Source organism: Pecten maximus, chromosome 13 (genome assembly GCF_902652985.1).
Source record: "Pecten maximus chromosome 13, xPecMax1.1, whole genome shotgun sequence".
NCBI classification, from domain to species: domain Eukaryota; kingdom Metazoa; phylum Mollusca; class Bivalvia; order Pectinida; family Pectinidae; genus Pecten; species Pecten maximus.
Genome location: NC_047027.1, coordinates 3,403,581 through 3,475,669, shown reverse-complemented (window position 1 = coordinate 3,475,669; position 72,089 = coordinate 3,403,581). Strand labels below are relative to the sequence as shown.

General features: G+C 38.2%; 1 protein-coding gene across 3 annotated transcripts; it reads right to left on the bottom strand.

Moving 5' to 3' along the window:
- Nucleotides 1-38,082: 38,082 nt before the first annotated feature.
- Nucleotides 38,083-71,620, bottom strand: LOC117340170 (cystathionine beta-synthase-like). Of its 3 annotated transcripts, XM_033901930.1 has the most exons (18): nucleotides 71,534-71,620; nucleotides 66,227-66,420; nucleotides 63,926-64,032; nucleotides 63,701-63,835; nucleotides 62,733-62,812; nucleotides 62,338-62,472; nucleotides 60,635-60,704; nucleotides 59,526-59,617; nucleotides 58,483-58,608; nucleotides 56,565-56,649; nucleotides 55,333-55,444; nucleotides 54,869-54,949; nucleotides 54,103-54,108; nucleotides 50,674-50,682; nucleotides 45,258-45,392; nucleotides 44,834-44,942; nucleotides 44,114-44,198; nucleotides 38,083-42,133 (listed from the first exon to the last, which is right to left on the bottom strand). In XM_033901930.1, the coding sequence occupies exons 2-18, from the start codon at nucleotides 66,349-66,351 to the stop codon at nucleotides 42,030-42,032; spliced, it is 1,596 nt and encodes a 531-aa protein (XP_033757821.1). In that variant the 5' UTR covers nucleotides 66,352-66,420; nucleotides 71,534-71,620; the 3' UTR covers nucleotides 38,083-42,029. The 3 variants fall into 3 exon arrangements, with proteins under 3 accessions (XP_033757821.1, XP_033757822.1, XP_033757823.1); XM_033901931.1 differs by lacking the exon at nucleotides 50,674-50,682; XM_033901932.1 differs by lacking the exons at nucleotides 50,674-50,682; nucleotides 54,103-54,108.
- Between the last annotated feature and the right edge of the window lie 469 nt (nucleotides 71,621-72,089).

The window sequence follows — 72,089 nt, the reverse complement described above, 5'->3', positions numbered from 1 at the left end:
AGTTTGTTATCGCTATTTCTCAGAAAGTAATGAATTGATCTTTCTCAAATTTCAAATGTAGGTTTCCCTCTGTGCCTTGTTATGCATATTGGATTTTGAGACTAATCGGAAAACATGGCCGACAGGTAGCCATCTTGAATTTTGACAATTGAAGTTTGTTATCGCTATTTTACAGAAGGTACTGTAGGGATCTTTCTCAAATTTCTTATGTAGGTTCCCTTTGATCCCTGATGTTGCATTTGGGACCAACCGAAAACAACATGGCCGACAGACAGCCATTATGGCTAAATCTTAAATTTTATAGATAGGTTCCCCTTTTTTGAAAAGTACTAGAGGGCTGTGTCTGAATTTACACAGATTAGTAAGACTTAGAGGAAGGGAAAAGTAGAGAAAAGATCAATCTGACATGGAACCTATGAAGATCATTCAATGGTGGGCGCCAAGATCCCTCTGGGATCTCTTGTTAAAGACTAGAAGGTATGTCTCGGCCAGGGGACAGAACCCAAAGCCTTCCTCACAGTGGCGAACACTCAACTAAAGGCCAAAAGTGAGGCATTGTCAAGGGAGACATTAGGAAGAAGAAAGTTGTTAAGAAAGAGAAAAGATAAGATCCCAAGTTCAGTCTCCTTTTACGATCATGCAATGGGGGCAGCAGGTACAATTCTAACGCCCTACCTGCAGGGCAGTCACACAGAGGCAATAAATGGTACTGAAACCATGGCTGACTGACATATCGCTTTTACTGCGTCTGAAAATAACGTGGTTGACGGGATATCGTGAAATCGTACACAGCCAATGCAGCTACCTAGCGATGGCTCGTGGCATCTAACTTAGCGGTCGTAAGGACATACGTTAAAGGGTTGTTGTCTGTAATCACTTCGAAGGACGTACCATAGAGGTAGTCATGGAACTTGTCAGAGCCAGGAATTCCAGCTTATGAGCAGGATAATTCTTTTCGCTAGGATATGACAACTTTTTGGCCCTGTTGAATTTGATATAATACAGCACCCAAACCGGATCCAAAGGCATATGTGTGTACCACAAATGGTCGAGAGTAATTAGCATAGCCCAACATTGGTGGACTAACCATTTTCTCTTAGATTGAGTCGAAGGCATTCTGCTGTTCCTCTCCCCATGTCCATTTGGCTGGGACTGTTATCTTTTTATGAAAGTTTTACTTGGCCCTCTTACTAGTGGCATGACCTTTCAATAAGGTATTGAGAGGTTGAACTATCTTAGAGTTGTCCTTTACATAATATCCAACAAACCTATAAACTGTCGGAGCTCCTTGATATTGCTGGGTTATGGCAAATTTTTTACAACTGTTTTCTAAAGATCCGTACTGATACCCTCCTCTGACATTATATGTCCGAGGTATGACACAGAGGTCTTAAATGACTCGCACTTGAAGGGTTTTAACTTGAGGCCATGCTCCTCTAGTCTAGCAAAAATGATTGCAACCTTCTCAAATGCTCATCAAAAGTTCTGGAAAAGATGAGTATGTCGTCTCTGAAAACAAGACACTCACGGAGGTTTAAATCACCCTTACATTTTTCCATTAACCTCTGAAATGTTGCAGAGGCATTGGTGAGTCAAGAGCCAAGGTCAATCATCTTACACACGATCGGTAATCACGGCCCTAACACTTTTTTCATCCAACATCGAGCTAACATAGCTCCAGGATGGATACCATCTTTTTAGGGGCCAAAGTTTTATAGAAATCCTATAGCTTGACTGTTTCTTAGCCTTTCTATACCTGAGCAGGTCAACACTTAACGAGGGAGACTCCACAGATAATTCCGAATTAACCGTGGACAGACAGTCATTCAAATCTAGCAATCTTTCCCTAAGAATCAAGTCCTGTGTCCGAAATGATTCTGGCTCAGGATGACCCTTGGTGACATTCCACTCCACTACTGAATAGGGTGGTATTTCACAAACATCAGTTTATCACTAGGGTATAAAGACACAAAATGGTTTAAAAAATGTAGATATAATGACATAAATATGCATGTGCTGACTCATTTGAGGAATGTCTCGGCTTAACATATCTACCCTGCTTGACCGTGAGATCACACGTCCCAAGCCAAACATACAAAGTAATATCACCATACAAGTCTATGTGATGTTGCAAATTGTTGTGTAACCAAGGGAGATAATCCGCAAATCTCGCACCAGCCTTACAAAGGAAATTAATATCTATCCGTAACTGTTTGGCTAAATCAATATTCCTAACTTAGAAAAAAAACCTTACTGGGTGTCAACACTATTGTATAACGAGATAATTTACCATGTCATTCCACAGTTTAAGCAATATATTTTTCTAGTTTACTGGTCATCACCTATTATCTGAAATTGATAAATACTCACAATTTCTTCACTACTCTGTATGCAACACAGCACCAGGTACCAGCTATGTGAAAAAACACCTCTACAGCAGACCATATAGCCCTGAAATTGTGTTAGTATATGTAGACTGCTTAGTATCTAGCGCTTAAAATTCAAACGTTGAAAATAATATCAAAATTAATAAACGTACAGCAATGATACATATCACATATCCAGTAGCATTCTTATACACAAACTACAGTATAGAACACGAAACTAGAGACATATACACAACAATCTGCTTTGCTTGTCTTGTCAAGCGTTGTGTGCAGGGTTTAATATGACAAACAAATGGGATTATATATATCAGATAGTGAAAGTAGTATTATAGAAACAAAAATCTATAATATATATATATCATTTCAACTTTACAAAATATCGATAATCAACGTTGAGAAACCTGGCAAGTTGACAATGCTGTTCAAACCTATTTTCACACATAATCCATACTTACGAACAGAATACGATACAATTTACATAAAACAATACATGAAATATAAATATCACAATCAAAAATGTTCAAATGTCCCATAGCCGCGCACTGTGGTCCACTCCGCCCATAATCACTCACAAGAATAGTGGTCAGTTCAAAACATACAGAAATATAAGCTGTGTTAGCCAAACGCTTCTCTCTATAGCCCGTTCCAGAAAAGAATGGTGGGGTATCCCTCGGCCCTCGTCAGTTCCATCTGAAGAACTCTATGAGCAATGATTCCGCCGCCTGGTTATTTGAAACGTTGGGCGCCATTTGTCACCGGGGTCGTCAAACTCAAAACCCAGACAAGTTCGGTTTATCATTTGTTGTTTTATTTCTCATTGAGAAAGAAAACATTAAAGTAAAAAAGACAACAATATAACAATGAAACAGACCATAACACGACTGACGCACACAACATAGATTCACGCCTCTCACTCCGATAAACACACACGCATACATATGACTTACCAGGCCTCCCAATGGCGGTATCCAGTGCCCTTTGTAGGGGTATAGGATGATGTATATATATCCGACTCTAGATCTACAAGTATACGAACGTGCTCTCGCGAGCGCGATCCGTTCAAGAGTGATAGAAAGAGTGGTGGCGGCGTGAGTTAGGACAGAAATTGGCGGGATAGTCCGTGGGTCGCATGCAGGAGTGTGGTGGTCAGTGAGCCGTCAATGTCAGAGGTCATGTCGCATAATTATATACATAAATAATATGGACAGCACATATTACACGTGACGTAAATACAAACTACTACTCACAGGGGACTATACCCGTACTACATCTAAATACTATCCATGTGTATACAACATACACATATATATACTGTACACGGGTTAGTCATATTTAGATATTGATGTAAACACAGAATCCATCTGTCATAGTATGCAGCCATAGTAATTTTCCAAAACCTAACTATAATTAGGACTTTTTATACGCCCGACGAAAGACGGGACGTAGAATGTTGGCGGACGGGCACATATGTTGTCCGGACTATAACTCCAATACTACTCGACCCAGGCTCTCCATACTTGACAAAAATATACATCTACATGAGCCGGAGTGTCGCATACCAAAATTATGCCCCTTACCCCCATATTAGCGGAGTTATTGTCCTTTGATGATTTTCCTTATCCGGACCATAACTTCAATACTACCCAACCCAGGCTCTCCATACTTGAAACAACTATACATCTTGATGAGCCGAAGTATTACAACCTGTGGAGCTACCGCCTTCCAAGTGTCAAATATTGTGTCGGGCGTATGTTGTGGCCCTCCTTGATTTGATATATACAACACAAAATTTGCTAAGGATCACATCTAAAATTTTAGGTAAAAATTGGTGCAAAATGGAAAATTTTATTTTTCTTCAATGTAGTTGTACGCATGCATGTAAACGTCTCTGTGTATCATGTGTCAGTCCTGTCAGTCATCCGTAACGTCAGCGACACGCACCTACACGTGTGTATACCTTGTGGATAGCGTACATAGTGAATGCCACATCATTGCGTTTTTTGAGACTTTAAGCGTTTTGGCACAGAGTATGCACCGACAACACACTAGGCACCGTTGAAATGCTTCTGACATGGATAGGGGCATCAGTATGTTAGTCTGGTAGGTCTCAACGTGATGTAGCCAATGACCTTGGTGTGTCCCAGAGTGTTGTGTCCCGCATGTGGAATTGGCATCAAACTTTTGGAACTGTTGCTAGACGACACGCAGGGGGTCGGCAACGGGCTACATCACAGCGTCAGGACCGGTATCTCGTCATTTAAACTAGTCGTCAGAGGTTTAGTAATGCTACTTCACTACGAAATGACTTCATAAACACCACGGGAATATCCACGCAAACTGTACCTAATAGACTTCATCGGGCAGGTCGTAGACCTGCAGTGAGGATTCCCTTGACTGGTAGACACGCTCAGTCTAGACTTACATGGGCCCGCGATCATGCGAGATCGACTATCAGAGACCAGATTCTGTCTCGACTTCAGGTGCTAGGGTGTGGAGACTACAAAATGAACGATTGCACACAGCCAACGTCTCGGAACACGACCGATATGGCGGCGGGTCTGTGATGGTTCGGGGCGATATAAGTGTCCAAGGTAAAACATACCTCCATGTCTTCCCGAACAGCAATTTGACGGCCCAGAGGTACTGCGATGAAGTCCTCGATGTCTACGTTAGACCATACGCTAGTGGTATTGGTCCGGAATTCATTCTAATGGATGATAACGCTCGCTCACATAGAGTTCGGGTCACTGTCGCCTATCTTCAGTGGGAAGTACGAACTGTAATTTGCAGTACAAATACTTTGATTTTTTTTCGTTGAAGTGAGCTAGGTAATAACTTATACATTATATACATGTAACATATTGTGGAATTGTTTGAAACAAAAGGTGTCTGTATAGGATTTTTACAACTTTTGCACTGTCTGTTGATACAGTTGAGGTAAAATATATATAAAGACTAACAGGACTGACCTGGTCATGTTTTTGCTGCAAGTGATTTGATGACAAATGAAATATTTCTGAGAAGTGGGATATGGGGTTTATTGTATCCACTTCATGTTAAGATTCATGGAAAGACTGCACAATAATTTAAGGCAATGGAAATGTTATATCAGGCTAGTAACTATAATTGCAAGCTTTAAGTTACAAAAAAAGTTCATTTCAACTCCCGAATGCTAACAGTGTATGTCTCCTGCTGGTTCTCACTTTCCCCGATCTCCATTGACTTTTTCTAGCTAAGTTTTTATGTAATGAGTTAATCTATATAATTAAACTCTTATACTGGGTACTCTCTATTCACTCTAGGCGTAAACGTCCTTTACCAAAATATGCTAAAATTTTCTTTTCTCTTTAGCAAATAAATGGTTTTAGCAAGACAACGTTATTGCTTAGAATTCTATACATGTATTAAACTATTTTATTAGTAACAGCAGGCATTAAAAGTTTTCATTATTTAAGAATTCATGAATAACAAAATGATGAAAAATATGTATTACCTCAAAAAACTCAAGCAACTAAAATAACATTGTATCATACCAAAACAGTTGTTTTAGTTGGTGTTATTTTCGTTTTAAAAAGATCACACTTGAGATTACACTGAATAAATATACTTTTTTAATTTTATTGTTCCTGGGACATTTTTTATTTTTTGCGAATTCCTTTGGATCATGTTGGTGATAATCAGAAGTCATTGGATTTGACATCCACTAATACATATGTAGCATATATCTGCATAAAATGTTGTATATATACACTGTGGTGCAAATTTTATAATGAAACAAACAAAAACTTTCAGTTTGTTTGTCTCTGTTGCACCTGAAGTTTATTATGTTATTATTTTGATGGATTTTAATTGTATTCCTTTTAAAATATTTTGCAAACATCTCAGTACATACATGGAAAAAATACTGAAATGCTTTATATTTTTTATTATTGGATTTTTATGCAACTTAACTTTTAAACTCTTTGTAATTGTAGGAAACATGAAATTAGGAACTTCTAACTTCATAAATAAAGTACTGCTTTGTTCATGAAACAAGAGATCCCAGAGGGATCTTGGCGCCCACCATTGAATGATCTTCATAGGTTCCATGTCAGATTGATCTTTTCTCTACTTTTCCCTTCATTTTACTAATCTGTGCAAATTGAGACATCCCTCCAGTACTTTTCAAACAAGATTAAGGGAATCCTAGCTATATAAGAAATTTGAGATTTAACGATAATGGCTGTTTGTTTGCCAGGTTGTTTTCAGGACAGACTGGTCCAAAAATGCAATACAAGGGACCAAGGGGAACCTACTTATGAAATTTGAGAAAGATCCATTCAGTACTTTGAGAAATAGAGATAACAAACTTCAATTGTTAAAATCCAAGATGGCGGTCTGTCGGCCATGTTGTTTTCTGATTGGTCTCAAAACGCAATATGCATAACTAGGCACCAAGGGGAACCTACATATGAAATTTCAGAAAGATCCATTCAGTACTTTCTCAGAAATAGTGATAACAAACTTAAATTGTCAAAATCCATGATGGCTGCCTGTCGGCCATGTTGTTATCCGATTGGTCTCAAAACGCAATATGCATAACCAGGCACCAAGGGGAACCTTCATATGAAATTTGAGAAAGATCCCTTCAGTACTTTCTCAGAAATAGCGATAACAAACTTCAATTGTCAAAATCCAAGATGGCTGCCTGTCGGCCATTTTGTTTTCCGATTGGTCTTAAATCGCAATATGCATAACTAGGCACCAAGGGGAACCTACATATGAAATTTGAAAAAGATCCCTTCAGTTCTTTCTCAGAAATAGCGATAACAAACTTCAATTGTCAAAATCCAAGATGGCTGCCTGTCGGCCATGTTGTTATCCGATTGGTCTCAAAACGCAATATGCATAACTAGGCACCAAGAGGAACCTTCATTTTAAATTTGAGAAAGATCCCTTCAGTACTTTCTCAGAAATAGAGATAACAAACTTCAATTGTCAAAATCCAAGATGGCTGCCTGTCGGCCATCTTGTTATCCGATTGGTCTCAAAACGCAATATGCATAACTAAGTACCAAGGGGAACCTTCATATGAAATTTGAGAAAGATCCCTTCAGTACTTTCTCAGAAATAGCGATAACAAACTTCAATTGTCAAAATCCAAGATGGCAGCCTGTCGGCCATTTTGTTTTCCGATTGGTCTCAAAACGCATTATGCATAACTAGGCACCAAGGGGAACCTACATATGAAATTTGAGAAAGATCCCTTCAGTACTTTCTGAGAAATAGCGATAACAAGAATTGTTTACGGACGGAGGGACGGACGGACCACGGACGCAGGGCGATTTGAACAGCCCACCATCTGATGATGGTGGGCTAAAAAGTGTTCTTGTCATGTAACTTCATCAAGTCTGCAAATATAAATCGTTTCTTCAAAAATTATATGAAATCTTGACGGGGGGAAAAACGAGACAGTTTACATGTCAAAAGATTGTCTTTACAATAAAAATTAGACACTTTTGAACTTTATTATTGCCTCATGTTACGTCATGCTTGATTATAATTATCAGACATGTATTTTCTTCTCGGACAAATTTGTTTCAAACAAGTATGTTGAGAAAATCTGTAATATAGTTTACTAATATATTAAATACACTTGGTGTATTTTATTGTAAAGTTCATTTAATGAATGTTCCAAATAATTGAAAGATTACATTTCACAACATTTTCACTGGAAATTCAGCTTCAATTTCAAATGTCAAAATGAAACAAAAACATTTGGTTGTAGATCATATTTGATTTCAACTGTCCTCGTAAGCTGGAGGAGTTCTTTTGGCTTCAGCAGAGGCTTTCGAAAGTTTGTTCCTTTGATTACGCACAGTAGCAAATCCTCGAATAGTCAAAAAAAAAAGATTTAATACATCCTCGAGCACTTTGGATGTCACATCTTGAATTTCATCCAGGCCATCAAACAGATTCTTGGTTTACAACTTGACCATGAAGTCCTCCATGATTGCCTTTAGGGGTCCTTTAAGGAGGGCTTTTGCATTATTAAGGGCATTCGGCAACACTTTTTTCCTGGTTACAATGTCAAGTTCTCTGATTAGCAAGAAGGTGTCTCTCGGGTATTAAAGTCCACCTCTATCTTTCTTTGTGATCCAGCTCCTGTAGCGAGAGATGAAGTTACTGCACCCATGTGTTGGTCTCTTGTACTCAAAAGCCGATACCATTTCAACTTTTTGTTCACTGTCCGATATTCTCCAATATCTTTTCCTCAAAATGCGCATGATAGACCCACACATGTACATCAAAACAGTTTGGTCATTGTCCGAAACTGCCCTGCAGGTAGGGCGTAAGAATTGTACCTGCTGCCCCCATTGCATGATCGTAAGAGGCGACTAAACTTGGGATCTTATCTTTTCTCTTCTTTCTGAACAACTGTCTTCTTCCTAATGTCTCCCTTGACAATGCCTTACTTTTGGCCTTTAGTTGAGCGTTCGCCGCTGTGAGGAAGGTTTTGGGTTCTGTCCCCTAGCCGAGACATACCAGAGTCTTTAAAAATGGTAGTTGCTGCTCCTGCTTAGCGCTCAGCAAATAAGGAGTGGGACGACTGGTTCGCCCGTTGTCAGTATAATGTGACCGGGTGGGGTGTGCTGCTGGGTGTATTCGGCAGTATGCTTCAGTGAGGTAGCACTCTAAATCGGCAAAAGTTCCGGCCTATCACAAGGAGACTTAACACGAACATACCGCAGCCTCCCAAAACACACATACGCACTCGCTACACGCATACATGTCGCACGCATGGGAGGCCGTCCTTAAATGACCTTAGCTGTTAATAGGACGTTAAACAAAATAAACCAAACCAAACATTGTCCGAAATGACCATGGCTTCATCTGCTGAAGTTTTTGTATGGACCGCAATTTGTTCGACTAAAACTTTCTTCGGGACCTCTAGAAAAACCAAATGCACAAAACCGTGGACAGCACTGGCACCTGGTATAGCTTGAGATATTCCTGTCGAACAAGTTCGTTGACGCGCTGGTTTCTAAGCAGCTGCTCCCTATTATGTATGTTAGACAATTGCATTCCACTTTTCTCAAAAAAAAATCCATAAACGTTTCGTTTGGTTTATTTTGTTTGATGTCCTATTAACATCTCTAAGGTCATTTAAGGACGGCATCCCGTGCGTGCGACATACATGCGTGTGTGTGTTTTGGGAGGCTGCTGTATATTCGTGTTAAGTCTCCTTGTGATAGGCCGGAACTTTTGCCAATTTAGAGTGCTACCTCACTGAAGCATACTGCCGAAGACACCCATCAGATGTGTGTTTTGGCAGACTGCAGTATGTTCGTGTTACGTCTCCTTGTGATAGGCCGGAACTGTGACGGGTTTGATGTAGAACATGTACTGCTACACTCTACAACAGAAGAGGTGTACTGCAGTGTATGTGTGGAGAAAGATAGCAGTAAGAATGAAATGTAAATATATTAATATATGTTCAGTCAGTTGTGAATATATCGTTTTGAATTTTAGATTTATTAAAGTCACAGTGGCGTAGTGACCCAGAACCCGCATTGTTTCTTCCACCTTAAAATTTAGTCGCCTCTTACGATCATGCAATGGGGGCAGCATGTACAATTCTTACGCCTTACCTGCAGCCAGGGCAGGGAGAAACATGATGTACATCGCCAGAACAAGTGGGAAACAATTAAGTAGGAATACAAGGGTACAATGGACCATAATTCCAAAGTTGGTGACGACAGAAAAAACCTTTCAACGAGTTCATAATCTTTATGGGAATGAACCAAGCACTAAACCACATAAAAAACACATACGCACTCGCCACACGCATGTATGTCGCACGCACGGGAGGTCGTCCTTAAATGACCTTAGCTTTTGATAGGACGTTAAACATAATAAACCAAACCAAACCTTGACTGCAGAACTTGTTCAACTCTGATCACATTGTCGAAAAATGCCTTAATTTGTTTGTTGGTATTGCATCTAGTGTAAGGGCAGTTTTAAGTATCCCAGCAGCGTCAGCAGCATCTCTCAAGAGACCACAGAAGAACTTCTGAGCAGCTATGGGGCCCCCTCTTTTATCTTTTTTTTTTTGCAAGCAGCTGATCCACAGTGTAAGAGGTTGCTGATTCTTGCACACCAGTACTATTACATGATTCTGTGCATAATGACCTATCAATTGATATATCCAACTCTCATAACTCAGATTGTGATATCGTGGCAAATGGTTATGCAATAGAATTCTCCGAAATGCCTCCTTTAAAAAATTTCAACCATACCCGTATCAATTTACATAAATGTGTTTCGTACAATCTGAAATATCGTTATAAAGCCTGTGACACACTGCTCAACAATGTTTCCAATATTTTTCTAAGACCAAAGGAAGATGGATCATATCGAATGATTCTAAATTTGATCCCTAATGTACCATCAGCAGTGAAACAGAATTATAATCAAATTACAGGTAAGTCTCATTTAATTTCTAAATTATGTATTTTCTCGTGAAATTTTGGTAAGTGTATGAGTGATGACGGTGTCGCAGGTAATTTAATTTTGTAACTAGGCTAAAAATGTTTCTAACTAACGGTATATTGTTCATGGGTATTTTACATGGGGGATTTCTAAATAATAATACAATACAACCATGAATGCAGTGATCAGGGCTAGTGATTGAAAATGTTGCAAATATAAAGAAATTATATAATATGTTGTAAAATTAAATTTTGTGGAAAGACTTAAAAATGATATTAATTTTTTTCAGAGATTGATCTAGTTTGAGACTTAAAATTCATTTAAAATGATAGTAATTTTTTTAAGAGATTGATCTAGATTTACCCTGCAGGTAGGGCGTAAGAATTGTACCTGCTGCCCCCATTGCATGATCGTAAGAGGCGACTAAACTTGGGATCTTATCTTTTCTCTTCTTTCCTGATAACTTTCTTCCTAATGTCTCCCTTGACAACGCCTCACTTATGGCCTTTAGTTGAGCGTTCGCTGCTGTGAGGAAGGTTTTGGGTTCTGTCCCCTAGCCGAGACATACCAGAGTCTTTAAAAATGGTAGTTGCTACTCCTGCTTAGCGCTCAGCATATTTGGAGTGGGACGACTGTTTCGCCCGTTGTCAGTATAATGTGACCAGGTGGGGTGTGCTGCTGGGTGTCTTCGGCAGTATACTTCAGTGAGGGTAGCACTATAAATCGGCAAAAGTTTCGGCCTATCACAAGGAGACTTAACACGAACATACCGCAGCCTCCCAAAACACACATACGCACTCACCACACACATGTCGCACGCACGGGAGGCCGTCCTTAAATGACCTTAGCTGTTAATAGGACAAAATAAACCAAACCAAACCAAACATCCATGTTGGTAAATAATGTTGGGCAACTAAGTTTTCAAAGTGTGCCAACGTTGGCTTCCAGTTTGGCCACTGTTAGCACAATGTTGAAGAAACATTAACGGTAATTTTGTCGTTTGACCACTATTATAATAGTTCTTTTTGACGTTGGGCCAACGTTGTGCCTGTGACGTAACGTTTAGTAACAGTTGTCTTGTCGTTCGACAAATGTTGACATCTGTCATTGACTGGACGATTTACCGAAAACGTCACTGAATAGGACCTTTCGCTTCATTTCCAGCATTACAAGTACAAAGACCAAAGGTAATAATATCATTGACACTTTCATTCTGTTAAGATATGATTATTTTGCTTCTTATTGGTATTCTGTTTCAAAATCATTGTTCGTCACAACCACATCTTCTTCTGCTCACTTAACTTTCTGCCCCCATCTGTCTCCGGCAAACCGCAGCCAGTCTTTGACAATGTCGCCAATTTCACTGTCGGTTGCATTTTACAGCTCTTTATCCCCCTCGCGGTTCATCAACTTGGTGTCATTATGTGCTTTTTAAACGAACATTAATGTTCGGTTATTGCCATCAAGAACTGGACTGAGAAATATGACCATATTTGGTAGCCACATTCACCAATACGCCATCTACTGTCTGTTTCAATGAAATATGGCTGCCCCCATTGCCTTACGCTTCAAATAATTTACTGGCAAAAACATCTTCGTTTTATGTAGTAGTTTTACCGAAAATGTTGAAATGTATTCAGTAGATGTTTTCAAGATGCATACGATTTGAGAAATACATAACGCTAGCGAAATGTGAAGACTAAATGAACCTGAACTTTGCGAATAACTCCAGGTCAATATATTTATGTAAACAAATATTGCGCAGAAACACTAAACATGATGTTTAGAAAGTTTTGCTCTTCCGTGTTCATTCCAAAACGGCTGACATTATAGCATAAGTCTGCAAATATGTCCGCGATTTACTTAAATGTGTAATATATATATTCTAGAATGTTACATCATTATCAACTCAGTGAACTAGATGAGTATTTCTATAATTTAGAGAAAAAAATATATCAATAACGGCATACGAGACAATACATCATACTATAGGTTACTGTACATGTTTGCGAGAAAGGTAGATACTAGGTGGCATTTGTGGTCAGGGTGACTGGTCATAGCGTTAACATTGTCATCGATTTCCATATTCCATTTTCCTTTGACGAAAACGACCAATAAATCAAATGCAAATGATACTATCTTGTTGCCATGTGCACGGGATTGGTTGTTGTAGGCGATACTTGGAAGGTATTTACTGTTGTAAGGGAGGTAACTGCAAGATTACGGAAATCAAACGTTAAACCAATTTGATTGGTCGATTATTCCATGACTTTGGCAATGAGTTTACAATCGAAGTGACAGATAACTACGGCAATATTCAGATGATATCAACAATAACATTTTTAGATACGTGTGGTCGGCAGTTGTCATGTTTAAAATGAACAATTATATAGCTTGTTTTTATTTCGGCAAAGTCGAGAATATTTACTGAAACGGACCACAGGTGAAGCAGACTTGGAAATACCGAAACGAAGAAAAATAGGGCTTAATTATAATATAAATTGGCATTATTTTCAGAGAATTGACCCACATATATGTTTTTCAATGCCTAATTGTATCATATGTAAAATATTTGAGGTTTACGAATTTTAAATTATTTTTCATTTGCGAATCGCGGCCCGATTGTCGTTAGAGCTAAATTACCGAAATGGCCGATAGTGGACCCAAATCGATATTTTAACGAGAGAATGGACTCAATATAGGATCTATTAATCTTTGGTGTGTGTATAGAGACCATATGCATTTTTTTCCTTTACCTGGAAGTAATTTGAAAGAATTTGCAAAATACCGAATTCACGATCAAATTTTCGATTGTGACGAACTACTGAGACGGTGTAAAGTTCATGTTAAGTCATTCTGATTGAAATCAGCTGTTACATATGTACATATGGCTACGTTTACTATGCAATACGCCTACGTATTTTTTTTTCAAAGACGGAAAACGGAAATCCGGATTATGTAAAAACAAATGCAAAAAGACTTGTGATATTCACTAAATTTGATATTCAGCCATTAATTGTTATTTGTAGTTTTATAACTTCTGAAATAGTGTGATCGATTCTCTATATAATATTGCTGTGGAACTTGTGTTATTTTTCAAACAAATTCATTTTGATAATTTGTTAATTTAGAACGTTCATCAAGTCATGATCAAGACTTGAAATTCTCGCTACACCATACTTCAAACACAGTAATCAATGAATTGATAAATTGAAAATTGAAGTCAAGCAAATGAGTTAATATTTACCTAAATAATTTTTCAATATACAACACATGTTCAGATGACTATTTGTGCCATGCTGTTACAAGATTTCAGTTACAATTCTAAAAGTCAAGCAAATGAGTAAATATTTACCTAAATAATTTTTAGGTCACCTGAGACGAAGTCTCAAGTGACCTATTCTAATCGCCTTTTGTCCGTCGTCGTGCGTCGTGCGTCGTGCGTCCGTAAACTTTTTACATTTTCGACTTCTTCTCCAAAACCGCTTAACAAAATTCAATGAAATTTGGCAGAAAGTTTCTATGGCTGAAGGTCAACCAAAATTGTGAATTATATGGTCCCCACCCCCCAGGGGCCTGAGGGGTGGGGCCAAAAAGGGTCAAATTGACTAAAACTTCAAAAATCTTCTTCTCTACTCTCAGATATGGTGGAGTCAAACACTCTTTATAGATTGAAAGGGTCTTGTGGTGCTTTACCAAAATTGTGAATTGCATGACTCTGGGGTCTCACGTTTGCCCCTGGGGAGGGGGTAAACTTTACTATAGTTTATATAGGGAAATCACATTTTTGACTATTATTTGTTGGATTTGTATTGGAATTCATTCTAACTTCGTTCAAATTATCAGCATGGGATGACACTTTGATGGTATGTACATGTTGGCCCTAATTGACCCCCAGGGGCTGGTGGGCGGGGCCAAAAAGGGTCAAATTGACTAAAATTTCAAAAATCTTCTTCTCTACTCTCAGATATGGTAGAATCAAATACTCTTCATAGATAGAAGGGTCTTAAGGTGCTTTACCAAAATTGTGAATTTCATGACCCTGGGGTCTCGCGTTTGCCCCTGGGGAGGGGGTAAACTTTACTATAGTTTATATAGGGAAATCACATTTTTGACTATTATTTGTTGGATTTGTATTGGAATTCATTCTAACTTGGTTCAAATTATCAGCATGGGATGACAGTTTGATGGTATGTACATGTTGGCCCTGGTTGATCCCCGTGGGCGGGGCCAAAAAGGGTCAAATTGACTAAAATTTCAAAAATCTTCTTCTCTACTCTCAGATATGGTAGAATCAAATACTCTTCATAGATGGAAGGGTCTTCAGGTGCTTTACCAAAATTGTGAATTTCATGACCCTGGGGTCTCACGTTTGCCCCTGGGGAGGGGGTAAACTTTACTATAGTTTATATAGGGAAATCACATTTTTGACTATTATTTGTTGGATTTGTATTGGAATTCATTCTAACTTGGTTCAAATTATCAGCATGGGATGACAGTTTGATGGTATGTACATGTTGGCCCTGGTTGACCCCCAGGGGCTGGTGGGCGGGGCCAAAAAGGGTCAAATTGACTGAAATTTCAAAATTCTTCTTCTCTACTCTCAGATATGTTAGAATCAAATACTCTTCATAGATGGAAGGGTCTTCAGGTGCTTTACCAAAATTGTGAATTTCATGACCCTGGGGTCTCACGTTTGCCCCTGGGGAGGGGGTAAACTTTACTATAGTTTATATAGGGAAATCACATTTTTGACTATTATTTGTTGGATTTGTATTGAAATTCATTCTAACTTGGTTCAAATTATCAGCATGGGATGACAGTTTGATGGTATGTACATGTTGGCCCTGGTTGACCTCCAGGGGCTGGTGGGCGGGGCCAAAAAGGGTCAAATTGACTAAAATTTCAAAAATCTTCTTCTCTACTCTCAGATATGTTAGAATCAAATACTCTTCATTGATGGAAGGGTCTTCAGGTGCTTTACCAAAATTGTGAATTTCATGACCCTGGGGTCTCACGTTTGCCCCTGGGGAGGGGGTAAACTTTACTATAGTTTATATAGGGAAATCACATTTTTGACTATTATTTGTTGGATTTGTATTGGAATTCATTCTAACTTGGTTCAAATTATCAGCATGGGATTACAGTTTGATGTTATGTACATGTTGGCCCTGGTTGACCCCCAGGGGCTGGTGGGCGGGGCCAAAAAGGGTCAAATTGACTGAAATTTCAAAAATCTTCTTATCTACTATATGTTAGAATCAAATACTCTTCATAGACTGACCCCATTAGGACTGATGGGTGGGGCCAAAAAGGGTCAATTTAGTTGGCCGAAATATTTCAAATCTCAGGTGACCGTTAAGGCCCTTTGGGCCTCTTGTTCAATATACAACATAATTATTATGTTCAGATGACTATTTGTGCCATGCTGTTACAAGATTTCAGTTATAATTCTAAAATTAAATTAGTATGTAAAGATATGTTATACTGTCAATATCAACAAAGCGAGTGTAGTCTACTGTACTCAGTCATGCCGGTAGATAGCGGTACATATACGTACTGCTTACATCTAGTGCTTACTTGTGTGAACTATAAATCAATAACAAAAATGGTTTATATATTTCTATATATGACTTCACAAATTATGCGGTGTCTGAAGATCTGAATGAAGTGAATAAACGATGTATAAAATTATTTTTATGAAATATTCAAGTCATAGATCATTCCTTTTTTAAAAATACTGATTTCAGGTCCATTTTGGTAATTCAACTATAACGGCAATTAAAATACTTCTCGTATTTTGTTTAAGCCGGAAAACGGAAATCCGGATTATCTAAAAACAAATGCAAAAATACTTGTGATATTCACTTAATTTGATATTCAGCCGTTAATTGTAATTTGTAGTTTTATAACTTTTGATATATTGTGATTAATTCTCTATATAATATTGCTGTGGAACTTGTGTTATTTTTCAAACAAATTCATTTTAATAATTTGTTAATTTAAAATTTTCATCAAGTCATGATCAGGACTTGAAATTCTCACTACACCATACTTCAAACACGGAGTAATCAATGAATTGATAAACTGAAAATACAACAAATGTTCAGATGACTATTTGTGCCATGCTGTTACAAGATTTCAGTTACAAATCTAAAATTGAATTAGTATGTAAATATATGTTATCCTGTCAATATCCACAAAGCGAGTGTAGTTTACTGTACTCAAAGTCATGCCAGTAGATAGCGGTACATATACTTACTGCTTACATCTAGTGCTTACTTGTGTGAACTATAAATCAATAACAAAATGGTTCATATATTTCTATATATGACTTCACAAATTATGTGGTGTCTGAAGATCTGAATGAAGTGAATAAACGATGTATTACATTATTTTTATGAAATATTCAAGTCATAGATCATTCTCTTAAAAATATTGATTTCAAGTCCATTTTGGTAATTTTACTGACGGAAATCAGGCCTAGAATGGCGAGTAAACCCCTAATATTTTACATATGATTAATTTTGACATTGGAGAACATATAATTGTGTCCATTCTCTAAGCACTGGTAGAATGTACAGAATAGAGCTTCATAAATATATTCTCAAAATTACTAATTACACCGGTAAATATAACATTTTACATAAACCTCCCATGACTGGTGATTGAACTTGCAAATTTCCTGTGTCATTCCAATTTTGATATGTGTAAATATATACACGTACTGTATATATATAGTTATAGATATGGAATGCTTCACAATTTGCATACAGTTATGGAATATTATAACACCCCCAAAAATGTTCTCTCCACATAAAGATGTGATTTGTGCAATTACATTGCTGAATTGTGTGGTTCAGTATGATTGGATGATCAATATTGGAAAAGGACAATAAATAGGGAATGGGTCGTCCCATCGAATGGACTGTAATCTTTGTGATCAGGTTTGAAGTTGAAAATTAATCTTGAAGTTTTCTTTTCCTGTTTGCTGAATTATTCGATGAAGATAGTCTTTATCTGGTTGTTATTCTTTATCACATTGTTTACAATACTGTAATTATACCAGAAGTTTATCTTCTCATATACAGATTTATTAACATCAAATGATTCCTGAACAAAAGGAGTCAGGTTTTTTTGTTTTGAAGTACCATAAATGCTTGAGTACAGTTTCAATAGGATACATTCTTAATTCGGGCCTTGATTAGCAGCTCTGGTTTTGGTTTTCAGTAATTCTTTATGTGTGTTTCATCTTATTAAGTTGAAATACAACTATGTATGCCAAACTAACGATGGAACTAGCCTAAATTTAGTGCATATTAGAAGTTGACATCAATAAGGTCACTGAGTCCTGGCTGTATTATAACTGATGATGCCTTCCCGAAAGAAAGAAGACATCTTTTATTTTCATCGATCCAAGATAGATCAACAAACTTCCAATTTCAATTAGGACCTTACAGAAACATGCATGTGTACAATCAAATCAGAACAGCTGCAAACATTTCAAATTATTTGCAATTAATTCCTAAACCGATATCAGTAAATTTATCAACTAAAAACTTAGAAGATTACTGATTTTGCATTAAACAATAATGTTCGTTTACAGTACTTCCAGTACTTTGATTTAAAAACCTGTTATGTGATCGCCTGGGCCCGGTTGGCTTCAGTGAGGTAGCAAAATTATGATCAGCGGTTATGAAGAAGAAGTCAATTGTTGACGGACGACACGGTATGGCATAAGCTCACCTTGGTCCTTCGGACCAGGTAGGACCAGGTGAGCTAATAAGGTAAGCTATGATTTTCCCGAAATCCCTGAAAATAAGATAAGCTACCATTTTCTTGAACTTCAAGATGATACAGAAGAAATGTAAACCACACCTGCAGTGTCTCAACTTCACTCCTAAAAGCTTCATTGGCCTGCTGCATCATACAAAAGTTCCGGCCTATCACAAGGAGACTTAACACGAACATACCGCAGCCTCCCAAAACACATACGCACTCACCACACTCATACATGTCGCACGCACGGGAGGCCGTCCTTAAATGACCTTAGCTGTTAATAGGACGTTAAACAAAATAAACCAAACCAATGATATCCAAATATATATAGTTTTAATTATGTAATCGATGAATGACACCAAAATGTTACATATCCACAAACTCAGACAACTTCTATTGCAGAAGTATTTGTCAGGCATTTTGATGGTACATGTAATTGAATATCGTGTACTGATATTAATGATCTGACAGCAACGGTTATTTGAAAACACCTGTTACTTACTATTGATGATGTCCATTATCAGCAAAGTTTCAAATTACAGCTTCTGACCTTTTCCCTTCCAGTTATACTGTTTTGCCAGCTTATTTGTCATGGCGAATTTTAAAATTTGCCGGGTGCATATTGGGGTAGTTTTTCCTCCGATTGTTTCCAAATACATAACCTAAAATTTGAAAAGTCAATGCATCAGATGTATAATTCTAATCTGTTATGTAAGCAATGTTTCTCATCATTTTCGTATCCCTGATCACAGTCGGCGACTCTTTCTAACCAATGACATTCATTTACTAGTACCTCAAAATCCTCATCAAGCAGTAAATCATATTCCGAACCACCATTACTACTTTCACTCTTAACATTCTTAATTTCATTTTCTTTGTGCATGTCTTTGGCATTACTATGATCATGTGCATTTACTCTATACAATGTATCTATTTTCAGACATAAAAGGTTCTAAAATGTATTTATCGAGTTATTTTGAAACGTATTATTTTCCATTATTTTGTCTGATAAAAATTATAAATAGTGTACGTGTATATAAAATAAATAAGTAATAAATAAATAAGATGCAACATGCGGAGATATAGCAATTCATTTAAAATATGCATAAAGAGAAGGAACGTAAGGGTGTCGTTATTTTGATCGATCACATGACCAATCACATGATTAAATTTCAAATGTCGACATAAGTCTTACAGCAATTATGACTTCTGTTGACAATTGTAATAAACGTTTACAACAGAAATATGCAAGTCCATGCACATGTGTGAAGATCATTGTGATTTTGCAACACATTTGTAGGTCTTTATAAATTACACACCGTAATTTCTAGATTTCTTTATCCAAAGATATAATACTTTGTAATAACTAGCATTTCAAGTGAGCAAAACATTTCACAAGATAGTTGTACTTGCACCTCTTCAATCTACAACACAACGGGCAAACTTCACAAAGTATTCAGCTTGGCTCCACACATGTGGTCCTGTGGCTGGCTCACTCAAGTCTGGACAAAGGATGCGAACACCTGCGAATGTCTTGACCCCACAGATAAGGATGTTTGACCCCAATTTAGGCTTGTTCTAATTATATCTCCACATCAGCATCATATGTCTCTTGTTATCAGTAAGATTACTGCAGTAGCGTGTACAACACTAGTGTGAGCCTTACTATAAACGGACAGTAAGCACGACAAACACAAAACAATTTGTATATCAGCATATACTGTTAAATACCACAATTCTAGTTAAATATTTCATCAAAATATATGCTAGCATTTTATAATTGATTTATTAATCTTTTAAACATTGTTGTAATGTTGGGTCAACATATGTCAACATTTTACCTTTAACGGTTAGTTTTCTAACAAATTCACAAATCTAACGTTAGCAACGGTCCGCCAACTATACAACCATGGGCCGATGTTGGCCCACCATACCCTTGCTATCTGGAAGTGTATCCCCCTCGGCTATACCCGTTTTTTGGCCCATAGCCAGAGGTGTACCGGACATGCGATGGTCTTTTCAACAAACGTTTGTAGTCGAGACGATTATATATGCCCTGCAGGTAGGGCGTAAGAATAGTACCTGCTACCCCAAATTGCATGATCGTAAGAGGCGACTAAATTTGGGATCTTATATTTTCCCTTCCTTAAAAGCTCTCTTATTCCTAATGTCTCCCTTGACAATGCCTCACTTTTGGTCTTTAGTTGAGCGTTCGTTTCGTTCCTGTGAGGAAGGCTTCGGGTTGGAGTCTTTAAAAATGGTAGTTGCTGCTCCTGCTTAGCGCTCAGCAAATTAGGAGTGGGACCAAACCGAGACATACCAGAGTCTTTAATAAGAGGCCAAGGGCCTTAACGGTCAACTGACTCTAAAACCGTTATATTATTAGCTCACCTGCCCGAAGGGCAAGTGAGCTTATGCCCTGGTGCAGCGTCCGTCGTCCGTCCGTCCGTCCGGCGTCAACTTTTTCATTTAAATAACTTCTTCTCAATAACCAAGAGGCCCAGGGACTTGATATTGGGCAAGTAGCATGCTGGGGTGAAGGGCTACAAAGTTTGTTCAAATGAATGACCTTGACCTTCATTCAAGGTCACAGGGGTCAAATAGGCTATAATCTTCAAACGACTTCTCAATAACCAAGAGGCCCAGGGACTTGATATTGGGCCTTTAGCTTGCTGGGGTGAAGGGCTACAAAGTTTGTTCAAATAAATGACCTTGACCTTCATTCAAGGTCGCATGGGTCAAATAGGCTATAATATTCAAACGACTTCTCAATAACCAAGAGGCCCAGGGACTTGATATTGGGCCTGTAGCATGGTGGGGTGAAGGGCTACAAAGTTTGTTCAAATAAATGACCTTGACCTACATTCAAGGTCACAGGGGTGAAATTCGCGATAGCGAAGAGCCTCCAAGTCCTGATATTAAGCCAATAGAATGCTGGAATGAAGGACTAGAACATTTTTAATATGAATAAAACTAGCTTACAAGGATATTTGAATAAAGAGGTAATCAACATACAATTTGTAGTATCTTTAGAAATAACCTCATCAACTTCAAAGTTGCTGTAGAGCCAGGTGAGCGATACATGCCCATTGGGCCTCTTGTTGTATTGTAACGTCCACTCTCCATAAACACACCATATTTGAAGTGGGACGACTGGTTGGCCCGTTGTCAGTATAATGTGACTGGGTGGGGTAGTGCTGCTGTGTGTCTTCGGCAGTATGCTCAAGTGAGATAGCACTTTAAATCGGCAAAAGTTCCGGCCTATCACAAGGAGACTTAACACGAACATACCACAGCCTCCCGTAACACACATACGCACTCGCCACACGCATACATACCGCACGCACGGGAGGTCGTCCTTAAATGACCTTAGATGTTAATAGGACGTTAGATATAATAAACCAAACCAAACCATAATTACGCGACGTGAAAGTTCTTTTTGGGTGGTTGTGGTGCGATAAACATAATCCAATACAGGATATAAAGTTTACTTATATTTATTAATCCACAGGAAAATCCCGAAGGTACAATATAATCCAATGAAGTTTCATCCATCGCATTCACACTAAACAGTTCACACACATTTAAACAAATGTAAGTCTACATATTTACATCCTAAATATGTACATCCAAATGGCACTAGTCGTTTATATCCCCTCAATTACAGGGCTAATTAATATGTATAAATTGACGTGATCAATTGACCATTCCTGACTTTTACCCCGATATATGGGCGTCTCTAAAGCCCTATAACGTCATTTCTAATTAAAGCTCTAGGCACTGACCACTGGTCCCACGGACCGTGTGCAACATATTCCAGGAACTGACTTAAAGAGCTACCGTTCGGCTACATTTCACATTGACAACGAATGAAGGCCGTTAACCTTAAACGGGTTAATTAACTACTAATCTAAGGGAAGCAACTCGCATATATTGGGCTGACTATATATAGCGTATAGCTTTAACTACTCTAGGTAACTTGGAACACATAACATATAAAACTTGTCTGTAGCAAGTATATAGTGGCACTGTTGAAGGATAATTTTTCTGGTAAGTAAGAGCTGAATCCCACTGGTGGAATTTGAGAAGTTTGAAATAGGCATTGTTCAGGAAAACCATGATTACACAATCATGTTACAAAATGGCCGCCATGGTTGCCAAGTCAATGATTTTAAACATCCTTAACATCCTCAACAATTTCCAGCTCAATGGCACCAGTGGGACTGGAGAAGATGTTAAAAATGTGTTTTTTCAAGGCTTCTATGGCGTCCATATTGGATTTCTGGTCGACCCGATAAATAACACTTGGTAAGGACCATCTCAGGATCATTTCTGGTAAGTTAGAGCTGAATCCCACCGATGGAATTTGAGAAGTTTGAAATAGGTGTTGTTAAGGAAAACCATGATTGCGCAAGTATGTTACAAAATGGCTGCGATTGCTGCCATAGCGGCCGTCTTGGATTCTGGACCGACCCGAAAAATAACACTTGGTCAGGAACATCTCAGGGATCTTTTCAGCTTAAGTTTCATCTTAATCCCACTGGTGAACTTGAGAAGATTGAAATGTGAAAAGTTTACGGACGGCGCACGACGACGGACGAAGCACGATGGCTATAGGTCATCCTGACCCAGTCACCCTAGATGACCTAAATAAGGTAGTTGCTACTCCTGCTTAGCACTCAGCATATTTGGAGTGGGACGACTGGTTCGCCCGTTGTCAGTATAATGTTACCGGATGGGATGTCCTGCTGGGTGTCGTCAGCAGTGTGTTTCAGTGCTATCACAAGGAGACTTGACACGAACATACTGCAGCCTTCCAAAACACACATGCACTCACCACACACAGGAGGCCGTCCTTAAATGACCTTAGCTGTTAATAGGACGTTAAAACAAAATAAACCAAACCAAACCAAATCCATCATGACAAAGAGTTGTTCTTTTGATATTTTATTATCGGGACGACACATCACACAGAGAGCAAGCAACGCAAAGCCTTCCTCACAGGGAAATCTGTCCATTCTACTACTAAGGAGTCCTCCTCAAGGGATGTAGTGGTTTGCTTGATGCTCCATCCCCAACACTCCATAAAAGCAACCAGCAAACTCGATTGATGATGTTTCGAGAAAGTGTCACCTCAGTGTCCTGGAAAAGGTTCTCCATGCTATTGATGAGAGTTGAGATGAATGGCTCCCTGACCTGTTTCCTGAATCTTTCTCTGGCCTTTGTGTCAGGGGTATCCACTCCACAATCCTGTAAGATGCTGTCCAGTTTCCTCAACCAGGGTCCCATCTTGTTTCCCCCTCATCTCCAGACTCTTCAATTTCTTCTGGACAACAGCCCCCACCATCCCCTTGTTGACTGCTTGCTTCTGGAAAAACATGGAAAGACTTGCAAGATGTGGCAAAAACATCGGCCAGGAAGAAGATAGTCTGAACTACTGAATCAGGTTCAAGATACCATTTCCAACCGCATCAGCAGAAATTGTGTTCTGCTCCAGCTTTGGGGTGGCTCAGCCATCAGTGGTGTTTTGCTTGCTGCACACAAATTGTTTGTTCTCAGAAGTCTGTCTTGACTTCCTTCAGGGTGGCAGTGTGGACTGTGCTGTATTTATAATGCATGCCTATGCAGTCTTTTAATAGTCTTGCCCACTTGGTTGGCTACCTAGACCTCGTTAAAACTGTCTCTACAGGCCAGAGCTATTCTATGGTCCCTGTAATAGTCGGTGATTAAACCTGGGCTGATGTCCTTCAATTGTTTCGCCACTCCATAATGCTTTCCTGTGAAGACCGCCGCTCAAACCCTGCCATCTTCTGCGAGTCCAAGGTCAGGCTTCTCAGGTCTTCTCCTGGACAGTATCAACAATGGAAGCTGCCTTGCCATCTTTGATGAAGGGGTCACACAAAAATGATGACACGTCTCCATCTGGGGTGATGTACTGGCAGCAAATAGTCATGTGTTTGTGAGATACAACATCGCAAACCCAATCCACCATAAGACCATAGTAGGGGCTCTGACGAATTTCGGTTAAGACGGTTTCCTGAACCTCTTCCCCAAGAAATGATAACAGCTCCTGTACAATATCCCAACTAGTATATGAAGCATTCTTGGCCAGTTAGGTGCTGTAAAGTTAGAGACCCCACATCAATACACATGTCAACCATTGATGAAAAAAGATCAAGGGGATATGCTGTTGTGTACGATGCAGAAGAGGACCTTCAGGGCATCCCGAACAGCCTTCTCGGTGGAAAAGTCTTAGTTTTTCAGATATACATTTTATATTCAAATAAGTTGGCGAAAACTCAGATAAGTATTATATAATTCCGATATGCATGCTAAAATTCAGATATGTTAGGTAAAACTCAGATGTTTATTTGTGCCCTCGGGCACCCCTTCTTGCCGGCGAGTTTTCACACCTCCCGCTGAGCCGAGTGTTCATGGTCAACCGGCACCAGCTTACCTTTACCTTTGCCGTTACAAACCATCCGCGTGCTACTCGATCGGTCACTAATATATCATACATCGGTCGCTGTAAACTTCAACATTACGGCCGAAACAAAAGTGTTTCAATTTGTAAACTATTCCATTCGTCTTATTTTTAAGTGAAAAGGCCCGTCTCGTATGCACCGAAGGTTTGATGCTTTTCTACCTCCAATAAGAAAAGATCTTACCGGGACGGTAAATTAATATGGGCCGACGACGATCTGCACACGGCTTTATATCATGAACGAAAACCAACATCTATATCCAGTTGGTATCTTATCTAAATAAAATGATGTTTTCAACCAATGTATTAATGTGTTGTGTTGATGTAAAAAAGATATTTACCGTTATATTCGTTTTGGGAGCAAAATAGTTCATGTGTGTAATTGAAGAAAATCACGTGTTCTCCCGATATTTACGTTTGTAACAGAACCGACGGTAGCTGTCTTCACCACACGGACTGTTTGTATATATGTTTAGTACATGCGTGTATTTGACTCCAGGTAATAATTAAAGAACTTGAACGTCCTAAAGCTGCATTAAACAGCATTGACATTATCATTAGTGGTATTGTCCTTCATGTAATTACAACCCAGACACCGGCACTGTTCTACTTTGCATGATATAACAAGAAACATATACTATCGTTTGCAGTCGCTAGGTTTAGTCTTCACATGACGCCATATTGGAAAAAAAACTTGAAAACCAGACACATTTTTATCGATAAATTTTATTTGAAATAAACACCCAAGATCAAATGATGTGCTTTAATTTTGTTAACATGAAAGTGCAGAAGTGTCATCAATATGAAATATATAACAATTTGCTGTCAAAGTGTTTGTATTTTGAGCATGAATTTCAAAGCATACCACACGGAAGATCCGCTGGAATTTCCAATTTGCGAAAATACGGATAAATGACAACAATGTGCATGACCAACTGACTATATCCCATAAGTATGATAGTTTTTGGATAATGAAGTAACTTTTGTAGTGGCCTTCTAAGAAAGATGTGCTTTTTATGTGTATTTTAATCTGACGCAATGGCGGATTAACCAGAACATGTCGACCTTACATCGGTACAAAGATACACACATGCGCAAAGCCACCATTTTTACCTGTGTCCTGTGTTTGATAGGGGACAAGGCGCTCTCGATAAGGGATACGGTTGAGTTGTCTCGGTGTATATATATTTCTCCGCGATATAACAATAACACAAAATGCTTATATACCAAGTTTATCAATCGATTTGTTTATTAACGCGTCATATATCACAATTACATTGTACAAATATATAGTTACAAAGTATTAAACATCGGGGATCATTCATCTTAATTATAATGTTAAAACAAAGCAATTTCCAGATAAATAAAACCAATCATATTCCAATGCAGAGAGCAGGTGGTTGGGACAACCATTGCCTAAACCAAACTCAAACTCGTGAAATCGTACATAAATAATTCAGACCTCTTTTACACCACTGTGGTTACAGATAAAGCCACTTAGTGAATACAATATCCTAGCTAACATTCATTCATATTCAACTGCAGATCTAAAGATCGTACAATATACAATTAGAGTATTTTTCATTAGCACATTTGTGTAAAAACAAGTAGTATTAAATACACAAAAATATACATGAAAAGTAACTAGAGGGGTATGCCAATTTCACTCTATCCTATAGATTGATAAAATCAACAAGAATATAATTTATAAAAATTGATCTAGATTCTATACCCAAATTCATAAATAAAAACAAATATAAATATGCGATATTCAACCAGACATGGTTTACGAGAAACTTGTTAAACTATCATCCACATTGGGGGAAATGTCAAAACGATTGATAGTTACGTAATGTTTCTGCTTTATTAAATGATATATCAACCGTAGCCATGAAAATGGCTGTGTTGTCATGTTTGGTTTTCTTTGGTTAAGTTCTCATAAATTGAACTGCTAGATGGATGCTGTAGGAGAAATCATTCGGGGAATCTCATGGCTGCAAGTCGCGAGTCTGCTGTCTTCTTGTCATCATTCTTTAGAGTGAATGGAGCAGATGGGAGTCTGTTCTTAGGGATGCTGGAAAAGCCAATTATATCAACTGATTCATTTCTTAAAAGCCAACATCAGTGAAATGAAATGAAAAATATCTCCTTCATACCAAACAAGGGATTGAATAATCTTGACCGATTTCCTTAGCTCTGGTATCCTTAACCTTGAATCAGACACCTTGATTCAGATCACAATATTATAAATAATGACTTTCAAAGAAGCAGTATGTTATTTTCATATGTTCAAATATGATTTATTGTATACAAAATATATGCATTACCTCCTTTCTGCAGCTGTCTGACCAGATTCCTTCCCAGTCTCACCAGATTGATGTTCACTGAAAAAGGAAATTGAGCTTGCTTAAAATATGGAAGAATATTAAGTGACAAGTGTTGTTCAATATCAATTTCAATAACAGTTGCTGGTCTTCAGCATTAATAGTGACCTATATATTATTCAAAACTTGAGTCAAAGGATGGAATGTCTACCAATACAGTAGCATTTACACTACCAAAACAGAACTGCAAACTAAATTTACCCATGTGGTCATGTCTTGAAGTTGATATAAATAAAATGAAAGGTTACTTATTTATTAAATATATTAATAAAAAGTCTATACAATATCTTTCACCCATAGTCCAACATCAGATCAAAAGTGACAAGCTGTGACATTTACTTATTATAACCAGACTTTAATCATGGGTGCAAGAGGACATTATAACATGGTGTTAAATGTAAGTTAACAATCTGATCCTTTGTAGAGGAGAATGTGACTAGCTGGTGATGGTGACATTGAACCTTGAATTCTGTAATTCATGGTGGTGGAAAACCAGTACTCCACATAATTTATTATTTAGTTTACAGTATCATTACTTCAAACTTTCTTGCCAAATACATACTTTGCGGTGTCATCTTTTTTCCGCTTTCTCCTCTGTCCAATTGTTGACTTCTGTTCATGAAAAAGAAACACATTCAAAATAGCATTAAGATATCTTTCAATTCTTTTTGGCGTATCATTTTTCAACACTGATATTCCTAACAGTAGAATATTATAGGGAAACTGAAAGAACAGGTTAAAGGATTATCTTTCATTGTTTAAATATATAATCAATAGAACCAAACCATTCTTATACCTATAGCATGTTCAGTGGACATTGAGAAGCTTGGTAAAAAATATTACAGAGGCATCACAAGGCACCTCATATCCTCATGCTGCATTACTGCAATTTTACATCATAATTTCATCACATTGACATTGATGACCTATACAGATAGCCAGACTTAAACTTTCCCCAACAGAGAAAACATAGCAAGACAATAAACAAAGGTAATAAACAAATAAACAAAATAATAAAGGATTGAAATATATTGCATATTCTTACCTCCTTAACATATATGTTATAAGCCTCATCAGTGCAGCTGCTCACAAGTCGTCCCATTGAACGTTCCTGTGCCCGGACTTTACAACCATCTTCATCACCGTTGATTAGCTTTGTTATATGTTCTGCGACAACCTTCAAGGTCAAAATAATAAATCAATTATCAACTTTAATTTGGTCTGTGTAATATTAAAATTGCTCCAGACAGTGCATTCACATGTATACAACAAAATATGGTAAGCTACACTTAGAATTTCAAATTTACATGTTTGCTTTGGGATGATCTTACATAAAACATTTCCAAAATTTGTGTATGTCAGTTATTGTCAAAACATACTATATAAGATTTTTTGTCAAGTATAAAACCAAGAGCACCACGAGAAAAATACAACACATGTATGTCCATTGCCAAATTGAAATCTTGTGTCAAAATACATAAATATATGAACAATATATCTGCAAGCGGGATCATGATACTTTCATCACTGGTAAAACTACCACAGGAAAATGTAGCAATAAGAAATGAGGTAGATATGTTGGAAGTTTAAGTTCGGAATTATATTTGATTTACATGTACTTAAATTTACCAGTATTCATAAGCTCTCTCTTTTAAAGAAAAGGGGGCATAACTCTGGTAAAAAATAATCACGAACTAGTTTGAGATATTGTGGTATTCAATATTTGTTTCATTTAATTCTGTTGATAAACAAAGGCTAGATCTAACATTTATTAATGAATGAGCTTTACCTGAGCCAATATACAATGATGTTATGCCAATAATTGAAACACAAGCAAAAAACCCATAATATATGTTAAAACATAATTGCTTCTAATTATATTTTTCAACATCTTTGAAAATTTGAATATAAATGATGATCAAGATGAATAGTCTTATTTCAATACTTAGTTTGTCATATTCAAATTATAGTGCTTTTCCAAGCAGATCAGCACATTGAAAATTAGTATACCAAAACTGTTTTCTTAAGAAACAATATGTTCTTGACAGAAAAGTTCTAATAATTAAAATAAAAATGAAATAAACGTACAAATTAAATGATAATCTATAAATGAATGGTATATTCCATTGTCTACTGTGATTTGATTATATATTAACTGTAGTGAAAGTTATACTAAAACCTTCTTGAGCAACATATATGAATGTAGATAAAGTCAAATGTTGGCAAATGAATGTAGTAAGAAGGAAATTTTATCTGCCTAGATATGGCATTTTTAGATGAACATCTTTGCAAAAATGTTTTGTTGCATACAAGTTTTGTGTTAAAAACATTTGAAGGGCAAAGAATGTGCCAATAAACAGAATTTTCACTTTTGATAACTTTCAGACTGAATACAGGTCATATTGTCATCAGTGCATGTTGTTAAATTTCCACCAAAAAAAACTCAAATCTGGATTTTTTTTCAACAGTTTTGTTAAACAAAAAATCCCAATTTCAGCCAAGGTGGTGGTTATAAATAAAAACAGTCTGAAATTGAAGCTGGGATGTAAACTACATTTGCATGTCAACATACCCCAAGTCTCTGGTTTGGTGCTCTAAGTGGTCACAAAAGATGGACAAGGCAACCTCATCTGCTTTGGTCCTATTTACTGCCACGCTGTCCTCAATGTTTCTTGTTGGAAAAGAGGTTTCATATCTTAATGGATGATCCTTATTCAGAAAAGTCCTGCCTCCAGGGTAAACTGTCTTATCTAATATCTTTGAATGAGTACCTGACAATTATAATAAATAATTCTATATATTATCAAAGAATAATATGTATACGTGTTTACAAAATATGCTTGATTATACTTAATTCAGACACACTAATACAGTATTTATATCAATAGATGTGTGTGTATATATATGAGAACGCCGATGTGGCGCAGCGGTATAGGCTGCGGATATTTCTGGCTAGGCGATTGGGTGCCGTAGATCGTGAGTTCGAGGCCCGGTCAGGGCACGAGTCAAAAAGTTGTCTTCCTTCGTCATTTGTGTTTCTAAGCTATATATATATATATATATATACTCTTTTGTTTTTAGCTCACCTGGTCCGAAGGACCAAGGTGAGCTTATGCCATACCGTGGCGTCCGTCGTCCGTCCGTCCGTCCGTCAACAATTGACTTCTTCTTCATAACCACTGATCAGAATTGGACCAAATTTGGTCAGAAGCATCCCTATGGGTAGGGGACTCAAAATTGTACAAATGATGGGGCTGACCCCCCAGGGGCCTGAGGGGCGGGGCCAAAAGGGGTTAATTTGGCTATATTGATATAAACGACTTCTTCTCTGAAACCGAGATAAGGATATTGCTCCTATTTGTCTGGAAATATCACTATGGGGTGGGGATTCAAAATTGTACAAATGGTGGTGCTGACCCCCTAGGGGCCTGAGGGGCGAGGCAAAAATGGGTCAATATAGCTATATTGATATTAACGACTTCTTCTCTGGAACCGAGCAATGGATATCACTCATATTTGCCTGGTAGCATCACTTTGGGGTGGGGATTCAAAATTGTACAAATGATGGGACTGACCCCCAAGGGGCCTGAGGGGCGGGGCCAAAATGGGTCAATATAGCTATATTGATGATACCGACTTCTTCTCTGAAACCGAGCAATGGATATCGCTCATATTTGCCTGGTAGCATAACTTTGGGGTGGGGATTCAAAATTGTACAAATGATGGGGCTGACCCCCAGGGGCCGGAAGGGCGGGGCCAAATGTGGTCATTTGGGCTATATTGATATAAACAACTTCTTCTCTGAAACCGAACAAACGATATTGCTCCTATTTGCCTGGAAGCAATCACTATGGGGTGGGGATTCAAAATTGTACAAATGGTGTGGCTGACCCCCGGGGGGCCTGAGGGGCGGGGCCAAGAGGGGTCAATTCGGCTAAATTGATATAAACAACTTCTTCTCTGAAACTAAGCAATGGATATCACTCATATTTGCCTGGTAGCAACCCCCTAGAGTAGGGATTCAAAATTGTTCAAATGACAGGACTGACCCCCAAGGGGCCTGAGGGGCGGCGTCAAAAGGGGTCAATTTGGCTGCATTGATATAAACGACTTCTTCTCTGAAACCGAGCAAAGGATATTGCTCCTATTTGCCTGGAAGCAATCACTATGGGTTGGGGATTCAAAATTGTACATATGGTGGTGCTGACCCCCTAGGGGCCTGAGAGGCGGGGCAAAAATGGATCAATATAGCTATATTGATATTAACGACTTCTCTGAAACTAAGCAATGGATATCACTCATATTTGCCTGGTAGCAACCCCCTAGGTTAGGGATTCAAAATTGTACAAATGACAGGGCTGACCCCAGGGGACCTAAGAGGCGGGGCCAAAAGGGGTTATTTTGGCAAAATTGATATAAACAACTTTTTCTCTGAAAATAAGCAATGGATATCTTTAATATGTGACTGGTAGCATTCACTTTGGTTAAGGATTCAAAATTGTACAAATGATGGGGCCGACCCCCAGGAGGCTGAGGGGCTGGGCCAAAAGGGGTCAATTTGGCTAAATTGATATGAACAACTTCTCTGAAACAGCTCATATTTGACTATTAGCATTCTATTGGGGTAGGGATTCAAAATTGTATAAAGGAAGGAGCTGACTCCCAGGGGGCAGAGGGCAGGGTCAAAAGGGGCCAATTGGTCTAAACAAGATCTTCTCTGAAATTAAGCAATGGATATCACTCACATTTGTGTGTTAGCATCCCTATGGGGTCGCGCCAAAAGTCAATTTCATTTCATGGATTAATGTACCTTTTGGCATTTTTAGTATTAAAATAAAACCATTGTACATGTACCCATATAAAATGCTTATGATATATATTAACATAGCAATACCAGCGACAAATATACTTAAGCATCATTCCTGTGTCATATCTCATGAAACCAGGTGAGCGATACAGGCCCTCTGGGCCTCTTGTTTTATTTTTGTTGTTTGAAATTTCAATTCTCCTTGTCAAGTCAGTCGATAAAACGAAATAAAATAAGTGTGTGGCATGTCAGTCAAGGGGCTCCGTAATTTACCGCCCCGGTAAGATCTTTTCTTATTGGAGGTAGAAAAGTATCAAACCTTCGGCGCATACGAGACGGGCCTTTTCACTTAAAAATAAGACGAATGGAATAGTTTACAAATTGAAACACTTTACAGGCCGTAATGTTGAAGTTTACAGCGACCGATGTATGATATATTAGTGACCGATCGAGTAGCACGCGGATGGTTTGTAACGGCACAGGTAAAGGTAAGCTGGTGCCGGTGGACCATGAACACTCGCCGGCAAGAAGGGGTGCCCGAGGGCACAAATAAGAAAACATCTGAGTTTTACCGAACATATCTGAATTTTAGCATGCAAATCGGAATTTTATAATACTTATCTGAGTTTTCGCCAACTTATCTGAATATAAAATGTATATCTGAAAAACTAAGACTGTGTTCGGCTAAAACTCAGATATGTTCGGTAAAACTCAGATTTTTCACAAAATTCAGACTTTTAGTTACCAGTGGAGGCCGTCATTAAATGACCTTAGCTGTTGATAGGACGTCAACAAAATAAACCAAACCAAACCTTAAACACTTATTCTAAATAAGAATATTCTAAATGTAGTGTCCCGCATTGACTGAGGTGCTGATAGGAAAGTTATGATAAGATCGAACTTGGACTACGATGTCTATGGTTACGCTAGAAAATCGTATTTGAAATGTCACCGGGGTGTGGAAATATTACCAGAGACAGAAGTTGTTCATTTGATGGTTTAATATCAGATCATGAAACCTACAAAGACAAGACAAACATTTACTCACAAAGTCTTCCAAATCGAACACACTCACCCAGTCTCGAACGCGAGTTTCACACACCATTCACCATTACTACAATGTCAACTTACCAGGCTTCTATATGGCGACAAATTCAACTCGGTCATCTCTCGATGACCGATGCTAGTGCTTTGCGCTGCTGGACCCCTTGCGCCGACGTCCAGCAATGGAATGATAGCTATAGGTAGAGAGATAGAAAGCCAGAAAGGAAGTTACGTAGACAGGTGTGGGAACGCAACGAGCGTGCAAAGCAAGTGCAGGTGTTAATTGCTGAGTTGTGTTCATGCTGATGTCCATGTCACGTCGGACTGGTCCGGCTACTTTGTACACATACCTTACATTCCACAGGACAGGTACTTTGACAGGATCATATAAACAACATGTCACGTACACAGGGACTTGACGCACACATACACAATGCATACTTATGTATACATGGACAGTTATACAACGTACAATACGTATACTATGTTATATATATATCATATATATATATATATAACACCTGGGTTACAGAAATTATTGTATAGTCTGAGACTCGCTCTTGCAGCCTTCAAAACCACACCATCTGCGAGTCTCTATTTAGAGGCAAATGAACCATCACTGTATAATCGTCGCAATAACCTTTCACTGCAATATGCACTTCAATTAAAGTGGAATCCATCAAACCCTGCCTATTCCCTTGTATTTGATCCAAATCATAAGGATTTGTTTCATAATTAACCAAAATATATTCCATCGTTTGAAATACAGATGCCCTCTTTTTTTAGAAACTACCCAAACCAAACCAAACCAATCGCGGAACAATCGAAATCCCTCCATGGACTTTTAAAAGTACCGAAAATTGGCCTCTTCATGACACAATTAAATCTGATACTGACCCTCATGTCTTTCGTTTGTCATTCTTAGACCTACAGTCAAAATGCAGTGGCTTCCAATCATTGTACGCAGATGGATCCAAGAACGATCAAAGGTTAGCGGCAGCCATGATTACGACAAATGCAGCCTTTGGATGCCGACTTCCTAATGACGCTTCAATATTCTCTGCAGAAGCCCATGCTATCTGCCTCACTCTCGAACACATTAAAACTTACAATGTAACGAGAGCATTTCTCTATTCGAAAAATGCTACTTCTACTGTATAGTCTCGCCTCATAGATTGTCGTATTATATTTTGCTGGGTTCCTGGACATTTTACCGATTTTAAGGCGTTTGTTACTATTTTTATTATCACAGTGGCAAAACGGATGTAATCAATATGTAGACAGCTAACTACCCACAGTCAAATGAAATGTCAGCGAATGGTCTCCTTGCTATAGAGACAATCGAGGACCAGCCTCAGTGTAGCGTGTGCAATAAGCCATTTACTGTTTACCCCGTTCTATGGGATTGCATTGACCTACAACCTGAGAAAGTTATAACAACAGCGTGACAAGTCTGTAGACTCTTTTCGAGTCTGTTAGTATATACAAGATTTTGAACTATCTTTGGTCTGTGTCACTATATTGGAGTAACCTACCAACTTTTTGATTTAAAACTTATCACGACTGTACTAATTTATATTTACATTTTTCGTTTTTAATGTCATTTCGTCTCTGGCCTATTTTACTGTATTTTTAATAACTTTTTAGGCCATTTTGACCTTTCTAGTTTTGATGGACTATTAAGCACTTTAACAGAATTAGATAATTCAAGAAAAGTAATTCTTGTCCTGCATCAAGTTTGGGGATAAATCTTACAATTTTTGAGCAATTTTTATCCTTTCTGATCGTGTTCCTACCATGGTGTACAGATGTAATCAAAATGACATTGTGTTAAAGCTAAGCACAATGTTTGTCAGGATCGAAAGACACCTGCTTGTTCTGTATATAAATTTACGTCTCTGATTTTTAGCCCACCATCATCAGATGGTGGGCTATTCAAATCGCCCTGCGTCCGTGGTCCGTGGTCCGTCCGTCCCTCCGTCCGTAAACAATTCTTGTTATCGCTATTTCTCAGAAAGTACTGAAGGGATCTTTCTCAAATTTCATATGTAGGTTCCCCTTGGTGCCTAGTTATGCATATCGCATTTTGAGACCTATTGGAAAACAACATGGCCGACAGGCAGCCATCTTGGATTTTGACAATTGAAGTTTGTTATCGCTATTTCTCAGAAAGTACTGAAGGGATCTTTCTCAAATTTCATATGTAGGTTCCCCTTGGTGCCTAGTTATGCATATCGCATTTTGAGACCTATTGGAAAACAACATGGCCGACAGGCAGCCATCTTGGATTTTGACAATTGAAGTTTGTTATCGCTATTTCTCAGAAAGTACTGAAGGGATCTTTCTCAAATTTTATATGTAGGTTCCCCTTGGTGCCTCGTTATGCATATTGCATTTTGAGACCAATCGGAAAACAACATGGCCGATAGGCAGCCATCTTGGATTTTGACAATTGAAGTTTGTTATCGCTATTTCTCAGAAAGTACCGAAGGGATCTTTCTCAAATTTCATATGTAGGTTTCCCTTGGTGCCTAGTTATGCATTTTGCATTTTGAGACCAATCGGTAAACAACATGGCTGACAGGCAGCCATCTTGGATTTTGACAATTGAAGTTTGTTATCGCTATTTGTCAGAAAGTACTGAAGGGATCTTTCTCAAATTTTATATGTAGGTTCCCCTTGGTGCCTAGTTATGCATATTGCATTTTGAGACCAATCGGAAAACAACATGGCCGATAGGCAGCCATCTTGGATTTTGACAATTGAAGTTTGTTATCGCTATTTCTCAGAAAGTACCGAAGGGATCTTTCTCAAATTTCATATGTTAGGTTTCCCTTGGTGCCTAGTTATGCATATTGCATTTTAAGACCAATCGGTAAAAAACAAGGCTGACAGGCAGCCATCTCAGATTTTGACAATTGAAGTTTGTTATCGCTATTTCTCAGAAAGTACTGAAGGGATCTTTCTCAAATTTCATTTGTAGGTTCCCCTTGGTGCCTAGTTATGCATAAAGCATTTTGAGACCTATCGGAAAACATCATGGCCGACAGGCAGCCATCTTGGATTTTGACAATTGAAGTTTGTTATCGCATTTCTCAGAAAGTAATAAAGTGATCTTTCTCAAATTTCATATGCAGGTTCCCCTTGGTGCTTAGTTATGCATAAAGCATTTTGAGACCTATCGGAAAACAACATGGCCAACCGGCAGCCATCTTGGATTTTGACAATTGAAGTTTGTTATCGCATTTCTCAGAAAGTGATAAAGTGATCTTTCTCAAATTTCATATGTAGGTTCCCCTTGGTGCCTAGTTATGCATATTCTATTTTGAGACCTTTCGGAAAACAACATCACCGACAGGCAGCCATCTTGGATTTTGACAAATGAAGTTTGTTATCGCTATTTCTCAGAAATTACTGAAGGGATCTTTCTCAAATTTCATATGTAGGTTCCCCTCGGTGCCTAGTTATGCATATTGCATTTTGAGACCAATCTGAAAACAACATGGCCGACAGGAAGCCATCATGGATTTTGACAATTGAAGTTTGTTATTGCTATTTCCCAGAAAGTACTGAAGGGATCTTTCTCAAATTTTATATGTAGGTTCCCCTTGGTGCCTAGTTATGCACATTTCAATTTGGAACCAGTTGGAAAACAACATGGCCGACAGGCAGACATCTTGGATATTGACCATTGAAGGTTGTTATCACCATTTCTCAGAAAGTACTGAAGGAATCATTCTCAGATTTCATATGTAGGTTCCTCTTGGTCCCTCGTATTGCATTTTGGGACCAACATAAAAAAACTTTTCCGACAGCCATTGTCGCTAAATCACAAATTTCATATATAGGTTCCCATTGTACTGGAGGGATGTTTCTCAATTTACACAGATTAGTTAGAGGAAGGGAAAAATAGAGAAAAGATCAATCCTACATGGAACCTGTAAAGATCATTCAATGGTGAGCACCAAAATCCCTCTGGGATCTTGTTTTATATTGGTTTAAATTTGTTCACCAGATAACTGCCATTGTGAAGACAATAATTTGTTCCGTTTGCAAACTAATGTGAACAAAATTCAAAACAAGTCACGTGATGTAATTTATTTACATTAATTTGGGAAAGGGTCAAAGTTCATTACTTGTGATGGACCAAAACAATTTCACAAACACAAAAGATACAACATTTTAATTCCAAGCACTTTTATTCCAAAAACAAAGACATCTTTGTAATAAACTAAAACAGGTGAGATTCAAAGTAAATCATGTTGTAAACAGGAGATTCTTAATCAGAAAGCTGCAGGATAAAGGTTGACAATTAAATTGCGTTAAATGATTTATAAAGAGAAGAATTTTATTCCCAACACTAACATGAGATTCACACAAGGACATATATATATACAGTATCACATGACTGTTGTGTCATTACAGTATCACATGACTGTTGTGTCATTACAGTATCACGTGACTGTTGTGTCATTACAGTATCACGTGACTGTTGTGTCATTACAGTATCACATGACTTGTGTCATTACAGTATCACGTGACTGTTGTGTCATTACAGTATCACATGACTGTTCTGTCATTACAGTATCACGTGACTTGTGTCATTACAGTATCACGTGACTGTTGTGTCATTACAGTATCACATGACTTGTGTCATTACAGTATCACGTGACTGTTGTGTCGTTACAGATCACTACTGTGCATACAGTATCACGTGACTGTTGCGTCATTACAGTATCACGTGACTGTTGTCATTACAGTATCACGTGACTGTTGTGTCATTACAGTATCACGTGACTGTTCTGTCATTACAGTATCACATGACTGTTGTGTCATTACAGTATCACGTGACTGTTGTGTCAGTATTTCGTGACTGTTGTGCCATTACAGTATCACATGACTGTTGTGTCATTACAGTATCACGTGACTGTTGTGTCATTACAGTATCACATGACTTGTGTCATTACAGTATCACGTGACTGTTGTGTCATTACAGTATCACATGACTGTTCTGTCATTACAGTATCACGTGACTGTTGTGTCATTACAGTATCACGTGACTGTTGTGTCATTACAGTATCACGTGACTGTTGTCATTACAGTATCACGTGACTGTTGTGTCATTACAGTATCACGTGACTGTTCTGTCATTACAGTATCACGTGACTGTTGTGTCATTACAGTATCACGTGACTGTTGTGTCATTACAGTATCACATGACTATTCTGTCATTACAGTATCACGTGACTGTTGTGTCAGTATCACGTGACTGTTGTGTCAGTATTTCGTGACTGTTGTGCCATTACAGTATCACGTGACTGTTGTCATTACAGTTGCAGATAACTTTTGTTGCCTCATATAAACATCAAATATTGTATTTAACAAAAAACGACTTCAAAATTAAATTACTGATAATAAAACAAGATGCATGTAAAGCACTTTGAAAATCGGAACAAAAAGAAACAAACGCACTAAAAAAATCAGTTAAGATCAAAATGTCATAACCATGCCAAGGTGTTATTAAATTTCTGACAAGTCTAAAAGCATGGAACAGCTATATAATGTTCCTACCATCACCAATGAGTGCTAGAAGGATGGAACAGCTGTATAATGTCCCAACCATCACTAACGAGTTCTTAAAGGATGAAACAGTTGTTATGATGTCCCAAACAAGTCCTAGAAGGAAGGAACAGCTATGACTCATTTTGGCTCTAGTTATCAGTTGTATTAAAAGTTCCGAATAACTTTTGTGTCCTTCAACAGTATGTTTGATAATTTACAACTATTTTATATGTAGTATCCACAAGCGATTTACCATTAAACCCTCTAAATAGCTAGAAACAACAAAAGAGCCAGGTATGTTTTATGTGATATAGTAGGATCACTGCCTCCTAACAATGCTCATTTCCTATTATTTTACAATGACAATGGTATACATTAAAAGAGCACAAACCCGTCTGAAGATAGACGTTTGACATGAGAACAGAGAGTAAGGTATGTCATGTGACCAGACACTAAGATATCTGATGTGTCTAGACATTAAAGTATGCCATGTGACTGAAAAGAAATGTTTGTCATGTTACTGAAAAGAAACGTTTGTCATGTGACTGGAAAGAAACACTTATCATGTGACCAGACAAGAATGTCACAGACAAATGTTTTGCATGTAACCGGACAGTAAACTATGTCATGCAACCAAAAAGAAATGTTGTCACATGACCAGACACTAACATCGGTCATGTGACCAGGCATGAACATTGTCATGGGAATGGACAGTAAAATATGTCACATGATTGCACAAACATTTGTCATGTGACTTGACTAATATTTTCATGTCTAAACATTATTAACACCAGGAAGTATGAACTGATTAGACCTTCTAATGTACATAAATATTCATATATACAATATCCAAGATATGGTCACCGGTGATCAAATCGACCCGAATACACAAATGTTTACTTTCTTACGGAAAATATATTTGCAAGATATTTGCACAAAGTGCTGATGGTATTGTGACTAACTGATTAGAGATTCCATAGTTATAAACTTGGCGACTCACACCGGGTAAACAACACATTTCTAACCCTAATGACCTTTATAGTGTTGATGTTAAGAACTTATAACTACGGACATAGATCTGTTAAAACACCAGGGTCCTGTAATGTTGTGAAATAAACACCAAAAGCTGAACTCTCTGATTTAACTCCACCTCCACATTCTACCTTTACTCTCCATTGTACATAACCACAGAGTAACATATTTATCAGACAATAAACCCATGTTAGCGTATTTATCAGATAACAAACCCATGTTACCGTATTTATCAGACAATAAACCCATGTTACCGTATTTATCAGATAATAAACCCATGTTACAGTATTTACCAGATAATAAACCCATGTTACCGTATTTATCAGATAATAAACCCATGTTACCGTATTTATCAGACAACAAACCCATGTTACCGTATTTATCAGACAACAAACCCATGTTACCGTATTTATCAGACAACAAACCCATGTTACCGTATTTATCAGACAATAAACCCATGTTACCGTATTTATCAGAAACTAAACCATGTTACCGTATTTATCAGATAACAAACCCATGTTACCGTATTTATCAGATAACAAACCCATGTTACCGTATTTATCAGATAACAAACCCATGCTATCTTATTTATCAGACAATAAACCCATGTTACCATATTTACCAGATAACAAACTCATGTTACCGTATTTATCAGACAATAAACCCATTTTACCGTATTTATCAGAAACTAAACCCATGTTACCGTATTTATCAAATAACAAACCCATGTTACTGTATTTATCAAATAACAAACCCATGTTACCGTATTTATCAAATAACAAACCCATGTTACCGTATTTATCAAATAACAAACCCATGTTACCGTATTTATCAGATAATAAACCCATGTTACCGTATTTATCAGAAACTAAACCCATGTTACCGTATTTATCAGACAATAAACCCATGTTACCGTATTTATCAGATAATAAACCCATGTTACCGTATTTATCAGATAATAAACCCATGTTATCTTATTTATCAGATAACAAACCCATGTTATCTTATTTATCAGATAATAAACCAACATTACCGTATTTACCAGACAATAAACCCATGTCTATAAATAAATCCGCCTGATACTCAGTAAGATTGTCATTTCATTGTTCTATACAGTAAACCCACACGCTGACTTTGAGTCAGAGTTCGTGTGTTGGTCCTCAACAAGGGATACATTAGGCATCGGCTATACAACATACCTATATTGTAAGATTCCATTAATATTTTAACTACATTTTAAGCACTTTAAGTATCAATTGCTTATTTCCTGAATATAAAGTACATTAAATACCAACAATACACACAACCTGTTCCACCTTCACAAAGAGATAACAAGGAGGGGACCCAGTCTGGAAATAATTAACTAATTGTCTGGAAAATTGACATAAGCCACCATTTGCATTGTTGCAAAAAATTACTATGGTCTTCCATGCTAACTTTCTCAATATTTAGACTTTTTGAGGAAAACATGTAATTTTTCAAAAAATGTTATTTCCAAAAATAAGGACTAAAAAATGCCACAATTCTTTGTAAATGTTATTGGTTACAGGGAGAATCCTATTTTGATGGAGAAACTTTAACTACAATCAAAAAATTTATTTTGGGGAGCATTTTTTATTTCACCAAAATATGGAAATTTGAAAACCAACATACATGTACCTGTGATTACATTTAATATATAACCGCTTACAGGGGGGATAACTCTTATGAGCTGAAATGTAGGTCTGACATTCAACTGGAAATCTTTTTCTCTGGAGATAACATTTTATTAGAGTTTCTTAACCCATTAAGGTTGGAATTAATTAGTAATTGCTTTGGTGATTGGAACCTCTTTACAACTTTATATATATATATATACCTTGTATATCTATGATCTCTTATTTATGTTATTATAGTAATGGCTTACAAAATTAATATAAAGCAGTAGCTAAATTTTCCTTGTTCCCAGAAATACAGTACACCACTATTTACTTGATAATTATAGTTATTTTTCAACAGGTATGGAGCGTAATAAATGGACGAGTCACACCCTCCAGATTATACGTCATTTCTAAAATGACTTGTGCCGTTCTATATCTCTATGTTTCCTGGGTTTGTTGCTTAGTGATGAAGTTCAAAAGGTCAATCCGGGTTGCTATGCCGAAAATCATCTGCTTCTTGGACATTTTACTTGGCCCTTCATCTGTTAATAAAAAAAAATGACCCATTATCAGACATCGCCATAGAAACTATCAATGACATTCATGTTAGTAAAGATTTGGATTTCTACTGTGAAATGTGTCTTATACCCCACAGGTTATGCTGACAGAAATAGCTGAGGACTTTTCATAAAATTTTGTGATTCTCAAGAGGAGATTTAAATCAACTACCGAAGAATTAGAGATTCTCAAGAGATCTAAATCAACTATGAAAGGTTTTGTGACTCTCAAGAGATCTAAATCAACTATCGAAGGTTTTGTGATTTTCAAGAGATCTTAATCAACTATTGAAGGTTTTATGATTCTCAAGAGATCTTAGCCAACTATCGACAGATTTTGATTCTGAGGAGATCTTAGTCAACTGTCGAAGGTTTATGATTCTCAAGAGATCTAAATCAAGTACTGAAGGTTTGTGATTCTCAAGAGATCGAAATCAATTCTGGAAGGTGTTGGGATTTTCAAGAGATCTAAATCAACTGTGGAATGTTTTGTGACTCCCAAGAGATCTAAAACAACTCTGGAATATTTTGTGATTTTCAAGATATCTAAATCAACTCTGAAAGTTTTTGTGATTTTCAAGAGATCTAAATCAACTATTAATTAAAGGTTTTGTGATTTTCAAGAGATCTAAATTAACTATTAAAGGTTCTGTGATTTTCAAGAGATCTAAATCAACTATTTAAGGTTCTGTGATTTTCAAGAGATCTAAATCAACTACCGAAGGTTTTGTGATTTTTAAAAGTTTTTGGATGATAATTGATGTTTTGGAGATCTATCAAGTACTACTGAATGGTAAGAGACTTTGCAGAGTTCTGTTATAAACCCTGAAAGTATACAGGATTTCGAGGAGATCTGTTGCAGTTATGGAAGCACTAGGGCTTGTGATATTAAGACAAAAATATATGTATTATGTGGAAATTGTTGTCAATTATGGTGGGAATCTAGGAAGTAGTTGTAGGAATCTAGGAAGTAGTTGTGGGAATCTAGGAAATAGTGGTGGGAATCTAGGAAGTAGTGGTGGGAATCTAGGAAGTGGTTTGTGGGAATCTAGGAAGTGGTTGTGGGAATCTAGGAAGTGGTGGTGGGAATCTAGGAAGTAGTGGTGGGAATCTAGGAAGTGGTTGTGGGAATCTAGGAAGTAGTGATGGGAATCTAGGAAGTAGTGGTGGGAATCTAGGAAGTGGTGGTGGAAATCTAGGAAGTGGTGGTGGGAATCTAGGAAGTGGTGGTGGGAATCTAGGAAGCAGTGGTGGGAATCTAGGAAGCAGTGGTGGGAATCTAGGAAGTAGTTGTGGGAATCTAGGAAATAGTGGTGGGAATCTAGGAAGTGGTGGTGAGAATCTAGGAAGCAGTGGTGGGAATCTAGGAAGTAGTTGTGGGAATCTAGGAAATAGTGGTGGGAATCTAGGAAGTGGTGATGGGAATCTAGGAAGTAGTGGTGGGAATCTAGGAAATAGTGGTGGGAATCTAGGAAGTAGTGGTGGGAATCTAGGAAGTAGTGGTGGGAATCTTGGAAGTAGTGGTGGGAATCTAGGAAGTGGTGATGGGAATCTAGGAAGTAGTGATGGGAATCTAGTTAGTAGTGGTGGGAATCTAGGAAGTAGTTGTGGGAATCTAGGAAGTAGTGGTGGGAATCTAGGAAGTAGTGATGGGAATCTAGGAAGTGGTGATGGGAATCTAGGAAGTAGTGGTGGGAATCTAGGAAGTAGTGGTGGGAATCTAGGAAGTAGTGGTGGGAATCTAGGAAGTAGTTGTGGGAATCTAGGAAGTAGTGGTGGGAATCTAGGAAGTAGTTGTGGGAATCTAGGAAGTAGTGGTGGGAATCTAGGAAGTAGTGATGGGAATCTAGGAAGTGGTGATGGGAATCTAGGAAGTAGTGGTGGGAATCTAGGAAGTAGTTGTAGGAATCTAGGAAGTAGTGGTGTAATTTGGACGTACTGATAAAACAGAAGATTTCTACTTACACTGGCGCTGGTCGTGGACTACAAGGACGAAGTGATCAGTGTCCAACATCCGGGACAGCTGACCGAGGGAGATGTCCATCTTCACCTGAAAAACAGAGTTATCAGTCATATTTACCATGACTTCCTTGCTACAGGATATTTTACTCTAGAGACAGGATATGAAAAAATATGGGTAACTAGGTGACTATGTAATAAATACATTTACTTAATGAAAAACTTGTTTATAGAGGAATCCACTTGTTTCCATGTTTTTTCCAGGTGAACTATGCAAATAAGCGGAGTATGTAAATAGGTGGAGTTGGGGTTTGGCTCCTAATCCTAGATGTACATGCCAACATAACCAGTCAAACAGAACATGATCAAAATTGATTAGTTAGTAGTTTAAAATTGAAATCACATTTTATAGAAACATAGATCACCACATTTTTTGAAAATAACTCCCCAAAAATGCATCTATTTTCAAAACTTCCATATGCAAATAAGCAGAATTCAGATAGTTTCTGGGTGTAAATTGGTTCAGACCGCGGGTACTAGTTTCTGGTACATTCTTTCAGACCGCGAGTACTAGTTTCAGATAGTTTCTGGTACATTGGTTTAGTTCCAGAGTACTAGTTTCTGGTACAATGGTTCAGGTCAAGGGTACTAGTTTCTGGTACATTGGTTCAGAACGTGGGTACTTATAGTTTCTGGTACATTAGTTCTAAGAGTTTTGACACCTACCTTCTTGAATTGCTTGTACATCACTTGAGATATAGGTTCAGCAGGTTTGACCTTTGACTTGACGACCTGTGCCATCATGTTACCAACGGTTACCATCCCCATGATATCGCTGAAGGTAAATAAGATGACATTTTAGACAGGTTGCTTTATTTTTGTTTAATTTTTAAGGTGTCACTAAGAAATTTAATCAAAAATTTGTGTTTTCCATGAAAATTATGAATGGGAGCAGAATTTCCTAAATGTTATTTTCAAATCATCATTTTTTCACAATTTTACTCATGTCAATTTCTGTTCAGTAGAACTTAAATAGTAACAGATATTGTCCCTAAGAAACTTAAATAGTAACAGATATTGTCCCTAAGAAACTGTAATAGTAACAAATATTGTCACTAAGAAACTGTTGAGTATCATGAAGACATCTTACCCTGAATCACTGACCACAGGTACCTGGTCAAACCCTTCACGGTTAAGTAAGTCCAGTGTGTCCTGGATGGTCACGGTGGGGGTCACGGTCAGTGGAGCTCGAAGGTCCAAGGCACTAACATTCATGTCCCACCACCTATAAACACAAATTACTTTCTTATAATCTGAGATTATCTTTATAAATTTGTAGTTCGAATCTACAACCTCAGAAAGTTCAAACTTGTGAAAAATCATTTTGCACACACATCTGTAAAAATAATTTTCGGAGTACAACATGTCATGTTAAAATACTCTAGTTTACCGATCTTTAGTATAAGTAAAGTATTTGTGTCCTTTCTAAAAATCTTATTTCATCATCTGTTTTAAATGTTCTAAACAAATTTATCACAAGCTTTTGATACTATCATAAAGTGTAATTAGTCACCTGAAATAAGTTTGTTGATGATGTGAATAAAGCATGTTATTATTGCTGATGTTGATGATGTGAATAAAATGATGATGTTATTATTTCTGATCTTGATGATGTGAATACACAAATTAAAACCTGTTATTATTTCTGATGTTCATGATGTGAATATACACAAAATAAAACCTGATATTATTTCTGATGTTGATGATGTGAATACACAAAATAAGACCTGTTATTATTTCTGCACTAGATGATGAATGATGTTGACCTGCCCCCCTCACTAAGATGTGGCAGACAGAAAATTAAACCGTGACCATGTCTGGTGTGATAAAATAATAAGGTTATTGTCAGTACTGATGAAGGAGAGGGGCTGGTCAATAATTTACCTGGGTTGGAAAAGCGGAAAATAAGAAAATGTCTGTTTCCAGGTAATGTTGGCTGAAAGCTGCTAGAGGTAATAAATCTACAGCCATACGAAGGTATTCTACCAAAACCAGAAAATGTTAATATGAATTAAAATGATACTGGTGGAAATTAATAAAAGTATGATCATTATTAAATAGTGATTAAAAAGATTCATAGAATGTTTCCCCTATCACTGTTGTATTGAGGACTGCCAGGTACTATTCAAGAGTTATCTACCTTTGTCTTTCACCGACACAGATTGAGGATATATCATACAACGTTAGATTTACAATGTAGAGGTTGTATCATACAATGTCAGGTTTACACTGTAGAGGTTGTATCATACAATGTCAGGTTTACACTGTAGAGGTTGTATCATACAATGTCAGGTTTACACTGTAGAGGTTGTATATCATACAATGTAGAGGTTGTATATCATACAATGTAGAGGTTATATATCATACAATGTCAGGTTTACACTGTAGAGGTTGTATATCATACAATGTAGAGGTTATATATCATACAATGTAGAGGTTGTATATCATACAATGTCAGGTTTACACTGTAGAGGTTGTATATCATACAATGTAGAGGTTGTATCATACAATGTCAGGTTTACACTGTAGAGGTTGTATCATACAATGTAGAGGTTGTATATCATACAATGTAGAGGTTGTATATCATACACTGTAGAGGTTATATATCATACACTGTAGAGGTTGTATCATACAATGTCAGGTTTACACTGTAGAGGTTGTATCATACAATGTCAGGTTTACACTGTAGAGGTTGTATCATACAATGTCAGGTTTACACTGTAGAGGTTGTATATCATACACTGTAGAGGTTGTATATCATACACTGTAGAGGTTGTATATCATACACTGTAGAGGTTGTATCATACAATGTAGAGGTTGTATATCATACAATGTAGAGGTTGTATCATACAATGTAGAGGTTGTATATCATACAATGTAGAGGTTGTATATCATACACTGTAGAGGTTGTATATCATACACTGTAGAGGTTGTATATCATACAATGTAGAGGTTGTATCATACAATGTCAGGTTTACACTGTAGAGGTTGTATATCATACAATGTAGAGGTTGTATCATACAATGTCAGGTTTACACTGTAGAGGTTGTATATCATACAATGTAGAGGTTGTATATCATACAATGTAGAGGTTGTATCATACAATGTCAGGTTTACACTGTAGAGGTTGTATCATACAATGTAGAGGTTGTATATCATACACTGTAGAGGTTGTATATCATACAATGTAGAGGTTGTATATCATACACTGTAGAGGTTGTATCATACAATGTCAGGTTTACACTGTAGAGGTTGTATCATACAATGTAGAGGTTGTATCATACAATGTAGAGGTTGTATATCATACAATGTAGAGGTTGTATATCATACACTGTAGAGGTTGTATCATACAATGTCAGGTTTACACTGTAGAGGTTGTATCATACAATGTCAGGTTTACACTGTAGAGGTTGTATATCATACAATGTAGAGGTTGTATATCATACACTGTAGAGGTTGTATATCATACAATGTAGAGGTTGTATCATACAATGTCAGGTTTACACTGTAGAGGTTGTATATCATACAATGTAGAGGTTGTATATCATACACTGTAGAGGTTGTATCATACAATGTCAGGTTTACACTGTAGAGTTTGTATATCATACACTGTAGAGGTTGTATCATACACTGTAGAGGTTGTATATCATACACTGTAGAGGTTGTATCATACACTGTAGAGGTTGTATATCATACACTGTAGAGGTTGTATATCATACACTGTAGAGGTTGTATCATACACTGTAGAGGTTGTATATCATACACTGTAGAGGTTGTATATCATACACTGTAGAGGTTGTATCATACACTGTAGAGGTTGTATCATACAATGTCAGGTTTACACTGTAGAGGTTGTATCATACAATGTCAGGTTTACACTGTAGAGGTTGTATATCATACACTGTAGAGGTTGTATATCATACACTGTAGAGGTTGTATATCATACACTGTAGAGGTTGTATCATACAATGTAGAGGTTGTATATCATACAATGTAGAGGTTGTATCATACAATGTCAGGTTTACACTGTAGAGGTTGTATCATACAATGTCAGGTTTACACTGTAGAGGTTGTATCATACAATGTAGAGGTTGTATCATACACTGAAGAGGTTGTATCATACAATGTCAGGTTTACACCGTAGAGGTTGTATATCATACAATGTCAGGTTTACACTGTAGAGGTTGTATATCATACACTGTAGAGGTTGTATATCATACACTGTAGAGGTTGTATATCATACACTGTAGAGGTTGTATCATACAATGTAGAGGTTGTATCATACAATGTCAGATTTACAATGTAGAGGTAATATCATACAATGTCAGGTTTACACTGTAGAGGTTGTATATCATACACTGTAGAGGTTGTATCATACACTGTAGAGGTTGTATCATACAATGTCAGATTTACAATGTAGAGGTAATATCATACAATGTCAGGTTTACACTGTAGAGGTTGTATCATACAATGTCAGGTTTACACTGTAGAGGTTGTATCATACAATGTCAGGTTTACACTGTAGAGGTTGTATCATACAATGTAGAGGTTGTATCATACAATGTAGAGGTTGTATCATACAATGTCAGGTTTACACTGTAGAGGTTGTATATCATACAATGTCAGGTTTACACTGTAGAGGTTGTATATCATACAATGTAGAGGTTGTATCATACAATGTCAGATTTACACTGTAGAGGTTATATATCATACAATGTAGAGGTTGTATATCATACACTGTAGAGGTTATATATCATACACTGTAGAGGTTGTATCATACAATGTCAGGTTTACAATGTAGAGGTTGTATCATACAATGTCAGGTTTACAATGTAGAGGTTGTATCATACAATGTCAGGTTTACACTGTAGAGGTTGTATCATACAATGTAGAGGTTGTATCATACAATGTAGAGGTTGTATCATACAATGTCAGATTTACAATGTAGAGGTAATATCATGCAATGTCAGGTTTACACTGTAGAGGTTGTATATCATACACTGTAGAGGTTGTATCATACACTGTAGAGGTTGTATCATACAATGTCAGATTTACAATGTAGAGGTAATATCATACAATGTCAGGTTTACACTGTAGAGGTTGTATCATACAATGTCAGGTTTACACTGTAGAGGTTGTATCATACAATGTAGAGGTTGTATCATACAATGTAGAGGTTGTATCATACAATGTAGAGGTTGTATCATACAATGTAGAGGTTGTATCATACAATGTAGAGGTTGTATCATACAATGTCAGGTTTACACTGTAGAGGTTGTATATCATACAATGTCAGGTTTACACTGTAGAGGTTGTATATCATACAATGTAGAGGTTGTATCATACAATGTCAGATTTACACTGTAGAGGTTATATATCATACAATGTAGAGGTTGTATATCATACACTGTAGAGGTTATATATCATACACTGTAGAGGTTGTATCATACAATGTCAGGTTTACAATGTAGAGGTTGTATCATACAATGTCAGGTTTACACTGTAGAGGTTGTATCATACAATGTCAGGTTTACACTGTAGAGGTTGTATCATACAATGTAGAGGTTGTATATCATACAATGTCAGGTTTACAATGTAGAGGTAATATCATACAATGTCAGGTTTACACTGTAGAGGTTGTATCATACAATGTAGAGGTTGTATCATACACTGTAGAGGTTGTATCATACAATGTCAGGTTTACACTGTAGAGGTTGTATCATACAATGTAGAGGTTGTATATCATACAATGTAGAGGTTTTTTATCATACAATGTAGAGGTTATATATCATACAATGTAGAGGTTATATATCATACAATGTAGAGGTTGTATCATACAATGTCAGGTTTACAATGTAGAGGTTATATCATACAATGTCAGATTTACATTGTAGCAGATACTGTATGTTGATATTGTATAAAATACTTGATATTAATATTGTATAATGTGACTGGCTGGAGATAAAGAAGATACATTATGTGGAACTCAGAATTAAATTCTACCTATTTAAGGAATATTGGGAACTTTGATATTTAAGCAAAATTTATTTTAAAGATTTTAGCACAGTTGACCTCTGTGACCTTGATACAAAAAAAAGGTCATTCATTATCTTCGCTTTTTTTATTATCATTACACTTTTGGAAAATCCCACATGTGGTCCCTTTTTTGGTCATTTATTTGAACAGACCTTGTAGCCTTCTGTCCCAGCATACTACTGGTCCAAAATCATAACCCAATGTAACTTAACACATTTAACTGTTATCTTGAAAGTAGGTCAAGGTCATTTAAAGATAAAACCTGACACTAGACAGAAAAATGATGAACACAGTATCCTGGCATCAACCGACATGCCCTTCAGACAGGATGTGATATAGGGATAAAGTAACTATAATGTTGAACACATGATCAGATGTTATACTTGATAACCAAAACAATAGATTTATTATAAAAGTGATTATGAAGCTTGAAGCAACACAATAAAAGAATGTCAATATTATATACATACCAGGGACAACTTTAAAGTAAAAATAATATTACTATTTAGTAGCAATATCCACTTCATGACAGTCAAGATTGATACTGGATGATTTTCATGAAGTAACACAGTATTACCCAAGTCTGATAATAGTAACACAGTATCACCCATGTCTAATAATAGTAACACAGTATTACCCAAGTCTAAAAATAGTAACACAGTATTACCCAAGTCTGATAATAGTAACACAGTATTACCAAAGTCTGATAATAGTAACACAGTATTACCCAAGTCTAATAATAGTAACACAGTATTACCCAAGTCTAAAAATAGTAACACAGTATTACCCATGTCTGATAATAGTAACACAGTATCACCCAAGTCTGATAATAGTAACATGGTATCACCCCAGTCTAATAATAGTAACACAGTATCACCCAAGTCTAATAATAGTAACACAGTATTACCCAAGTCTGATAATAGTAACACAGTATTACCCCAGTCTAATAATAGTAACACAGTATTACCCAAGTCTAATAATAGTGACACAGTATTACCCAAGTCTAACAAGAGGTCCAGAGGGCCTGTATCGCTCACCTGGTTTCATGAGATATGAAACAAGAGAACTATGCTTAAGTATATTTGTCACTGGTATTGCTATGTCAATATATCATAAGCATTTTATATGGACGTACATGAACATTGGTTTTATTGTAATTCTAAAAATATCAATTTAGCCAAATTGATCCCTTTTGGCCCGCCCCTCAGCCCCCCGGGGGGTCAGCCCCACCAATTGTACAATTTTGAATCTCTACCCCAAGGGGATGCTACCAGGCGAATATGAGCGATATCCATTGCTTAGTTTCAGAGAAGAAGTTGTTTATATCAATTTAGGCAAATTGACACCTTCTGGCCCGCCCCTCAGCCCCCAGTGGGGTCAGCCCCATCATTTGTACAATTTTGAATCCCTACCCCAAGGGGATGCTACCAGTCAATTATGAGAGATATTCATTGCTTAGTTTCAGAGGAGAAGTTGTTTATAACAATTTAGCCAAACTGGCCCCTTTTGGCCCTGCCCCTCAGCCCCAAGGTGGTCAGCCCCGTCATTTGTACAATTTTGAATCCTTACCCCAAGGGGGTGCTACCAGGCAAATATGAGCAATATCCATTGCTTGGTTTCAGAGGAGAAGTCGTTTATATCAATCAAGCCAAACGGGCCCTTTTTGGCCATGCCCCTAAGACCCCCAGGGGGTCAGCCCCACCATTTGTACAATTTTGAATTCCTACCTCAAGTAGGTGCTACCAGGCAAATATGAGAGATATCCATTGCTTAGTTTCAGAGGAGAAGTTGTTTATAACAATTTAGCCAAACTGGCCCCTTTTGGCCCTGCCCCTCAGCCCCAAGGTGGTCAGCCCCGTCATTTGTACAATTTTGAATCCTTACCCCAAGGGGGTGCTACCAGGCAAATATGAGCAATATCCATTGCTTGGTTTCAGAGGAGAAGTCGTTTATATCAATCAAGCCAAACGGGCCCTTTTTGGCCATGCCCCTAAGACCCCCAGGGGGTCAGCCCCACCATTTGTACAATTTTGAATTCCTACCTCAAGTAGGTGCTACCAGGCAAATATGAGAGATATCCATTGCTTAGTTTAAGAGGAGAAGTTGTTTATATCAATTTAGCCAAATTGACCCTGTTTGGCCCCGTCCCTCAGCCCCCCGGGGGGTCAGCCCCACCATTTGTACAATTTTGAATTTCTACCCCAAGTAGGTGCTACCAGGCAAATATGAGCGATATCCATTGCTCGGTTTCAGAGAAGAAGTCGTTTATATCAATATAGCCCAATTGACCACATTTGGCCCCGCCCCTCAGCCCCCTGGGGGGGTCAGCCCAATTATTTGTACAATTTTGAATGCCCACCACATAGTGATGCTACCAGACAAATATTAGTGACAGGCATTGCTCGGTTTCAGAGAAGAAGTCATTTATATCAATATAGCCAAATTGACCACATTCAGCCCCACCCCTCAGGCCCCCGGGGGGTCAGCCCCATCATTTGTACAATTTTGAATCCCCACCCCATAATGATGCTACCAGGCAAATATGAGCGATAGCCATTGCTTGGTTTGAGAGAAGAAGTCGTTTATATCAATATAGCCAGATTGACCACATTTGGCCCCACCCCTCAGGCCCCTGGGGGGTCAGCCCCATCATTTGTACAATTTTGAATCCCCACCCCATAGTGATGCTACCAGGCAAATATGAGTGATAGCCATTGCTTGGTTTCAGAGAAGAAGTCGTTTATATCAATAGCGCAAAAATGACCCCTTTTGGCCCCGCCCCAGAGGCCCCCAGGGGGTCAGCCCCATCATTTGTACAATTTTGAGTCCCCTACCCATAGGGATGCTTCTGACCAAATTTGGTCAAATTCTGATGTGTGGTTATGAAGAAGAAGTCAATTGTTGACGGACGGACGGACGACGGACGACGGACGACAGACGGACGGACGGACGACGGACGACGGACGCAACGGTATGGCATAAGCTCACCTTGGTCCTTCGGACCAGGTGAGCTAATAATAGTAACACAGTATTACCCAAGTCTGATAATAGTAACATGGTATCACCCAAGTCTAATAATAGTAACACAGTATTACCCAAGTCTGATAATAGTAACACAGTATTACCAAAGTCTAATAATAGTAACACAGTATTACCCAAGTCTAATAATAGTAACACAGTATTACCCAAGTCTAATAATAGTAACATGGTATCAAACATTTCTCAGTGTTTCATTACACTTTAAAACATGAAATAAGTTTTTGGACTCTCTGCCATCCCAAGCAGTGTAACCACATGCAATAGTTGTCTTCTATCTAGAAATAAGCATTGAAAAGCATGACTATAAATAACTTGGTCACTGGAATCAAAGTTAGTCCTCGTTTTGATTACCCAACATGCTTGTATATATCACCCACATAAAACTCTAAAGAGGAGCTAACTGGTCCAGTTATACAAAGCCAGAATAATGGCATATTGGACAATTTAATTACAATTGTAATATTTATTAAAAATTGTCTGTTTTTGTATTTTAACACCAAACATTTATATATTTTATGTTTTTTCCATCCAACAAAAGTTTGCACTTATTTTATCTTTAAAATATTGAGCAAATAAAAAATTAACTGCATCACTCTGTGTGAGGTGTAGTATCTGTCACCCTGACCTTGTGACGTGTAGAACAGAATCATCATCGAAATCGATAAAATTGGACTAACTGGACTTATTGTCTTACAACAACATTGTACTACAGGGAGACTAACTGGACTTATTGTCTTACAACAACATTGTACTACAGGGAGACGAAAGGGACAAGATTACAGAAAGCAGAACAGATATATACAGGTGTCACAGCAAACTAAAATGTGATTTGTTAATTAATGAAAAAAGTGTTTATTTACCCGTTACTGTCAGGAAAAAAAAACAAGATATTACCACACATCCTCAATCTGATATTTAATTATAATCAATACAGAATCAATGCTATGGACGAAACAACAGGATGCTGGGACCAGACAATTGGTGTAACAGACAATCAGACAAGTAACAGACAGGTAACCACTCTATCACAAAGGACAAGTTATTCTAGAAAATTCCTTTGATAGTGGCTTCTAGTGTACACAGGAGAAAGATTGCGCCAAACCCACCGGAACCCCAAGGAATGGACACCATGATTATCATAAGGACTTTCAACTTTTTACATTCCAACAAGAAATTTCCTCAATTGTTTGTTTGCTGTATTTAACGTGCTACGAACAGTAAGGTGGAGTCTCCTTGTAGTAGTTGGTGACTACCTCACTGAGCAACATACAAAAGGCCTTCTACATGCTTTCCAGAGCAAATAGAGTAAAGCAGCTTGCTTAAGGACACAACCACAACAACCATGATTATCTGTGATCTCAGCATCCATGAGAAACACAAACCGTCAAGTGTAGGGATTAAACACTCAGATCACCGAGGAAACATTGTCTAATGCTCTTCTGACTTCTATTTGGGACACATGTATCTTATTGAAGGAAATCAACTCCAACCAACACATTATTTATTCCTCAAAGTAACAAAAAATGTGTAAACTATATCGCATCATCTAAAACCTTAATTTAGAATACCATGGTGTCATGTAAATGTATACAAATGTTGTCCTGGTGTCATGTGACCAACACTTACTTGCCATCAGTGGGAGCTACCTTCTTCTCTGTCTCCAGGAAGTCTCTCTGACTCATCCAATCATCACTGAGGAACTTGGTCCTACAACCAATCAAATAGCAGCGCTGTTCATATGTGGTCTATAACAATATAAACCTCCAACTGTTTATTTTAACAGACAATACAAATCCTCTTAACTTCCCTCCCTTCTCACACAACACTTATCACTGATACGTAAAAATGACATTCACACTTTGTATTTCAACGCCTCACCTAGGGATCACACCCAGAACCTCTGGATTACTTGTCTTTCCCTAAACCGATCAACAATGTCTTTACATAAATATGATTTTATATCAGTCAGTCAAAGCTTGACAAAGAGACCTGTTTGTCTAGAAATGTTGCAATGACACTCCTACACATTATAACATACACTGTTTGTGTAAAGATAAACCTTGTATGAGAGGACAGTACACAATACTTACATGTAGTTACGGACAGAATCGGCCAGGACGACCACACATTTCTGCCCTTCCTTCAGTCCGAAATCCTTGATGGCCTTAATGGCGGTGTACATAGAGGCTCCTGAACTTCCACCTACAACAGTAAACATGGGACATAGTATATACACTGTCTATATATCACCTAGAATTTACTGTTATAAACATACAACTTAATTCAAAAACTTACCACAGAGAAGGTCCTCCTCTCTGATGACACGTCGTGACATTGTACTTACCACAGAGAAGGTCCTCCTCTCTGATGAGACGTCGTGACACTACTTACCACAGAGAAGGTCCTCCTCTCTGATGACACGTCGTGACACTGTACTTACCACAGAGAAGGTCCTCCTCTCTGATGAGACGTCGTGACACTGTACTTACCACAGAGAAGGTCCTCCTCTCTGATGACACGTCGTGACATTGTACTTACCACAGAGAAGGCCCTCCTCTCTGATGACACGTCGTGACACTTTACTTACCACAGAGAAGGCCCTCCTCTCTGATGACACGTCGTGACACTTTACTTACCACAGAGAAGGCCCTCCTCTCTGATGACTCGTCGTGACATTGTACTTACCACAGAGAAGGCCCTCCTCTCTGATGACACGTCGTGACATTGTACTTACCACAGAGAAGGCCCTCCTCTCTGATGACACGTCGTGACATTGTACTTACCACAGAGAAGGCCCTCCTCTCTGATGACACGTCGTGACATTGTACTTACCACAGAGAAGGCCCTCCTCTCTGATGGGACGTCGTGACACTGTACTTACCACAGAGAAGGCCCTCCTCTCTGATGAGACCTCGTGACATTGTACTTACCACAGAGAAGGTCCTCCTCTCTGATGGGACGTCGTGACACTGTACTTACCACAGAGAAGGTCCTCCTCTCTGATGAGACGTCGTGACACTGTTCTTACCACAGAGAAGGCCCTCCTCTCTGATGACACGGTGTGACATTGTACTTACCACAGAGAAGGCCCTCCTCTCTGATGACACGTCGTGACATTGTACTTACCACAGAGAAGGCCCTCCTCTCTGATGAGACGTTGTGACATTGTACTTACCACAGAGAAGGTCCTCCTCTCTGATGACACGTCGTGACAGTGTACTTACCACAGAGAAGGCCCTCCTCTCTAATGAGACGTCGTGACATTGTACTTACCACAGAGAAGGTCCTCCTCTCTGATGAGATGTCGTGACATTGTACTTACCACAGAGAAGGCCCTCCTCTCTAATGAGACGTCGTGACATCGTAAAGGATTCTTTGTCCATGGTCTTGTACCACTTATCTACCAGCTGAAAAAAAACAAATGGCAATTGAACGGTAACTATTGAAAAGAACAGAAAACAAAACTTTTTCATTTTTTTTAAAACCAAATTTCATTTTCTAGTAGTATCAACTGATATATCTTGACGGACCTGCAGATGCTAATGCTTGACTAGGAAGTCTTTATAAAGACTCATCTGAAAACAACATATAAAATCACCAGGTCCCTTCTTGTTTCAACAACGAACAACTCTGGTCAAATAAGTTCAACCTTATGGAGTGCGATATGAGAATGGCTAAGGTTAAAATCTGTCTACGACCAATATCGTTTTACCAAATTCACACAAACCTGACTTACCACATTCACACGAACCTCACTTACCACAGTCACACAAACCTCACTTACCACAGTCACACAAACCTTACTTACCACATTCACACAAACCTCACTTACCACAGTCACACATCACTTACCACATTCACACAAACCTCACTTACCACAGTCACACAAACCTCACTTACCACAGTCACACAAACCTTACTTACCACAGACACACAAACCTTACTTACCACAGTCACACAAACCTTACTTACCACAGTCACACAAACCTTACTTACCACAGTCACACAAACCTTACTTACCACAGTCACACAAACCTTACTTACCACAGTCACACAAACCTTACTTAACACAGTCACACAAACCTTACTTACCACAGTCACACAAACCTTACTTACCACAGTCACACAAACCTTACTTACCACAGTCACACAAACCTTACTTACCACAGTCACACAAACCTTACTTACCACAGACACACAAACCTCACTTACCACATTCACACAAACCTCACTTACCACAGACACACAAACCTCACTTACCACAGTCACACGAACCTCACTTACCACAGTCACACAAACCTCACTTACCACAGTCACACAAACCTTACTTACCACAGTCACACAAACCTCACTTACCACAGTCACACAAACCTTACTTACCACAGACACACAAACCTCACTTACCATAGTCACACAAACCTTACTTACCACAGTCACACAAACCTTACTTACCACAGTCACACAAACCTTACTTACCACAGTCACACATCACTTACCACAGACACACAAACCTCACTTACCATAGTCACACAAACCTTACTTACCACAGTCACACAAACCTTACTTACCACAGTCACACAAACCTCACTTACCACAGTCACACAAACCTTACTTACCAGTCAAACAAGCCTGACTTACCACAGTCACACAAACCTGACTTACCACAGTCACACAAACCTTACTTACCACAGTCACACAAACCTTACTTACCACAGTCACACAAACCTTACTTACCACAGTCACACAAACCTTACTTACCACAGTCACACAAACCTTACTTACCACAGTCACACAAACCTTACTTACCAGTCACACAAACCTTACTTACCACAGTCACACAAACCTGACTTACCACATTAACACCAGTTTGACTAACCAGTCACATAAGCCTGACTTACCACAGACACACAAACCTGACTTACCACATTCACACCAGTTTGACTAACCAGTCACATAAGCCTGACTTACCACAGACACACAAACCTGACTTACCACATTCACACCAGTTTGACTAACCAGTCACATAAGCCTGACTTACCACAGACACACAAACCTGACTTACCACATTCACACCAGTTTGACTAACTAGTCACATAAGCCTGACTTAATTACCACAGTCACACAAACCTGACTTACCAGACACACAAACCTGACTTACCACATTCACACCAGTTTGACTAACCAGTCACACATCACTTACCACAGTCACACATCACTTACCAAAGTCACACATCACTTACCACACGGTCACACACGGTAGGTAGGAAGTCATACCCGGTGCCTTCAACTTCGTACGATGTCACATCTGTCTTGTTGAGTTCCTCAGGCTCAGCTAGAATAGATCCCGCAGGATCAACTCCAATCACCTAACAAAGGTCAAGGTTAACAGATACTCAAGGTCAATTCTGTAGAGTATATGATATCTTGTAGTTTCTTTTCCAGCAATATGACCCTGTATCAGAGGACAATCTAAGCTTCTGATGACCCAAACAATTATTTTGTTTCTCAGAATCTCATATGTTACTGTTCATCAATTTCTGTTTTATTCAGAGAAAAACATGAAACTTTGAGAGTCATCTGACAACAAATACATTTATTTACAGCAGGGATGCCTCCTTTCATCGCCAGGGGTCAAACCAGCCTCATTTAAATCAATTATAAATGTCCTCCACCAATGACCAAATTTGGTTGTAGTCCATTAGGCATCAAGGAGTAGAGTTTTAAACAAAGTTCCCCTTTTGGGACCCCTCCCCTCTGTGGCCACTAATTATACCAGCCTCTTTAATACAAATTATGACTGCCATCCAGTAGTGATGTTTCAGACTAAATATGGTTGCAATCTGTTTAGGCATTAAGGAGGAGAAGCATTTTTAAGCAAAATTTTAATTAAGTTCCCCCTCTGGAGGTCTTCCTCTCTACCTGTGAATCAAACAAGCCTGATTGATACAAATTATGACTGCCTTCAAGATGTTTCAGTCCAAATTTGGTTGAAATCCTGATCCTACGGGTAAGATAATGTAAATACAAGAGGCCCATGGGCCTTGTCGGTCACCTGAATTGTAAGTATACTGATAGTTTTATTTTAAACAAAAATTTCAAATGTATCACCTCTATAACCTTAAAATTGCTAATTGACTAATATCATGACCCTAGACCTTTTGATTATTGAGAAAACATTTAAATATTTTAACCCATATGAACCCCTTTATTCAGATACACGATAGATGATGACAGACACCTGAGACTTTGACGTGTCAGGAGACCTAAAAGGCAGTGACATTACCTTACAGTTAGGACATCGTGACTTGATCTTCCTAGCGACACCTGTCAGTGTTCCTCCTGTACCGGTACCCATCACAACCATGTCTACTTTGTCTGTAAAACAAACACGGCCATGTCTACTTTGTCTGTAAAACAAACACGACCATGTCTACTTTGTCTGTAAAACAAACACGGCCATGTCTACTTTGGCTGTAAAACAAACACGGCCATGTCTACTTTGTCTGTAAAACAAACACGACCATGTCTACTTTGTCTGTAAAACAAACACGACCATGTCTACTTTGTCTGTAAAACAAACATGGCCATGTCTACTTTGTCTGTAAAACAAACACGGCCATGTCTACTTTGTCTGTAAAACAAACACGACCATGTCTACTTTGTCTGTAAAACAAACACGACCATGTCTACTTTGTCTGTAAAACAAACACGGCCATGTCTACTTTGTCTGTAAAACAAACACTACCATGTCTACTTTGTCTGTAAAACAAACACTACCATGTCTACTTTGTCTGTAAAACAAACACGGCCATGTCTACTTTGTCTGTAAAACAAACACGGCCATGTCTACTTTGGCTGTAAAACAAACACGACCATGTCTACTTTGTCTGTAAAACAAACACGGCCATGTCTACTTTGTCTGTAAAACAAACACGACCATGTCTACTTTGTCTGTAAAACAAACACTACCATGTCTACTTTGTCTGTAAAACAAACACGACCATGTCTACTTTGTCTGTAAAACAAACACTACCATGTCTACTTTGTCTGTAAAACAAACACGACCATGTCTACTTTGTCTGTAAAACAAACACTACCATGTCTACTTTGTCTGTAAAACAAACACGACCATGTCTACTTTGTCTGTAAAACAAACACTACCATGTCTACTTTGTCTGTAAAACAAACACGGCCATGTCTACTTTGGCTGAGATGTAAAAAAAACACTTATTTTCTTTATAAGTTACTGAAACTTAATACTGCGTTTGGAAAAAAAACAAATTTTCTCATTACATGTAGTTTTATTTCCTTGTGAGCTTGATATTGGCAGGATCTCTGATTTTCTTTCTCAACAAGATATCAACACTGTCACAGACATAGACGAGTACGTACCATCCAGTGAGTTTAGGATCTCCTCTCCTGTACCATCAAAGTGGGCTAGGGGGTTGCTCGGGTTACTGTACTGTAGAACAAAATTAAATATATCTCACACTGCAAGCAAAATCTTAAGTTAATGAAAATTACAGGATTGAAGATATTTATTTCTACATTAAGTTCCTCCAGATCTGTTATTCTGGACTCCCGAGTATTATGTGAGAATTTCTTTTCTCCCATTTTTTACATATTTTTCCCTATATTTTAACTGTTCGAGATTTCTCTGTCACCTCCTAGGGTGTGATTTCTCTCTAGAGTATGACAGATAGCAGGTGCTGGCAAGAATGCAATGACGTCACAGCAACAATACAATTCTTGTGATTCCTCAATTTTCGACAATTTGATCTTGTAATATCAACATTGTGTTGCATTGCAATATTTTTTTTAAATATTTGATATCGGTTTTTTTTAATATTTGGTATACTTTTTAAAATATTTGCACAACTGGTCCCTGTGTAGAAAAAAAACAGAGGTGGAGGGGGGGGGGGGGGGATTAATACTCATCCCTACCTTGAGGATATGACAGATTTCTCTATCATACCCTAAAAGTAGAGGAAGATTCTATTAATCGTAACTCCACGAGTGTCAAACCTTGTATCTGTTTGTTCCCATGTCCTGTAAAGTAACAAGGTCAATTCCTTTTTTCGGCAATTTAATTAATAAGGCTTCCCACAAACAAGTCCTGAATGACACTTCATACAAACAAGTCCTGAATGACACTTCATACAAACAAGTCCTGAATGACACTTCATACAAACAAGTCCTGAATGACACTTCATACAAACAAGTCCTGAATGAAGTCTAAGAGAAATCAGCCAATCAGAACCGAAGATTTTGCACAGTTGTGGGATTGAGTGATAGATATGGCAGATCACAATATCCCCTTCAGATTTCTGATCGGGAGTCGAGGTTAGCTAGCCCTAGTAGACCTCTGATTGGGTGTCGAGGATAGCTAGCCCCAGTAGACCTCTGATCGGGTGTCGAGGATAGCTAACCCCAGTAGACCTCTGATCGGGAGTCAAGGACAGCTAGCCCCAGTAGACCTCTGATCGGGTGTCGAGGACAGCTAGCCCCAGTAGACCTCTGATCGGCAGTCGAGGACAGCTAGCCCCAGTAGACCTCTGATCGGGAGTCGAGGATAGCTAGCCCCAGTAGACCTCTGATCGGGAGTCGAGGATAGCTAGCCCCAGTAGACCTCTGATCGGGTGTCGAGGATAGCTAGCCCCAGTAGACCTCTGATCGGGTGTCGAGGATAGCTAGCCCCAGTAGACCTCTGATCAGGTGTCGAGGATAGCTAGCCCCAGTAGACCTCTGATCGGGAGTCAAGGACAGCTAGCCCCAGTAGACCTCTGATTGGGTGTCGAGGATAGCTAGCCCCAGTAGACCTCTGATCGGGTGTCGAGGATAGCTAGCCCCAGTAGACCTCTGATCGGGAGTCGAGGATAGCTAGCCCCAGTAGACCTCTGATCGGGTGTCGAGGATAGCTAGCCCCAGTAGACCTTTGATCGAGTGTTGAGGATAGCTAGCCCCAGTAGACCTCTGATCGGGAGTCGAGGACAGCTAGCCCCAGTAGACCTCTGATCGGGTGTCGAGGATAGCTAGCCCTAGTAGACCTAACAAGCCTGTTACTATGGCTAGACAGATAATTCTGTCTAATTTACCTGATCCAGTATGTGTGAATTAGGGATTTCTTCCATCAGTCGCTTGGCAACTCCGATGTGAGATTCTGGAGAATCGAAGGCAGCTGATGTTGGTGTTCTCACAATCTCTGCTCCCAAGGCTCTCAGTACGTCTACCTATAATTGGGAACAATGGCAATGTTATGTATCCAGTTTCTAAACATGTAACGTTGGTATTTAAGGAGATATGTGGACTTAAATGTTATTTTGTACCTGAAAACAATGACAGTTATCTCCCCTTTTTTGAATAGGTTGTCCAACAATACATCATCAAAATCAATTCATAACAAACACTTTATGTAAATTAACCTAAAATCATTATATAAAACAAACAATATATATAACAATTATCCAGGTGACTGTTGATCTCATCCTACCTTCTCCATACTCATCTTCTCTGGCATGACAATGATACAGCGGTAACCCTTCACAGCCGCAGCCAGGGCCAACCCAATACCTGTAAATGATTCAAACTCGTGTTTACAGGGGACAAGTTATGAAAATAATGTTTACAGTCAACAAGTTATCAAAATCGTGTTTACAGGTGACAAGTCATCAAAATCATGTTTACAGGTGACAAGTCATCAAAATCATGTTTACAGGTGACAAGTTGTCAAAATCATGTTTACAGACGACAAGTTATCAAAATCGTGTTTACAGGTGATAAGTCATCAAAATCATGTTTACAGGTGATAAGTCATCAAAATCATGTTTACAGGTGCAAGTCATCAAAATCATGTTTACAGGTGACAAGTCATCAAAATCATGTTTACAGGTGACAAGTTGTCAAAATCGTGTTTACAGGTGATAAGTCATCAAAATCGTGTTTACAGGTGATAAGTCATCAAAATCATGTTTACAGGTGATAAGTCATCAAAATCATGTTTACAGGTGCAAGTTGTCAAAATCATGTTTACAGGTGACAAGTTGTCAAAATCATGTTTACAGGTGACAAGTCATCAAAATCATGTTTACAGGTGACAAGTTGTCAAAATCATGTTTACAGGTGACAAGTTATGAAAATAATGTTTACAGACGACAAGTTGTCAAAATCGTGTTTACAGGTGATAAGTCATCAAAATCATGTTTATAGGTGACAAGTTGTCAAAATCATGTTTACAGGTGACAAGTTATCAAAATCATGTTTATAGGTGACAAGTTGTCAAAATCATGTTTATAGGTGACAAGTTGTCAAAATCATGTTTACAGGTGACAAGTTGTCAAAATCATGTTTACAGGGGACAAGTTATCAAAATCATGTTTAAGGTCAGACCAGCTAGTACTGATTATCACAGAATACTGATTATCACAGGATATATATAGTGACCAGTGTTTCGAGTATCACCTGTATTTCCTGAGGTAGGCTCTATAAGGACGTCTCCCTGTTTTAGGATTCCCTTCGCCTCCGCGTCCTCCACCATCCTCAACCCTATCCGGTCCTTTACACTACCTCCCGCGTTATAGAACTCGCACTTGGCATCTGTACAATTACAATGAATAATTAGAACACATTTAATTACAAGGGAAATATATCTGTAAACTTAACTGAAAATACAACCATCAAACTTACACAGGCCACATTTGATCCCCTCCTTCTGTGCGATTCTGTTTATCTGGACCAAAGGCGTATTTCCGATGTTATCCAGCACTGTGGACATGACCTTGGGGCGAGGGGCACTGTTAACAAAGAACGTTATTATGTAACTTAGATATGAGTCATTGTACAGGTGGACGAGGAACAAATTGTTATTATGTAACTTAGATATCGGTCATTGTACAGGTGAATGAGGAACAGATTGTTATTATGTAACTTAGATATCGGTCATTGTACAGGTGAATGAGGAACAGATTGTTATTATGTAACTTAGATATCAGTCATTGTACAGGTGGATGAGGAACAGATCGTAACTTAGATATCGGTCATTGTACGGGTGGATGAGGAACAGATTGTACCTTAGATATCAGTCATTGTACGGGTGGATGAGGAACAGATTGTAACTTAGATATCAGTCATTGTACAGGTGGATGAGGAACAGATCGTAACTTAGATATCAGTCATTGTACGGGTGGATGAGGAACAGATTGTACCTTAGATATCAGTCATTGTACAGGTGGACGAGGAACAGATTGTACCTTAGATATCAGTCATTGTACGGGTGGATGAGGAACAGATTGTAACTTAGATATCAGTCATTGTACGGGTGGATGAGGAACAGATTGTACCTTAGATATCAGTCATTGTACAGGTGGATGAGGAACAGATTGTACCTTAGATATCAGTCATTGTACAGGTGGACGAGGAACAGATTGTACCTTAGATATCAGTCATTGTACAGGTGGACGAGGAACAGATTGTAGTCATTGTACGGGTGGACGAGGAACAGATTGTAACTTACATATCAGTCATTGTACGGGTGGATGAGGAACAGATTGTAACTTACATATCAGTCATTGTACGGGTGGATGAGGAACAGATTGTACCTTAGATATCAGTCATTGTACATGTGGACGAGGAACAGATTGTACCTTAGATATCAGTCATTGTACAGGTGGACGAGGAACAGATTGTACCTTAGATATCAGTCATTGTACGGGTGGATGAGGAACAGATTGTAACTTACATATCAGTCATTGTACAGGTGGACGAGGAACAGATTGTACCTTAGATATCTGTCATTGTACGGGTGGATGAGGAACAGATTGTAACTTAGATATCAGTCATTGTACAGGTGGATGAGGAACAGATTGTACCTTAGATATCAGTCATTGTACGGGTGGATGAGGAACAGATTGTAGTCATTGTACGGGTGGACGAGGAACAGATTGTACCTTAGATATCAGTCATTGTACGGGTGGATGAGGAACAGATTGTAACTTACATATCAGTCATTGTACGGGTGGACGAGGAACAGATTGTAACTTAGATATCTGTCATTGTACAGGTGGATGAGGAACAGATTGTAACTTAGATATCTGTCATTGTACAGGTGGATGAGGAACAGATTGTAACTTAGATATCAGTCATTGTACAGGTGGATGAGGAACAGATTGTAACTTACATATCAGTCATTGTACGGGTGGACGAGGAACAGATTGTAACTTAGATATCAGTCATTGTACGGGTGGATGAGGAACAGATTGTACCTTAGATATCAGTCATTGTACAGGTGGATGAGGAACAGATTGTAACTTAGATATCGGTCATTGTACGGGTGGACGAGGAACAGATTGTAACTTAGATATCGGTCATTGTACGGGTGGATGAGGAACAGATTGTAACTTAGATATCAGTCATTGTACGGGTGGACGAGGAACAGATTGTAACTTAGATATCAGTCATTGTACATGTGGATGAGGAACAGATTGTAACTTAGATATCAGTCATTGTACAGGTGGATGAGGAACAGATTGTTTGGCAATCTACATATTGAAACAAATGAACAAAATACAAAGCACATTCTCTATGAAAAATCTCACTCTCAAAGATCTTAAAAGTTATACTCTCTACTTTCATAAGTGTTAAGGAATCAAGGTTCTCATGAAGATGTACAGCTAACCCAGTGCCAAGCTGTATTATGTAAACAGCTGGATGTGGTACCATAAGGTTTTGATTTCTGTTATCATTAAACTCTACCATACATGCAAATTAACTCTGCAATGTATAAAATCAACCTCTGCCATGTATATAAATAAACTCTATGTATATAAATAAACTCTATCATGTATAATAAACTCTACTATGTATATAAATTAATTTACCATGTATATAAATTAACTTTACCATGTATTTGATTAAAATCTACCATATATAATTGTATGTAAAACTGATGGTATCAGTAACCCTACAATGTAACACGTTGCCATGACGTACAGTGGTACATGTCTGTGTGGCGACTCCTTCATTGACTTGGCTTCATGGTATTTACAGGTACTTGGGAGATCTGGACGTTTCCATTGTCGGAATGGACTCTCAGCAGTAGGACAGCCACTGGACATGTCTGTTAGGGATCTCGTACCGATTCTCTATATATTGGAAGTCTTGATATTATTCTCAGAAATTCTGAACTGAAAACAAAATCACTGAAATTAGTAATATGCAAACAAAGCAATCAACACAAAATCTAATTAGGAAACAAACCTGAATTATACTCCATTTTTGTACACAAATAACATGTCTCTGTCTTTCATTTGACTCAGCTGAAAGGTCATCGATCAGTTTAGAGAATTTGATTGTCTCTGGAGGATTTCCTGTCTGGGTACTCGGTTATAGAGTTAGAGAATGTCTACATAGGGGGATTTCCTGTCTGGGTACTCGGTTATAGAGCTAGAGAATGTCTACATAGGGGGATTTCCTGTCTGGGTACTCGGTTATAGAGCTAGAGAATGTCTACATAGGGGGATTTCCTGTCTGGGTACTCAGTTATAGAGCTAGAGAATGTCTACATAGGGGGATTTCCTGTCTGGGTACTCAGTTATAGAGCTAGAGAATGTCTACATAGGGGGATTTCCTGTCTGGGTACTCGGTTATAGAGCTAGAGAATGTCTACATAGGGGGAATTCCTGTCTGGGTACTCAGTTATAGAGTTAGAGAATGTCTACATAGGGGGATTTCCTGTCTGGGTACTCGGTTATAGAGTTAGAAAATGTCTACATAGGGGGATTTCCTGTCTAGGTACTCAGTTATAGAGTTAGAGAATGTCTACATAGGGGGATTTCCTGTCTGGGTACTCAGTTATAGAGTTAGAGAATGTCTACATAGGGGTATTCCTGTCTGGGTACTCAGTTATAGAGTTAGAGAATGTCTACATAGGGGGATTTCCTGTCTGGGTACTCAGTTATAGAGTTAGAGAATGTCTACATAGGGGGATTTCCTGTCTGGGTACTCGGTTATAGAGTTAGAGAATGTCTACATAGGGGGATTTCCTGTCTGGGTACTCAGTTATAGAGTTAGAGAATGTCTACATAGGGGGATTTCCTGTCTGGGTACTCAGTTATAGAGTTAGAGAATGTCTACATAGGGGGATTTCCTGTCTGGGTACTCAGTTATAGAGTTAGAGAATGTCTACATAGGGGGATTTCCTGTCTGGGTACTCAGTTATAGAGTTAGAGAATGTCTACATAGGGGGATTTCCTGTCTGGGTACTCAGGTTATAGAGTTAGAGAATGTCTACATAGGGGGATTTCCTGTCTGGGTACTCGGTTATAGAGTTAGAGAATGTCTACATAGGGGGATTTCCTGTCTGGGTACTCAGTTATAGAGTTAGAGAATGTCTACATAGGGGGATTTCCTGTCTGGGTACTCGGTTATAGAGTTAGAGAATGTCTACATAGGGGGATTTCCTGTCTGGGTACTCGGTTATAGAGTTAGAGAATGTCTACATAGGGGGATTCCTGTCTGGGTACTCAGTTATAGAGTTAGAGAATGTCTACATAGGGGGATTCCTGTCTGGGTACTCAGTTATAGAGTTAGAGAATGTCTACATAGGGGGATTTCCTGTCTGGGTACTCAGTTATAGAGTTAGAGAATGTCTACATAGGGGGATTTCCTGTCTGGGTACTCAGTTATAGAGTTAGAGAATGTCTACATAGGGGGATTTCCTGTCTGGGTACTCGGTTATAGAGTTAGAGAATGTCTACATAGGGGGATTTCCTGTCTGGGTACTCAGTTATAGAGTTAGAGAATGTCTACATAGGGGGATTTCCTGTCTGGGTACTCAGTTATAGAGTTAGAGAATGTCTACATAGGGGGATTTCCTGTCTGGGTACTCAGTTATAGAGTTAGAGAATGTCTACATAGGGGGATTTCCTGTCTGGGTACTCAGTTATAGAGTTAGAGAATGTCTACATAGGGGGATTTCCTGTCTGGGTACTCGGTTATAGAGTTAGAGAATGTCTACATAGGGGGATTTCCTGTCTGGGTACTCAGTTATAGAGTTAGAGAATGTCTACATAGGGGGATTTCCTGTCTGGGTACTCAGTTATAGAGTTAGAGAATGTCTACATAGGGGGATTTCCTGTCTTGGTACTCAGTTATAGAGTTAGAGAATGTCTGCATAGGGGGATTTCCTGTCTGGGTACTCGGTTATAGAGTTAGAGAATGTCTACATAGGGGGATTTCCTGTCTTGGTACTCAGTTATAAATTTAGAGAATGTCTACATAGGGGGATTTCCTGTCTGGGTACTCAGTTATAGAGTTAGAGAATGTCTACATAGGGGATTTCCTGTCTGGGTACTCACTTATAGAGTTAGAGAATGTCTACATAGGGGGATTTCCTGTCTGGGTACTCAGTTATAGAGTTAGAGAATGTCTACATAGGGGGATTTCCTGTCTGGGTACTCAGTTATAGAGTTAGAGAATGTCTACATAGGGGGATTTCCTGTCAGGGTACTCAGTTATAGAGTTAGAGAATGTCTACATAGGGGGATTTCCTGTCAGGACACTTAGTAGATACAATTTTCCTAGTTTTTTTTTCCAATTTCAATATTAATATCAAAATTTGTTTGTGCTCAATATTGTATATATATCTATATAGTGAAGATGTACACATATTTAATATTGAACACAAAACCTCTGTTCAGTTCTTTTATACACTACAGAAAGATCTGTCCAGCCTAGTCAGAGGCAGTTTGTTCTTATGACCTTACAGACTCTATAGTGTTGATGGGTCGTTCAGAATGTAATAACTATATATATACCAGAGTTATAAACATATGTAGGTTTTTATCTAATCTGACTTTTATTTGAGTGTTCTAATTTTATATTTTTTTGTATGTGATATATCAAGTGGTCCAACACATAAGCTGTGACTCAAAGTAGGAATCGAGTAATTCAAGCTATGTTACAATTATTTTCCTACTTATTTTTGCTGCCTCTCTCAGCAATGCCTCAAACCAAATGTGGATCAAATCCTGCCATTCTTTCAACAAAAAAGGATTTTTTTTTTTTTTTGCAATACTTCCCCTATTTGGCCCCTTCTCTTCAGAAGGGAGTCACATCCTCTATTTCTACATTAGATCTCCTTTGGCCAATAATTCTCCTCACAAAATTTCATGAAAAACCATTCAGTCATTCGGGAGAAGCAGTGATTAAAAAATTGCCCCCTCCTCCTTTTTTTTTCCTTTGCCCAACAATGCTCCAGACTGAATTTCATCAAAATCCATATAGTCATTCAGGACTAATAGCGATTTAAAGGACTTACCTTAACTTTCCCGGCTTCACCCCTCCAGCCCCTAGGGAACCACACCCTACCTTCATACAACAATAGATTTCCTTTGCCAAGTGATGCTCTTGAGGTTACCAAATTTCATCAAAATCTATTTAGTCATAAGGTCGACGTCTGATAGCGATTTAAAGGATTTACATCCAATTTACCCTATAGGGCCCCGCCCTCTTTCCACAGGGTAGCCACATGTTCTATTTGTACAACAGTAGATCTCTGCCCAATAATGTTCCAGCTTAAATTTCAACAAAATCCATTTACATGACCAGTACTCAGGACTAGTAGCGATTTAAAGGAACACAGTTTCTCAGGAGGCTGAGAAACTGACCAGTCACTGCTGTCATGGTTGTGTCCTTGGGCACTTTACCCCCACAAGTGCCCCCACCTCAAAATGACCCTGGCTGTTCACAGGGTGATAAACCCAACAAACAAAATCGAAAAAGTTATCTATATGTACAAAGAATGAAAATCAAGAACTTAAATCTTTTGGTATGTGCTTCTCTTTAAGCTTTACATATACCGGTATATAGGCCTAGTAGGAACTGTATGTGATAGTCAGGCCAGACTGTTGGTAGCAGGTGGTTTTATCCTGTAGACTACAGATTAATCAACACCACAGGGATATGTACTAGTCTTATGTGATGAAATTAGCCAGAAATACCTATTTATATAAAGTCTAGTATAGACATTTCGGCTATATTTATGATATTATACTACAGTAGTGCAACATAATTGAGTTTCCTTCCTATTACATATCAATTTCATGGACTTCATTCATGGAGGGATTTAATTTTTTTTTTTTTTTTGTATGTTGAAAAAAATATAGAACTTTCTCATGCACTTTACATGAGCATATATATGTTGGAAGAAATTAACAACAAAACAAAATTTCCTACGGTATCTTGTTAAATGCTTCACGTTTCCCAAAGTAGCGTGAAAATAAAGTGTAATAAGAGAGGAAAAATGCACGGCCAGACTGGGATTGGAACCCTGGAACTTTGAACACTAGCTTGCAATGGATGCTCAACCAATTGAGCTACCTTGTCGCCGGCGTTCAACCCAGTCCAGTTCCGCTACATTCCTCCCTCCTTCAACAAAGTCCTTGACCCCAAAGACATACATGAAACCCTATACCATCTCTGTGGGTATTTAGTTAGGTGCCGTATGCAATAGGAGAGGAAAAATGCACAGCCAGACAGGGGTTAAAACCCGGGACCTCCGAACACTATAGCTGAATGCTCTACCAATTGAGCTACCCAGTCACACGCGTTCATCCCAGTCCAGTTCCGCTACAATAGCATTGCAAAGATTTCAAGTTGTAATTAATTTTGATTTCTCTATTTAATGGCAAGACATTGAATAAACCTTTGATGAAAAAGGAACTTTGAGCGAATATTTTTCTGCCTATATTGACCTATATATCAACAAAATCAGAAAAATAATTGAATAAGAGTTGAAAACAGAAAAATAATTCAATAAGAGTTGAAATCAGAAAAATAATGAATAAGAGTTGATATACTGTCATATTATAGAGAAGCAGAAATAAATTTTGCACACTCACTTTTGGTTTGGAATACTAATGTTGACAAGTGTCTTTAGACATTTATACATGTATAGAATCTAGGTATTTCTGGCTAATTTTATCATAATATAGATAGGTGGATTTGTTATTTATCATATAAGACTACTGTAGATATTCCAACCATGTATGAGGATTAGCCCTGCATGACATTTTACGTTAGATCTATATGACTGGCAGTCTGTATCGGATATGACTGGCATTTTGTAATGTAATAAGACTAGACATGTCTCTCTGTTTACACTGTTCGGATTACGGGTATCGTAACATGCATTAAGTCAATGACACAATTAACTGGTACAGGGAGTCGAGCCTTGTAAACAGACTAATTATATAATCACCCGAGTTGTGAATGTCGTTAGCCTAAATAAAAACTTGCCGTTTTCACCCGAAGATCCTGTTCTGTATCCACGTGCACTCGAGTCAAAAGCAACGTCAAAAAGACTGGTGTTTTTTGTTGTACGACACACCTCCAGTTGGGAAAAATTTCATTGGTCTAAAAATATGGACGCGTCTATGTTTTGAGGAAGGGGGGTTTTAATTCAGATCACAACATGATTTTCTTTCCCGTGTGATGACGTTGACCATGTGAACATTAAACAAAATAATTACTCCTTAAAAATGATTTTTGTGTCAAACTATTTAGAAATATTGTTTACAATTTTACAAAGTGAAAACAATACATAGTAATACATCACTTTCAAATTAGAATGCTCCAGTACGGATAAAGTAGTAGAGTGTTTTTCCGACGGTCCAATCGTATCCGGAATCAGTGAAAAATGTGTTTTTGATCTCATTTCTATTTGAACAGTCAAAGTACAGTATACGTACCGTTATGGCTTCGTTCCCGAATAATGATCGCCAGTACGGCGCAAAGCCTTCTTATCTAATTATACGGCACTATCCGAGCCAGGTGTGGAGACCCACTCCTTGGA

Coding starts and splice junctions, on each gene's coding strand:
- LOC117340170 (XM_033901930.1), bottom strand. CDS start 66,351: ATGTCCAGTGGCTGTCCTACTGCTGAGAGTCCATTCCGACAATGGAAA. Junction 62,813..63,700: donor GCCTACCTCAGGAAATACAG/GTGATACTCGAA, acceptor AATCATTTACAG/GTATTGGGTTGGCCCTGGCT. Junction 56,650..58,482: donor CTACCGTGTGTGACCGTGTG/GTAAGTGATGTG, acceptor GTTTTTTTTCAG/CTGGTAGATAAGTGGTACAA.